We start from the raw sequence: 72089 nt of genomic DNA on the forward strand, positions 1-72089 counted from the left end.
ATGTGGTAATTGTAAATTAACTTCGTTTCCCCAAAAAATAACGGAAATTAGATCAACAACAAATAAACACTGCCACCAAATTAATGAATTCCTTACATGTAGCACAGAGGATGTCATTTATGTGATTGAATGCCCCTGCAAGCTCCAATATGTAGGAAGAACTAAAAGAACGCTGAAAAAACGTATTGCGGAACATGTCGGTAATATAAAGAAGGGTTTTGAAAATCACTCCTTATCGTATCATTTTAAAACAACACACAACCAAGACCCCTCCTGCTTGAAATTCTCAGCAATTGACAAGGTACATAAAGATTGGAGGGGTGGTAATCACATAGAGAAAATGTCACGTTTAGAAACCAAACAAATCTTTGAACTGAACACATTACAACCGTCGGGTCTAAATGCGGACTTTGAATTATTTGGCTTCCTATAGGATGGGTGCCATCTGTCGATGATTAACTGTACGATACTCTAAAGTCGTACAGTTTTTCCTCTATACTTGGCCCCCATCCACCAAATCTACATACATACATACATAACAAGAATAAGGGATCCACTATGAGGAACTCCAGAAAAGTACATTGGAACCTTACTGTAGTCATAAATGACTCTGATGTGTTCCCCATAATATGTGACTTCAAGAAAATGCACTAAATAATGTACTATGTGGCTTAATAAACACTTTATTATGTTTATGTTTGTTAGTATTACAGCTATACCAATTCAAATTACACCATAAATCAATATTTGAGCAATGTTAACACTTATTCAGAGATTTGAAGAGGGACCCATTCGAAAAATATTTAAAAAATATTAAAATATTAAATGATTAAAAAGCCGCATTAAGACCATATGCGATATTGGTGCGTTTTTTTATATGATGGGACCTCATAGGAGGTATTGGTTCTTTGAATGACAACTTCTGTATATATAGAGATCTGCTATCACCATTTGGTTGTTCCTTTATATGGCTGTTTTGGCCTTTATATGGTTGTTTTGATATAGACTCTTTTTTATGATTACCGTATTTTATCATTAAAGCCCCTTACGATTCCGATGTACCATTCAAGATGTGTTATTCTTTTGTGCAGATATCGACTCTCTCTGCAACCACATCAGTAGATAATGTGTCGTTAATAATTAATCATATATTGAACAGACTAATAAGACGCAGCGGAGCCGCACCGATACATTTGCGACATTGATGCGCATTCTATATGATGTGATGTTAGAGGAAGTGCTGTACAATACAATGAAGGTTGTGCAGGTGGAGACCGTATTACCACTTATTTGCATTTTAATATATACTTTTTATATATTTTTCATTTTTATTTTTTATTTTCTATTTTTATGTTTCTTTTTATATATACATCTTTCTATATACGATCTAATGTTATTCGTTTTATTACTACAAGGATGAGACGGCCGATATATTTGAAAAGACAAGCATGTTTAATATATACTTTAAAGCCAGTCATCATACTTATAGATCCCAATCCTTATAAGATCCGAATTCCGCACCAGTCCTTCCTTTATCCCCAACCCACTATAAAGGTGGAACAGGAGAAGGGGGATAGTAACCACTGAAGAAGGGGTCTTTCTTGTAAATCCCCGAAACGCGTCTGGTATCCCCCCCACTAAGAGGAGAGGGACTGCAAGTCCGAGGAAGTCTGGAGATCATCTTATGGTCAGTGAATTGCCGGAGTATACAAACGCTACCAAACGTGAGACGAACTTAACCACGTGTAGCAAACAACTCTACTGGCGCCAAATTCAAATCTGAATATTACCCCTTGAGACCGGAGTTAGGAGCAACACGCCGAGTCAAGGGGCTATCATCCAGCACAAAGGATCCTCGGGTAAGACCTTGCATATCCCACCCAAAGCGATCGCCTCCTACCAATACAGCGGGACGCAGCTGTGCGTATAAACAGCTGATTTAGCTGTATACGCCTGGGACTTTAACCTTTATTTCAAATACCTGTTATAAGGACTGGTACCGGAGTGAGCACCGTGTATGGAATTATACATCAGAATATGATTAATGAACATTACTGAACATTAACCTATCCTAAGAAAATCCATACATTTATTGGGATCTTATCTATATTGAATTTAATATATTTTTATTTGTTTAATTCATCATTTCATTATTTATACTATTTTATATATTATTGTTAATACTAACATTTTTATCAACATTTTTTTTTTTCTGCTTTTTTTCTGCTCTTTTACTGCTGATATTATACTGTGATTGTTTTACTAGCTGATATTATATTATACTGTGATTATTTTACTAGTGTATTGCGATATGTGTAATTAAAGATCCCTATACCTTAAGAGAGTGCCCCACTTCCATTCTTTTATATATTTATTCTTATCAGACTGGGTGTTGTCTGTTAGTGGGCACACCTCTGCTGGACCCCCATCTCATTCTAGTGCGACATTTCCTATATTTATTAAATTATTTAGTCCCTGTATTATTATTAATTGGGGTTAGGGCTAATATATGTATACAGATTCCATATTCTTCTACAACATAGTGTGCCCTGTATTCCTTAATAGAGCACACAACTCTTGAGGAACAAAGGCCACACAACTGAACACCAGGACCCTGTCTGGCTGTTAATTATTTTTATGGTTTCACAATTCATGATCAGTGATGATAAACTATAGCTTTACTGTTATGACTGCTGAGAAACTGTCTATCTATCTATCTATCTATCTATCTATCTATCTATTAATCATCTATCGTGAACCTTTTGCCAGATGTTCCAATTTTCTGGTGGCCATTTTAGGAAAAGGCTTGCTTAGCTGCTCATTTCTTATAGGAGTGGGATTCGGGGACATTAACTGAGTAGACGACAACTTTACTGGCTAATTTGCATTCAGGAATATCCGTTATTGTTTAGTCCCCTATTATACAAAAAATGTAGATTAAAGCATAAAAACTGCAAGAGGACGTGATTCTATCAATTATTTCCAGTCACCTGCTGCATAAATCACCTCAAAGCTAACCTCAATGAAGCCACACAAAGCATCACTAATAGAGTTGAGTGAACACCTGGATGTTCGGGTTCGAGAAGTTCGGCCGAACTTCCCGGAAATGTTCGGGTTCGGGATCCGAACCCGACCCGAACTTCGTCCCGAACCCAAACCCCATTGAAGTCAATGGGGACCCGAACTTTTCGGCACTAAAAAGGCTGTAAAACAGCCCAGGAAAGAGCTAGAGGGCTGCAAAAGGCAGCAACATGTAGGTAAATCCCCTGCAAACAAATGTGGATAGGGAAATGAATTAAAATTAAAATAAAAAAAATAAAAATTAACCAATATCAATTGGACAGAGGTCCCATAGCAGAGAATCTGGCTTCACGTCAGCAGAGAATCAGTCTCTTCATGCCATAGCAGAGAATCTGGCTTCATGTCAGCAGAGAATCAGTCTTCATGTCATAGCAGAGAATCAGGCTTCACGTCACCCACCACTGGAACAGGCCACTGTCACATATTTAGGCCCCGGCACCCAGGCAGAGGAGAGAGGTCCCATAACAGAGAATCTGGCTTCATGTCAGCACAGAATCAGTCTTCATGTTATAGCAGAGAATCAGGCTTCATGTCACCCACCACTGGAACAGGCCACTGTCACATATTTAGGCCCCGGCACCCAGGCAGAGGAGAGAGGTCCCATAACAGAGAATCTGGCTTCATGTCAGCACAGAATCAGTCTTCATGTTATAGCAGAGAATCAGGCTTCATGTCACCCACCACTGGAACAGGCCACTGTCACATATTTAGGCCCCGGCACCCAGGCAGAGGAGAGAGGTCCCATAACAGAGAATCTGGCTTCATGTCAGCACAGAATCAGTCTTCATGTTATAGCAGAGAATCAGGCTTCATGTCACCCACCACTGGAACAGGCCACTGTCACATATTTAGGCCCCGGCACCCAGACAGAGGAGAGGTTCATTCAACTTTGGGTTGCCCCGCAATATAATGGTAAAATGAAAATAAAAATAGGATTGAATGAGGAAGTGCCCTGGAGTACAATAATATATTGTTAAGGGGAGGTAGTTAATGTCTAATCTGCACAAGGAATAGACAGGGATCCATGCCTGGTTCATTTTTATGAACGTCAGCTTGACCACATTGGCTGTAGACAGGCGGCTGCGTTTGTCTGTAATGACGCCCCCTGCCGTGCTGAATACACGTTCAGACAAAACGCTGGCCGCCGGGCAGGCAAGCACCTCCAAGGCATAAAAGGCTAGCTCTGGCCACGTGGACAATTTGGAGACCCAGAAGTTGAATGGGGCCGAACCATCAGTCAGTACGTGGAGGGGTGTGCACAGGTACTGTTCCAGCATATTATTGAAATGTTGCCTCCTGCTAACACGTTCCGTATCAGGTGGTGGTGCAGTTAGCTGTGGCGTGGTGACAAAACTTTTCCACATCTCTGCCATGCTAACCCTGCCCTCAGAGGAGCTGGCCGTGACACAGCTGCGTTGGCGACCTCTTGCTCCTCCTCTGCCTTCGCCTTGGGCTTCCACTTGTTCCCCTGTGACATTTGGGAATGCTCTCAGTAGCGCGTCTACCAACGTTCGCTTGTACTCGCGCATCTTACTATAACGCTCCAGTGCATGAAGTGCATTTTCTTTGTACCGTGGATCCAGCAGGGTGGCAACCCAGTAGTCCGCACACGTTAAAATGTGGGCAACTCTGCTGTCGTTGCGCAGGCACTGTAGCATGTAGTCGCTCATGTGTGCCAGGCTGGCTGCCCAGAGGTAAGGACAAGCTGTCCTCTGTGGGAGGCTTATCGTCATCGTCCTGCGTTTCCCCCCAGCCACGCACCAGTGATGGGCCCGAGCTGCGTTGGGTGCCAGCCCGCTGTGAACCTGCTTCATCCTCATCCTCCTCCACCTCCTCCTCATCCTCGTCCTCCTCGTCCTCCAGTAGTGGGCCCTGTCTGGCCACATTTGTACCTGGCCTATGCTGTTGCAAAAAACCTCCCTCTGAGTCACTTCGAAGAGAATGGCCTGAAAGTGCTAAAAATGACCCCTCTTCCTCCTCCTCCTGGGCCACCTCCTCTTCCATCATCGCCCTAAGTGTTTTCTCAAGGAGACATAGAAGTGGTATTGTAACGCTGATAACGGCGTCATCGCCACTGGCCATGTTGGTGGAGTACTCGAAACAGCGCAACAGGGCACACAGGTCTCGCATGGAGGCCCAGTCATTGGTGGTGAAGTGGGGCTGATCCGCAGTGCGACTGACCCGTGCGTGCTGCAGCTGAAACTCCACTATGGCCTGCTGCTGCTCGCACAGTCTGTCCAGCATGTGCAAGGTGGAGTTCCACCTGGTGGGCACGTCGCATATGAGGCGGTGAGCGGGAAGGCCGAAGTTACGCTGTAGCGCAGACAGGCGAGCAGCGGCAGGGTGTGAACGCCGGAAGCGCGAACAGATGGCCCGCACTTTATGCAGCAGCTCTGACATGTCGGGGTAGTTGTGAATGAACTTCTGCACCACCAAATTCAGCACATGCGCCAGGCAAGGGATGTGCGTCAAACCGGCTAGTCCCAGAGCTGCAACGAGATTTCGCCCATTATCGCACACCACCAGGCCGGGCTTGAGGCTCACCGGCAGCAACCACTCGTCGGTCTGTTGTTCTATACCCCGCCACAACTCCTGTGCGGTGTGGGGCCTGTCCCCCAAACATATGAGTTTCAGAACGGCCTGCTGACGTTTACCCCGGGCTGTGCTGAAGTTGGTGGTGAAGGTGTGTGGCTGACTGGATGAGCAGGTGGAAGAAGAGGAGGAGGAGGCTGAGTAGGAGGAGGAGGAGACAGGAGGCAAAGAATGTTGCCCCTCGATCCTTGGCGGCGGAAGGACGTGCGCCAAACAGCTCTCCGCCTGGGGCCCAGCCGCCACTACATTTACCCAGTGTGCAGTTAGGGAGATATAGCGTCCCTGGCCGTGCTTACTGGTCCACGTATCTGTGGTTAGGTGGACCTTGCCACAGATGGCGTTGCGCAGTGCACACTTGATTTTATCGGATACTTGGTTGTGCAGGGAAGGCACGGCTCTCTTGGAGAAGTAGTGCCGGCTGGGAACAACATATTGTGGGACAGCAAGCGACATGAGCTGTTTGAAGCTGTCTGTCTCCACCAGCCTAAATGACAGCATTTCATAGGCCAGTAGTTTAGAAATGCTGGCATTCAGGGCCAGGGATCGAGGGTGGCTAGGTTGGAATTTACGCTTTCTCTCAAATGTTTGTGAGATGGAGAGCTGAACACTGCCGTGTGACATGGTTGAGATGCTTGGTGACGCAGGTGGTGGTGTTGGTGGTACATCCCATGTTTGCTGGGCGGCAAGTGCCAACGTCCCTCCAGAGGCGGAGGAAGAGGCCGAGGCGGCGGCAGCAGCAGAAGAGGCCGAGGCGGCAGCAGCAGAAGAGGTAGCAGGGGGAGCCTGAGTGACTTCCTTGTTTTTAAGGTGTTTACTCCACTGCAGTTCATGCTTTGCATGCAGGTGCCTGGTCATGCAGGTTGTGCTAAGGTTCAGAACGTTAATGCCTCGCTTCAGGCTCTGATGGCACAGCGTGCAAACCACTCGGGTCTTGTCGTCAGCACATTGTTTGAAGAAGTGCCATGCCAGGGATCTCCTTGAAGCTGCCTTTGGGGTGCTCGGTCCCAGATGGCGGCGGTCAGTAGCAGGCGGAGTCTCTTGGCGGCGGGTGTTCTGATTTTGCCCACTGCTCCCTCTTTGTCTTTTGCTACGCTGTTGGCTCAGTCTCACCACTGCCTTTTCCTCCGAACTGTGAAAGTCAGTGGCACGACCTTCATTCCATGTGGGGTCTAGGACCTCATCGTCCCCTGCATCGTCTTCCACCCAGTCTTAATCCCTGACCTCCTGTTCAGTCTGCACACTACAGAAAGACGCAGCAGTTGGCACCTGTGTTTCATCATCATCAGAGACATGCTGAGGTGGTATTCCCATGTCCTCATCATCAGGAAACATAAGTGGTTGTGCGTTAGTGAATTCTATCTCTTCCACCCCTGGGGAAGGGCTAGGTGGATGCCCTTGGGAAACCCTGGCAGCAGAGTCTTCAAACAGCATAAGAGACTGCTGCATAACTTGAGGCTCAGACAGTTTCCCTGATATGCATGGGGGTGATGTGACAGACTGATGGGCTTGGTTTTCATGCCCCATCTGTGCGCTTTCTGCAGAAGACTGGGTGGGAGATAATGTGAACGTGCTGGATGCACTGTCGGCCACCCAATTGACTAATGCCTGTACCTGCTCAGGCCTTACCATCCTTAGAACGGCATTGGGCCCCACCAAATATCCCTGTAAATTCTGGCGGCTACTGGGACCTTGTAACAGTCCTACAGGCTCACCTGAGTCAGAGGACCGCTGGCTGGAGGTAGGAGTGGAGCCCAGTGGCAAGGACCGCAGGCAGGTAGTAAGCGTGGTCAGACAATCCGGATGGCAACGGTGGTAGCAGTTCAGTAGGTAGGGATAAGGCAGAAGAGTAGTCGGTAGGCAGGCGGTGGGTCAGGGCAGGCGGCAGTAAGCGTGGTCAGACAATCCGGATGGCAACGGTGGTAGCAGTTCAGTAGGTAGGGATAAGGCAGAAGAGTAGTCGGTAGGCAATTCCTGGTCAGCGGTGGACTTCCAGCAGTAGTAAGAGCAACAGATGAGGAGAAGCTTGATCAAGGCTCAGGAGCTCAATAATCAGCAAACTGGAGTGCAAGGGGCTGGACTATATAGGGAAGTACCAGGTGTGGGGAATCAAGGGTAATGAGCAAGGCTAGGCAAGACTGAGGTTAACTAATAGGCTTCAGGGAGGAATGTCCAGAGAGGACGGTAGCCTAGTAAGCAGGGCTACCGCCTGGGATGTGGCTGGTCACGGGTTCGAATCCCAACAGTACTCCCCCCCTTCCAAGGTGACCTCTGGACACCGCAGGGGCAGGCTTACCGGGATGCCGTTGGTGGAACTCTTTTACCAGTCTGGGGGCGTGGACATTTTCTTCTCGCTCCCAGGAGTTATCCTCGGGAGGGTAACCCTCCCACCCAATTAGGTATTGTAGTCTTCCCCGGTGGATCCTGGAGTCGAGAATCTTTGCGACAACGTATTCTTCTTCACCCTGTTATCTCACAGGTGGTGGAGGGGGCGAGTGGCGGCCTGTGAAGGTGTTCTCCACGTATGGCTTGAGGATAGAGCAATGGAAGACAGGGTGCACCCTAATGGAGTCCGGGAAGTCGAGCCGGAACGTGACCTCGTTGATTTGTGCGGTGATCCGGAACGGACCCATGTATCTTTGGGCAAATTTTTTGGAGGGTACCTTCAATCTGAGGTTCCTGGTGGACAGCCACACCTTGTCTCCCACATGGAAGCCCGGGGTGGGTTTGCGACGTCTGTCTGCTCCCTGTTTAAAGCGCCTCTGGGCAAGCTGGAGGTTGTCTATAATGTTCTCTTGTGCCTCCTGTAGGGTTGTTAGGCGTTCAGCCACTGCTGGGAGGGTGGAGGCAACGGGTAGGTGGGGAATGAACACCGGGTGCGAGCCTGTGTTAGCAAAGAAGGGGCTGTGCTTGGTTGAGCTGTGCTCAGCATTGTTGTAGGCGAACTCGGCCGTGGGGAGATGATCAAGCCAGTCATCCTGCAGGTGGGAGCTGAAACAGCGTAGGTATTGCTCTAGGGTCTGATTAGTTCTCTCCGTCTGCCCGTTTGACTGAGGGTGGAAAGCAGAGGACAGGTTCACTTTAACCCCGAGCGCCAGGCAGAAGTTCTTCCAGAACTTTGAGGCAAATTGTACGCCTCGGTCGGAGACCACGTCGTCCGGGATCCCATGCAGCCTGAAGACCTCTCTGAGAATAAGATCGGCCGTCTGTTTGGCTGTGGGTAGGCCTTTGTAGGGGATGAAATGGGCCATCTTGGTGAGACGGTCGACCACGACCAGGATGGTGTTCATCCCTTTTGAAGGAGGAAGGTCTACCACAAAGTCCATGGAGATCGAGCCCCAGGGGCGGGAGGGAATCGGGAGGGGTTGTAACAGACCCACGGGAGAGGAACGAGGAGTCTTATTGCGGGCACAGACCGTGGACGAGGAGATGTACCTCTTGATGTCCTCCTTGTATGTTGGCCACCAGAAGGAGCGGGAGAGAAGCTCCTGGGTCTTTCTTGTGCCAAAATGGCCGGCCACCTTGGAGTCATGGTTGAGTTTGAGCACTTCGAGCCGTGCGATTTCTGGTACATATAGTTGTAGGTCCTGATGAAACCAATGACCGTTCTTAAACGTAAGGCTGACATTGCCTGTGGGGTGGGAGAGGAAGGGGTCATTTTCATATCCTTCTTTGATTGTGCCCAGGAGTTCTTTAGAGTAGGTGGCCCCTACGACCCTTCTCTCGGGTAAGATGTTCTTTTGGCCCTTGTTACTCTGTGAGAGCTCGGAAAACATTCTGGAGAGGGCGTCAGCCTTGCCGTTTTTTGATCCAGGGCGATAGGTGATGAGATAGTTGAAGCGGGAAAAGAATAGGCTCTATCTGGCCTGTCTGGCTGAGAGTCTCTTAGCGCTGCGGATGAACTCGAGGTTCTTGTGGTCAGTTAGTACGATTATGGGGTTGGTGGCTCCCTCCAGCAGGTGTCTCCACTCGGAGAAGGCATCCTTGATCGCCAGTAGTTTTTTGTTCCCGATGTCATAGTTCTTCTCGGAGGGGGACATCTGGCGGGAGAAATATGCGCACGGGTGTAATAGCATCCTCTCCCCTGTCCGTTGTGACAAAACTGCCCCCACCGCAGAGTCTGATGCATCCACTTCGACTGTAAATGGGAGCTCGGGGTTCGGGTGGATTAGGATTGGGGCAGAAGTGAAGAGGAGTTTCAACTTGGTGAAGGCCTCCTGGGCCTCGGGTGTCCAGGAGAAGGGGACTGCCTTCTTGGTGAGTTGGGTGACTGGTGCTATGACCTTGGAGAAGTTCCGGATAAACTTCCGATAGAAGTTGGCGAAGCCAATGAATCTTTGTATCTCCTTCTCGTTTTTCGGAACGGGCCAGTTCATCACAGCTTGGACCTTCCCCGGGTCCATACTTAGGCCCGCTGGGGAGATGATGTATCCGAGGAACTGAGTGGTGGTTCGCTCAAACTCGCATTTCTCTAGCTTGATATAGAGAGAGTTCTGTCTGAGCCTCTGCAGTACCCTGCGGACGTGTTCGCGGTGCTGCTCAAGGTCTTCAGAGAAGATCAAGATGTCGTCCAGGTAAACGACTACAAACAGATCCAGCATGTCCCTGAGGACGTCGTTAATGAAGTGCTGGAAGGTGGCGGGAGCATTGCAGAGTCCGAAAGGCATGACCAGGTACTCGAAATGACCATAACGTGTCCGGAAGGCGGTCTTCCATTCGTCCCCAGGGCGGATTCGGACGAGGTTGTAGGCCCCTCGAAGGTCGAGATTGGTGAAGATCTTCGCTTCCCGGAGTCTCTCAAGGAGTTCGGAAATCAGTGGGAGCGGGTACCGGTTTTTTACGGTTATGTCATTAAGCTTTCTGTAGTCTATGCAGGGACGCAGGGAGGAGTCTTTTTTCTCTACGAAGAAAAAGGGGGCTCCCGCGGGGGAGGTGGAGGGCCGGATGAACCCCTTCCTCAGGGTTCTATGAGGAGTTGTAGTTCGGTGGTCTCGTGAGTGGCCGGCCCCGAGGAGAGTGGGGATCCGTCGACGGTTTCCAGGTCAACGGGGGCTGCCTTGATTGTCAGTGGAATGTTTTTTTCGCGTGCGAAGGTTAGGTCCATGAAGTTGCCTCCCGCCCCAGAGTCTAACATCGCTGAACAGGGGAGTTGTCGCCCCTCAATGTCGATGAGGATGGGAATGATGAAATGGGATCCATGAGCCGCCGTATTGTTATTTTCCGGGGCTGCTGACGGGGTTGGAGTCTGTGGTTGCTCCTTTAGTTCCGTGACGGCAATAGTCTTTCGGATCTTATGAGGACATTTGATGGCAAAATGACCCGGCTCCCCACAGTAGAGGCAGAGGTTTTCGGCCAGCCGTCTCTCCTTCTCAGCTGTAGATAGAGACCTACGTAGAGCATCGACCTGCATAGGTTCAGTTGCTGATTGCGGGTCGCGCTGGGCGTTGGAAGAGAAGGAGTAAGTGGGTCTGTGGTCCGAGGACCAGAGTCTTTCTCTCTTCCTCTCGGAGAGTCTTTGATCTATCCGGATGCATAACTGAATGAAGTCATCCAGATCGTCCGGGGCCTCAACTCTGGCGAGTTCGTCCTTTATTAATTCTGACAAGCCTCGCCGGAATTGGCTCCTCTGTGCCGCTGGGTTCCAGGTGGTGTCCGTGACCCAACGGCGAAACTCGGCGGTGTATTCGGCGACGGAGCGTCTCCCTTGCCGCAGACCATGTAGTCGCGCCTCAGCTGTCGCACAGCGGTTGGGGTCGTCGAAGACTTGGCTCATGGCGGTGATGAAGTTGTTTAGGTCGTCCAGGAGCTGACTGTTAGTCTCCACGTAAGGTGATGCCCATGCTAATGCTTCTTCCGTCAGGAGATTGACAATGAATAGCACCTTCTTTTTCTCGGTGGTGAAGGGGGCCGGGTACATCTGAAAATAGATGCGGCATTGGTTTAGAAACCCCCGATACTGGCGTCTGTCGCCGCCGAATCTTGATGGGAGTGGCATGCGGGTGTCTGCGGCCGCGCCGCGGACGTCCAGGTGTTGCCTCTGTAGTTCAATAATCTCCCTTTGCTGGCTTTGGACTACGCCTTGGAGCTGGGCAAATTTCTCCTGATATGTAGTACCAAATTCTTGAAGTTCGGAGACCTGCTTACGCAGAGTGGCCATTGCGGACTCCATAGTGTGGCTGATTATTCTGTAACAGTCCTACAGGCTCACCTGAGTCAGAGGACCGCTGGCTGGAGGTAGGAGTGGAGCCCAGTGGCAAGGACCGCAGGCAGGTAGTAAGCGTGGTCAGACAATCCGGATGGCAACGGTGGTAGCAGTTCAGTAGGTAGGGATAAGGCAGAAGAGTAGTCGGTAGGCAGGCGGTGGGTCAGGGCAGGCGGCAGTAAGCGTGGTCAGACAATCCGGATGGCAACGGTGGTAGCAGTTCAGTAGGTAGGGATAAGGCAGAAGAGTAGTCGGTAGGCAATTCCTGGTCAGCGGTGGACTTCCAGCAGTAGTAAGAGCAACAGATGAGGAGAAGCTTGATCAAGGCTCAGGAGCTCAATAATCAGCAAACTGGAGTGCAAGGGGCTGGACTATATAGGGAAGTACCAGGTGTGGGGAATCAAGGGTAATGAGCAAGGCTAGGCAAGACTGAGGTTAACTAATAGGCTTCAGGGAGGAATGTCCAGAGAGGACGGTAGCCTAGTAAGCAGGGATGTGGCTGGTCACGGGTTCGAATCCCGACAGACCTGAGGTAGTTGGTACACTAGGACGTGTGGCTGTAGCAGAACGGCCACGTCCTCTCCCAGCACCAGAGGGTCCACTAACACCACCACGACCATGTCCACGTCCGCGTCCCTTACTAGATGTTTTCCTCATTGTTACCGTTCACCACAATAAGAAAAATATTATTCGGGCCAATGTATTGAATTATAATTCAGGCCTTTTTTTACAGACACCTAACACTGTCTGGCTATCTATTTAGGTACCGTATTACACTAATACAGGCACACCAGTAATGACAGATTTGGATGAATATAAATGTGAGGCGTATTTTTTAGGCGCTGTGTGACAGGTATACGTTTAATCACAGAATTAGACTTGTATCTGCACTGTAGTGTGTGTGTTAAGTTTTTCAGAATGACCCTATCAGCACCTTGAATCTAATATACCCTTTTAGGGATAGATTTAAAGTAGGTCTGATACAGCAGAAACCACTAATTTTGAGAATTGCAAATTTGGGAATTGTTTTTCAACCCAGAACAAAAACTGTGCTTTTATTGTCACTAAAAATAATTTGACCAGCTAAAACAGTACTGATTTGGAGGAATATAAATGTCAGGCCTATTTTTTAGGCGCTGGGTGACAGGCTCAACTTGCCCCTGATGTAGTATATGGCCAAAAAATAACCACACTATTGAAGGTTAAATGCACTTGGGTGACACAGGCTCAGCCTGCACCTGATGTAGTATATGGCCAAAAAATAACCACACTATTGATGGTTAAATGCACTTGATGAAAGCTTGACCCTGATGTAGGATATAGCAAAAAATAACCGCACTATTGATGGTTAAATGCACTTGGTGGTAGCTTGTGCTGGCGCACCACAAGCCACAGTTCACACTAGCATTAAGAAATCCAGCAGCCTATTCCTGAATCCTGTTCTGGCCTAAATGCATGCAGCGGTATCTGTGTGGCCAAAACCAGAAGGAAAACAGTCAGGTCACTTCTGGATCCCATTTTAATCAATGGAGATACAGTGGTTCTCTACATTATCTGGCTGGGGGGAACTCAGGATCCCGTTATAGTCAATGAAGATCGAGAAGTTCCTGGAATGATCCGGCTGTGCTGGATACGGTGAACTCCAGCAGGCTGTTCCACTGTCAGAATAGCCTGCCAGATTTCACACTGATGTGAATGCACCTTTACAGTTTTTTTTCCAAATTGGAAAACTTGAAGAAGGAGAGCAGCATAAAAAGTGTGCAAGACCATGAGAAGCTTGATTCTACTAGAGTAAACATAGATTTTTACAGCACACATTCAATGACAATCATTGGCAATATGTGTTTTGATCACAGGGACCTAAAGCATAGTGATGGTAGTGTGGGTAGGGTTACTACCTGGGAAGTTAGTGGCTGCAGTTTAGGTCCTGGACCCCAACACACATTAGGATCAATTTTTCTGTTTTTGCATATTTTTTGTAGTATGGGAGGAAACCAGAGTACCCAGAGAAACCCACGCAAGCATAGGAAGAACATACAAACTCCATGCAGATGTTGTCCCTGGTCAGATTTGAGCCCAGTACCCCAAGGCACCAGTGCTAACCACTGAGCCACCATCCTGCCCGTGCCACACATTCTTAGGATTAATGCATGTTAAGATCAAGCATTATCACCAGCATAAGACTATTGAGAGATTGGAGTTATGTGTCCTTCAGCCCTATCATAAAGGATATTGTGCCATTTAGCCATAGAGGGTACAAGGGTACCAGTCATACACAGGCAATGGGGTGAGAGGAGGGTCAAAATTCCCTCTACCACATGGAAAGACACCAGTATTATTGGTGCAATCCATTAAGTACAGTGTATGCCACCTTTTACACTGCCCTCTCAGCAGACATCAAATGATTAGAAATTAGAAAAGTATTTCAAAGACAAATACATTGTCATTCACCTTTCAACCACCATCTGCTGCTGTCACCAGTTTTTATAACAGGCTCTTGCTAACAAATCAGCACTAGCTATATCTGTTTAGTTATATTGGGAAATGGAAATAGTTTGCATTTCTGCTTTATTTCCACTTAGCCTGCATGCTGCTTGAGGCAAAAATTTAAATGGCACCCCTCCCCCGCATACCAAATTCTTGACCTAACCCCTTCCCTCCAGCCAGAGGTGTAACTTGACGACCTGCATGCACTTTCTATAACACTGGTGTCTTCTTATGTGGCACAAGGGTCTTCGGGGCCCCCTCAGGCTCCTGGGCAGATAGTGACTGCTACCTCTGTACCCCCTATAGCTATGCTCCTGACCCCTGCCTTCCTCAGGAAGTGGCAATTCTCCATTTCAATCATGTAATCACTGGATCCTGAGTATCTCAGGACCTTAGCAGACCCAGATCATCTCTGCAGTGCTTAAAAGGTGGATTCATTCCCCCTGAAACTGGGGCTAATATGTCTGTCAACAACAATGTGATTTTAAATGTCCCCCAAAGGTCTTTTATGAGCTTATGGGGGGCACATAGTGTAAAATTAAAAAACGCAAATCATACAAGCCAAAAAAATAAATATAATAATAATAATAATAATAATAATAAACACTTCTACCCCACACCACAGCTTCTACCCTTGCCAAAATGACTGCAACAGAAAGATGACACAATCTAAAAATGTGTTTTAGTTGCGCTTTGTGCTATTAAAAAAAGTTGAAAAATGTGAAAGGAATACTGGGCATAAAAAAATTAAAACAAGCAACACCAAAATAAAAATGGCATCAAAATAAAAATGACTTAAAAAAACTGAAAAAATGACTTAAACAACCAAGTGAAAAAAAAAGTTATTGATTTTGAAGCTGCATGTACTAAAAAATATGAAAATGTCTGGTCAGAAAGGGAGGTAAATGGCCCAATCTTCTACTGGTTAAGCAAATAATTGCACATTTTGAGTATTTTTTATAAATATCTCTTTCGTTCAAATTCATTTCCTTTTTTAAATTCTACATTTTTTATATTGCTCGCACTTCAGCCCAGCATTCCTCCCGCACTATAGACTATACCACTCTGCTCCATTTGATTGATAGTTTGTCATAATTACCAGACATTTGGATGAGGCTCTGTATAACTAGTATCCACAAATTATTATCCTTCGGCAAAAATGTTACACGATCATTTATTTTCAGCTGTGTCTCGGATTGCAAATTAAAGTTTTTATTGTAAAGGTGAAAGACATACTTTATCTGTAAGGCTGCACTACTGCGCGCATTTATCATTCTGGTGTCACGAAGCTGTTAAAAGACATCCACAGTCAAGAGAATTCAATAGGGTGTGAAAAAAAAAATCTGACAATCATGAAATACTGCGAGACGGAGGAATGTTCAGTGCAGCATATGCTCTGTAAATGTTAGCGATATTGAACATACTGTATATTACTGATCATTATTATGTCACACTGACACATTGTATCTGTTTCTTCCACTGCTTTTATTTACAAACAGTTGGAAAAAACAATATGTTAAGAATTTTTGTTCTATTTTTATAAAAATGGTTTGGATTTTTACTTCACAACTTTAAGTGCCCCTTGGGATATGTATATGCAGGTTTTACGGAATATCTCAGATCTATCATCTACCTTGCCAGTAGTCACCGTGGCTTGGTGTTTGGCTAAGATACTGCATGGGTTTTAATGCCCAGAAATTATTAAAATGTCAGTGAATTTGCCGTAAATATGTAACTTAGTTAACAATGCTCCTGCAGAATATAGGTGAAAGTGAGTTGTGAAAAATGACTATTGTTATTACTACTGGTTTCAATTATTCTTTTGCTTTCGTATGTAGTTATGAGTTCAGATTAGGAGCACTGTGGTTGGCACAAGCATAGGAGGCCCCATCGGTGTCACTAGTTTAAAAGTAGCGTGGCTGGTACTCTTACAAAGGTGTCTGTGTGGAGTGTGGTGGCTGGAACAGTTTTAAGGGGATCAACAGTCATGATTTAGTGGTATCAGGTTGGAAGGATTTTCAGGTTTTGGCTTAAAAATGAAGGGTCGGTGCATATGTCTGAAATTGTTCAAAAGCTCCACAATATTGAATTCCAAAGCTCCAGCAGAATAGAAACAATAATAAATTTTTTCACCCAATCAGAGTGTTAATATGTTTTCAGGCTCATGGAGATCAGGGATCAGAGCCTGCATGGAGGTAATGCTGTGAGTCCCTTCTGTGCCTCCATCTATCTCTCCCTCAGTCCCCCCTCCTCTATGTGGCATATTTTTTTTATTTTTATGGCAGTGGCTCAGTTCCTGAGCCAATGCCATCAGCAGAGAGTGTCAGCTGTAACATACAGCTGACACTTTGCTGTAATGGCTGCAATCGGTGCCAGCACTGATTGCACCCGTTTAACCCCTTATATGCCACAGTCAGTAGCCACCTGCGGCATCTATGGGATTAAGAGAGGGAGGGATATCCCTCTCTCTTCCATAGTGCCGCCACACTGCGATGGCAGTGGCCCTGTGGTTATCATGGCAACCAGATGCCCTACAAAGGTGTCCGGTCTTACCATGTATCTAAGCCTGACAGACCCTGAGGGTCTGATCAGGCTTAATGTCAGTGTAAAACTGACAATACAGTGCATTGAAATAGATGACTATTGCAATGCACTGTAAAAATAAAATAAAAACTAAATAAAAATGGAAATAAAAAAATAAATAGCCTTTTCCCATATCTGCTAATTTATAATTCATAATAAAATGAAAAAATATAATGAACTACACATAATTGGTATCATCACATTCGTAACAACCTCATCTATAAAGGGATCACATTACTTATCCCAAGTGGTGAACGACGTAAAAAATAAAATAAAAAATGGATAATGGAATTGCTGTTTTTGTCACCTCACTTCAAAAATGGAAAAGCGATACAAAAAGTCATATGTACCCCAAAATGGAACCAATAAAAACTACAGCTAGTCCCACAAAAAAAGCCCTCAAACTGATATTTTGATGGAAAAATAAAAAAGTTATGGGTCTTATATATGGTGATGCAAAAAAAATATATTTTTAATAAAAAGTGATTTAATGTGATAAAAGTGGTAAAACAAGAAAAAAATACATTTGTCACCATAACTGTACAGACCCACAGATTAAAATTATATCAAATATACCACATGTAGGAGCCCATTAAAAACAAAAAACACTTACAGAATTGCAGAAAAAGTCATATGTACCCCCAAATGGTAACAATAAAAACTTTAGCCCATCACGCAAAAAATAAGCCCTCACACAGCATCGTCAAAAAAAAAATTAAGTTAAGACCCTTAAAAACAATTTCCACAAATTCCATGTAAGAAAATACAGATGCTGCTCCTTTCCTTTTGAACTCTGCCATCGGCACATACAGCAGTTTATGACCATGTATGAGGTTTTGCCATGTTCAGTAGAACATAGGCAACAAATTGTGGGGATCATTTTCTCCTGTTACCCCTTGTGAAAATGAAAAATGTGAGGCTAAATCAAGACTTTCTTGTAAAAAGTTTCTTTTTCACAGCCAAGTATTTCTGAAATCTATGAAACGCTTGTTGGGCCAAAGCGCTCACTCTGCCCCTCAATAAATTCTTTGAGGTGTGTAGTTTCCAAAATGGGGTTATTTTCTGTGGGTTTCTTTTTTAGGGTATCTCAGGGTCCCTTCAGATGTGGCATGGTTCCCTAAAACTATTCCAGCAAAATGTGCCCTCCAAAAACCTTATGGCGCTCCCTGCCTTCTGAGCACTGCCGTGTGCCCATGTTGAGGTTTACGATCACATATGGGGGGTTTATGTAAACTGCAGAATCAGGGTAATACATAAAATTCAAAATCTTAAAATTTCACCTTCATTTTGATTTAATTTCTATGGAACACCTAAAGGGTTAACAAAATTTGTAAAATCAGTTTTGAATAAATTGAGAGTGTAGTTTCTAAAATGGTGTCACTTATGGGTGGTTTATATTATGTAAGGCCCTCAAAGTGACTTCAGAACTGAAGTGGTCCTTAAAAAGTTGGTTTTGAAAACCTTATTGAAAAATTACTTCTAAAATTCTAAGCATTCTAACATCTTAAAAAATAAAATGTCATTTACAAAATGATGCTGACATAAAGTAGACACATGGTGAATGTTATTTAATAACTATTTTATGTGATGTCACTATCTGTCTTTAACACAGAACAATTCTGAAAATTGCAATTTTTTTCAAAATTTTCAGTAAATTTGGGATTTTTTATAAAATAAATGTAAAACATATCGACTCAAATTTACCATTAACATGAAGTAAAATGTGTCACAAAAAAAAAATCTTAGGATCGCTTGGATAAGTAAGAGCATTCCCAAGTTATTACCACATAAAGTGACATGTGTCAGATATGCAAAATTATGCTAGGTCACGAAGGCGAAAAATGGCTTGGTCCTCAAGGGGTTAAGGGTACATCCCCCATGGTCAGATTTCTGCATGCAGTTTTGGAAGCTAAAAACTAAGAGTGAATTTAAAAAAAGGGAGAAGTTGTGACTGCCCTTTATACTTTCTCTCTGTTTATGATCCACTCCTGATTTTGGCTTCCAAAACTGCATGCACAAACCTGACCCCATGTACTCAAAGGAATAATTCACAGGGCAGTTTCTAGGAAAGTTGGCCAGCTGGGTGAAGAACAAAAGGCCCCCTAAAGCATCATAATACACAATTTAGATTTTGCATAACACCCCCGCCTTTGTAAAATATCACAATACATATATCAGCTGCCACAGAACATTGTGGTCAAACCTGGGCTGCTACAGAACCTCATAATTCATACTTCTTCTGCTGTGCAACTTCATAATACACTCCTCAGCTGCTGCAGTTCATCATAATACACGCTTCAGTTGATGCCAAACCTCATGATACACACCTCTGCTTCTGCAGCACCTCAAAAACACAGACCTGCTGCAGGTCTTTTAGATGAAGGCGTTTTACCAATGTATTGCATAGGAAGAAATAAGATTGCACTGCATGTCAATTCCCATGGAGATATTTTAGATAGGGTAAATTCTCATCTGCTTTGCTACTATTGCAGTGAAAACAGTGGGCATCCTTTCTTCTAGAGGTGGGACGGATCCAATTTTTTTTCGAATCCGAATCCGAAAAGGTTCTCGAATCTATTGAATCTTTCGAATCTCGAATCCTACGAATCCTGTACATAAGAATTGTGTGAACGGTGTAATAAACAAAGTGATCCAAACAATTATGGGGGGGATCTGTGGATGATGTTAGGTGTTTGAATGGGTGCAAGGCAGGGCGTGTAGAGTGAAGTTGCCAGCTTACTGTGTAGAAGTCAGGAACCAGGCCACAGTTAGAAGAATAAATGTCTCTCTTTACTGTAGTGCAAAATAGGAGTAGCAGCACATCCAACTATAGAAGTCATAGTTGCAGTGCATGGATTTATGCAAGGATGGACGTTATGGCCCTCTTTCCTCTCTGTCTTGCTAAAGTCTCTCAGTAGAATTCATAGCAGGTAATAGTACTCTGGCAATAATGGCTTTAATATCCACTGTGGGATACAGGGTCTCAATGGCACGTATGTGTCCAAGTGTAAAGGGTGTCTTAATAGTATCCCTCCACTGCAGTAAGATCTGAACGGCTATAGTCACAGATTACCTTTCTGACTCCTATTGTTGGCCATGCAGATTCCAAGTTCTCCATTTCTCTCTCTCTCATTATAGATCTTGCATAGATCAGTTAGTCTCTGGAAATGTAGGCCTAAGAAAAAGGAGCATAAGGCACAGCTTTCTTCCTCTCAGAAACTCCCTTCTTCAAGGTTAAGAGCTCATTTCCACGAGCGTAAGCGCTCAATGCCCAAACGGACATGACTGTGGGGCAGCCACATGCAGATCGCGGACCCATTCACGCGATCCACATCGGCCAGGGTCTGCGATCCACATCCGCCGGTCCACACCGCACGGAAGGGAACCACACGGAAGCACTCCATAGTGCTTCCGTTTTTTGGTGCTGTTCCGCACCGCATCTCCGGATTTGCGGACCCATTCAAGTGAATGGGTCCACAACTGTAATGCGGAATGCACACGGCCGGTGCCCCATGTATTGCGGACCCGCCGTATGGGGGCCGCAATACGCCATGGCGGGGCAACGGTCGTAGACATGAGCCCTAAGGGTGAGGACAGTCCACATCTAACCTCCCACGAGGGCTGAGCCTGATTATTAACCCTGGTTTAGCTGTACTGGTTGAAATACATAAGAACATATAACATAACAGTTATTTTACATACCATTTGCATATACCCCCTGTTTCAGGGTTCTGTAAATACAGCATTTCGCCTATGTGTTGACCTAGCCTAATGACCCCCATAGATGGAGTGAGGAGAGATTGCTGTCGGCTGTACAATTATTCAATTGACAGCTATTGAAGATGTATGCGCACCTTAACTCTTCAAAAAGAACCTCTGCAGCCACTACTATATGAACAATGTCTTAGTCATGAAAGGTCCTTTATAGAGATGAGCAAATTTCTTGAAAGTTCAATTCGGCTGATTTGCCGAATTTCACAAAAAATGTTCTTCGTGACGAATTACTTTGTCACAAAGCGCGGGTGCACTGACAGGGAGCTGCGATAGCGCCGCCCCCGTCATTGTACCCCTCAGATGCCACGTTCATACATGATCTTGTATGTGTAAAATTTTAAAAAAAATTAATAATTTATCAAACTTACCGCCTCCATTTGCTAGCTGGCGTGGTGATACAGTCCTGATCAAAAGCTAAGAAATCATATTTAGCATGGCTGGATCTTAACAAGGTTCCAAGTAGAGCTTCAACATGCAACAAGAAGAAATGGGAGTGAGACAAAACATTTTTTGAGCATTCAATTTAATGAAAACAATGAATAAAACAGGCTGTTTTTCAGCTGATCAAAAGTTTAGGACCACACCTCCAAAAAAAAAAAAAAAACCCCCAAAACAGAAATCCAACTTCCAAACATGAACTCAGTAATGAGTAGCTCCGCCGTTATTGTTGATCACTTCAAAAATTTGTTTCGGCATATTTGATGCAAGCGTTTCCATGAGGTTAGTGGGAACATTTCTCCAAGTGGTGAAGACGGCCGCACGAAGGCCATCTACTGTCTGGAACTGTTGTCCATTTTTGTAAACGTCCCTTAGCATCCATCCCCAAAGGTTCTCAATTGGATTTAGATCAGGGGAACACGCAGGATGGGCCAAAAGAGTGATGTTATTCTCCTGGAAGAAGTTCCTTGTCCTGCGGGCATTCTGTACTGTAGCGTTGTCCTGTTGAAAAACCCAGTCGTTACCACACAGACGAGGGCCCTCTGTCATGAGGAATGCTCTCCGCAACATCTGGACATATCCAGCGGCCGTTTGACGCCCCTGCACTTTCTGAAGCTCCATTGTTCCACTGAAGGAAAAAGCACCCCAGACCATTATGGCACCCTCCACTGTGGCGCGTAGAAAAGATCTCAGGTGGGATCTGCTTGTCATGCCAGTAACGTTGGAAACCATCAGAACCATCAAGGTTAAATTTTTCTCATCAGAGAATAACATTTTCTTCCACCTTTGAATGTCCCATGTTTGGTGCTCTCTTGCAAAGTCTAAACGAGCAGTTCTGTGGCGTTCAAGGAGACGAGGTCTTTGAAGACATTTTTTGTTTTTGAAGCCCTTCAGTCTCAGATGCTGTCTGATGGATGTTATGGAGCTGCAGTCAGCACCAGTAAGGGCCTTAATTTAGGTCGAGGATCGTCCAGTGTCTTGACGGACAGCCAATTGGATCCTCCGGCTCAGTGCTGATGAAATTTTTTGGGGTCTTCCACTTGACTTTTTTGTTCCATAACCCTCAGGATCATTTAAGAAATTCCAAATGACTGTCTTTCTGCATCCCACCTCAGCAGCGATGGCGCGCAGTGAGAGACCCTGCTTATGCAGTTCAACAACCCGACCACGTTCAAAAAGGGAGAGTTTTTTTGCCTTTGCCATCACAACGTGTGACTACCTGACAGAAACTGACAATGAATCCACATCTTTGCACAGATTTGGCCTTTTAAAAGGCATGTGGTCCTAAAATTTGGATCAGCTGAAAAACAGCCTGTTTCAGTTTAATCGTTATTTTCAATTAATTGAATACTCAAAAAATGTTTTGTCTCACTCTCATTTCTTCTTGTTGCATGTGAAAACTCTTCTTGGAACCTTGTTAAGATCCAACAATGTAAAATAAGATTTTTTGCCATTTTTCAAGTGGTCCTAAACTTTTGATCAAGACTGTATATGACGTCATCACGCCGGCTGGCTTGATGATCTAATCTCGCGCCGCACAGGATTTCGGCTGAGATCTTCAAGCAAGATGGAGGCTGGGGGACCGTCGCGAGCAAATGGAGGAGGTAAGTTTCAATTTTTTTGTTTTTTATACTATTTCAGGTTAAATCGATTTGCTGACACGAAGCACGAGGAAATTCAACTTCTAGGCGAATCAAATTTATCCTGAAATTCGGATTGAATTCCACTTCGTAGGAATCGATTCACTCATCTCTACTCCTTAATTTTCCTTGGTTTGCCAATTTTAATGGGTTTCATTTCCATTGCCAATTGAATTCTGTCTCACTCTCACAAAAATAACACATAGCCTGTGTGACACAGTGAGGGGTTGTATCTGGCAAGGCAGGTATTTTCCTCCCATTATGTGCGGCTGGGCTGGTCCACAGCAGGCTTTAAGTGGCCTGTTTCCCCAGCATGCGGATCTCAGCCCTCCAGCACGGCACAAAGCCTCAGATCCCAAAAACAGAGAGACATATCTGCTGGGCCCAGCTGCCTATTTAAGGACAGCCAGGTGCTGCCAAAACCCGGACCAGCACAAACTCTGGTCCGGTATTTGACCTCACCCGGCTGTCCTTAAATAGGCAGCTGGGCCAGCAGAGATGTCTCTCTGTTTTTGGGATCTGAGGCTTTGTACAGTGCTGGAGGGCTGAGATCTGCATGCTGGGGAAACAGGCCCCTTAAAGCCTGCTGTGGACTACTGGAGGGAGAACTGCCGGCAGAAAGGTGACTTGTGCTATATGAACTTTCCATTGTGTGTGAATTAACACCAAGACTGCAAAGTTACGTGCTGTTTTGTGCAATTGCCTCAAGTGTGAATAAACACTGACATTTTGAGTTAAGAACTTGTATTTTGCCTCTGTACTGTGCCCCCTTACCCTATCTACGAAAGCGAAACCCCACACCTGGTACTGAGAATATTAATTGTTCCCTGCACATCATTTTCTGGATCCACTTCTAATGCACTTGTTTTCTGTGCTTAATAAGGTTATCATCAAAATTTATATTGCTTGCATTGCCCTGATGTGCAAATGAGTAATTTAAACTACATAAAGGTTAGCAGCTACAGAGTAATTAAGTTATTAACATGATTTAAGTAAAGAGTAACCTTGGGAAACTGCTTGCTGTGTTCAACTGGGCCTGAAAATTAATGATAAAAAGCAGTTTACAGATAGGTGATGACAGGGTAGTGTTAACCCCGTGTGCTCTCATTGCTTAGGATTGTCTTTAAATGGCATCTGTCAGCATATTTGTACATATGAAACTGGCAGACATGTTAAATGTGCGCTTGGCAGCTGAAGGCAACTGTGTTGGTCCCATGTTCATATGTGCCTGCGCTACACACAAAAATTTGGTTTTAATATATGCAAATGAGCCTCTAGGAGCAACGGAGGAGTTGCCATTACACCTAGAGGCTCTGTTCTCTCTGCAACTGCCACTCCCTCTCTACTTTGATTTACAGGACCAAGCATTATGATGTTTTTACTGCCTGGCCCTGTCAATGAAAGTGCAGAGGGCACAGAAGTTCCAAAGAGAGCTTAGACTCTAGGAGTAAGGGCAATGACCCCATTGCTCCTAGAGGCTTATTTGCAAACATTAAGACATTGAGGCCCAGGATAGTCGAAAAGAAAATGAGATTCCTTCAAGATGTGCAAGAGTCGAATGTGGTTGTAGCTCAGAAATGTTTGCCATCCCATTAGATCATTATCTCTGAAGAAGCAAAAAGCTTCAGTCCACACTTGAAGTCATCAAACAGCAGATTTGGTCTAAGGACATGGAAAATTTAGTAAACTGTCTAAAAGGAAAACTGCCTTTATTGTTAATAGCAGCCAATCACAGTGTGTCATATTCTGTTCTAGAAAAGTTAAATCTACACTGTGATTGGTTGCTGTGGGTGTAAGGTAATGGCTGGGCTATTGGGCATGTCCCAATGTGTCTAGATTATAACGCATGGGTGCTGCAGTTTAGGAAAATGGCACAGACAGTGCAGCAATACAATCAACGTTACTGTGAATGTGCGATTAACACATGCCTTCTGGGGTACAGACCATCCAGCCAATGTAGGATTAGTACAATTGTCTCCCGCAGAGAGGCACAGTTCTTGAAAGTTATACAGTCCAATTCACAATTCTAGCAGCACTGGTTCCCACAGGGTACAGTTGACAAATGTGTGATTCTTCCATGCTTCAGAAGTACAGTAGGTGGTGGTATTGTAGCTATTTGCAGCAGAGTCTCTTTAAGAAGTACAGAAGGTGTGATAGATGACTGCAGAGTCTTTTTAATTAGAGTATGATATACTGCGGTGTTCAAAATAATAGCAGTGTGTTTAAAAAAGTTAATAAAGCTCAAAATCCTTCTAATAGCTCTTATTTCCATACACACAAATGCATTGGGAACACTACACGTTCTATTCCAAATCAAAACATGAAGAAAAATAAAATTTGTGTTGTTCCTTTAAAAAAAAATGAAGAAAAGTGAATATTAGACTGTTCAAAAAAATAGCAGTGTTTGTATTCTTCTTTACAAACTCAAACATTCACTATATAAACTAAAAAATGTTTGAAGATTTAGCTTTTCTTTGAATCACTTAACTAATATTTAGTTGTATAACCACTGTTTCTGAGAACTGCTGTACATCTGTGTTGCATGGAGTCAACCAACTTCTGGCACCTGTGAACAGGTATTCCAGCCCAGGATGATTGGACTACATTCCACAGTTCTTCTCTATTTCTTGGTTTTGCCTCAGAAACTGCATTTTTGGTGTCTCCCCACAAGTTTTCTATTGGATTAAGATCCGGGGATTGGGCTGGCCACTCCATAACGTCAATCTTGTTGGTCTGGAACCAAGATGTTGCACATTTACTGGTGTGTTTGGGGTCGTTGTCTTGTTGGAACACCCATTTCAAGGGCATTTCCTCTTCAGCATAAGGCAGCATGACCTCTTCTAGTATTCTGATGTATTCAAACTGATCCATGGTCCCTGGTATGCGATAAATAGGACCAACACTTTAGTATGAGAAACATTCCCATATCATGGTGCTTGCGCCACCATGCTTCACTGTCTTCACGGTGTACTGTGGCTTGAATTCAGTGTTTGGGGGTCGTCTGACAAACTGTCTCCGTCCACTAGACCCAAAAAGAACAATCTTACTTTCATCAGTCCACAAAATGTCTCTTTAGGCCAGTTAATGTGCTTTTTAGCAAATTGTAACCTCTTCTGCACATGTCTTTTTTTCAACAGTGGGACTTTGCGGGGGCTTCTTGCAGATAGCTTGGCTTCACATAGGCGTCTTCTAATTGTAACAGTACTCACCAGTAACTTTAGACCTTCTTTGATCTTCCTGGAGCTGATTATTGGCTGAGTCCTTGCCATTTTGGCTATTCTTCTATCCATTCGAATGGTAGTTTTTCGCTTTCTTCCACGTATTTCAGGTTTTGGTTGCCATTTTAAAGCATTTGCGATCATTTTAGCTGAGCAGCCTATCATTTTCTGCACTTCTTTATATGTTTTCCCCTCTCCAATCAACTTTTTAATCAAGGTACGCTGTTCTTCTGAACAATGTATGGAACGACCTATTTTCCTCTGATTTTCAGAGAGAAATGCACTGTAACCAGCATGTACAACAGTTGCTGCCTTCCTTCCTTAAATAAGGGCAATAATTGCCACCTGTTTTTCAAAGAATGAATGACCTCACTCATTGAACTCCACACTGCTATTATTTTGAACATGCCCCTTTCAATAAGTGATTGAATTACATAGAATCAGCAGAATGCATGTCCTGACTGTTTGGTCTGTTGGTTTTCTATTACTCTACTACGCCTGCTAGTAAATTATTTGCCATATAGAAATATCATTTCTACTAAAAACAGTGATTGATCAGGTTAGTGATGTCTGACTGCTATTATTTTGAATACAACTGTAGCTGGATTCTACATTGCTCAGAATTTTGCAGGCCTAGGCCCAGGAGAGGCAAGTCTAGTGTAGGTCTCATCTATTGGAAGCCACCTTGTAGATGGGCCCGTTAAAGTTTTGATCAAAAATATGCACAAAGAGCTTCTAATTTTCATATAGTACATATAGCAGTAATGCAATACAGATTTATCCATGTTGCCAGTGTTTGCATGTATCTTTGCGTATGGAGAAAAGTGCTTCTACATATGGTGTTAGTTTGCTTTTGCATTGGTAGCATGTATTTTATTCCATATTGTTTGGAGGTGCCAGTTTTTTGCAGTCTTCCCAAGAATAAATATAGGCCTTTTAAAATCTAGTCCTGGTTTTGCTTTCAAAATACTGATGTAAAATTCTGACCGATTCTGCAATGTGTGAATAAGGCATTGGACATGAGGTCTCAAAAACTGTGCAAAATAAGGAAAATAAAGGGGGAAATTTATTATGAGGGTAATATTGGAAGTCAGTTTTCCTTGCGTCTTCTGCATTGGCATACTTTGAGGCAGGAGCAGCAATGTGCTATGCAGAGGTCCTGCCTGTGCTTGCTCCTCTCTGCTACAAGCCTTGCGTGCCACATTGCGTACCTATTTCTCAAGGAAAACTAAGAAAAATAATTTTAAAAAGTATATTACAAAAAATTGTTTTTGCACATTTAGAATAGGTATTTATAAAATTTAGGAGAAAGTTTAAGTACACATTAAAGTCAAATGTTGCTATATTATTTATAATATGTACTTATACTAAATTTTGTAAGGATGTGATTTCATAAAAGGGAAAGGTTTTCTCTCCTTGAAGATTCAGTGTGTGACCTTTCCCAGTCACTGTGTGTCAGCGACTTAAATGTATAATCTGTCTATCCATATTAGATTTAGTAGAAATTCATCAAAACAGCTGCACTGACAAAATAAAAAATGTAAAGTCTGCTGTATACAGGAGAATCCTAAACTCACACAAACGCCAGGAGGACCTTGAAAGTTGCTCACAGAACTGACAGTAGAACTGTAACTTTGAGTATCACTGACATGTCCCAGTGATGCCCTGGTTAGAAACTCACATGTCAGTCTGTCTATGACAGGAAAATATACTGATAATTTTTATCAATTTTTTGCACAATTTGTGTCCTTAGCCGTAGTTATGGTTTAACAGTTACAATATTGGAACTTTATTCTATGTATTTTGTCAGTCAATTAACAATTTTCATACAGACCAGCAAATAAAAAAACTTTAGTTGTATCATCTCATAACATCTTCGCCTAAGAAACTCGATTGGTTTCAAATTAATTTGTCATAAATCTCTATAAATCAGGTGTACCTTAGGGTACAATCACACGGAGCGTCCGTGCTGCGGACGGGTTGCAGCCAATTAGCCGAGGCAGCTACCTTTCATTTAATAATAAAGACCACACTGTATAGGCACCCTTAATGCACTTTTAAACCAGGGCTGTTGCTGGTATGGGGTTTGGCTGGTTAGGTGGGGGCACAATATGCTGGCATATCCACTTCTTTAACCCCAGTGCTCTCCTGCCCTACAGGTGGAAGCCCTTCTTCTGCCATCTGCTTTTCCTCCTTTCCACATCATCTAATATTGATAAGAAAATATAATCAGGAACATCCAGCTCCTTCTATCTCTGCATCTTGCTGACTTTTCTCGGAAGTAAAGACAGCCAAAGATGAGGATGATCATCATTAAAGGGGTTCTTCAGGATAGGTCATCAATATCAGATTGGCAGGGGTCCTATACCCGGCACCAATGACGATCAGCTGTATGAAGGAAAGGCGCACGCAGTGCACATATGCGTTCTCCCTTCTCTCTTCCTGCCTGCCATAGACATAGCAGCAGCTAGCAAGAAGAGAGACGGGAGACGGCCCGTGCACACTGCATGCGCTTTCGCTTCATACAGCGGATTGTCAGGGGTGCTGGGTGTCAGACCCCACCAATCTTATATTAATGACCAATCCTGAGGATAGGTCATCAATATTAAAAGCTGGAGAACCCCTTTAAGACCTGTCCTCCCTAGACTGGATGGTATTTGTTGGCATGCTGGGCACTGGAATAATAAAGGCTTCCATCTTATTGGTATTAAATTCTTATATTAATCGTTCTCAGCAACACTGTCCCTAGAGAATGAGCACTTGCCACTTCTCTCCTTATGCTCATCTTACAGGACAATGGCGGAGACCACGCAGAATGAGGGTTTTATAGGGATGTGACATCACACGGGATGGATATCTGCGGATTGGCTGGCTGCACGGCATTATGGGTGATCTTTCATTCCCAGGCTTTTCTCCTCCACACTTAGTTTCGCTTTTTAACACATGCAGCCGCCACTTTAGGGAAACTTGATTCGTTACCACGAAGCACAAGGAAATTCGGATTCATTACAAACCAAAGTTTTCCTAAACTTCAAACCGAATTCTACTTTGAATGTTTAGCTTTGCTCAACATTTACACATACACACTAGTGTTGATCGAGCACCATAGTGCTCAGGATACTCGGGTGCTCTACCGAGAACCCAAGCACAATGGAAGTCAATGGTAGAAAACGAGCATTAAACCAGGCACCCCCTGCTCTGAAGAGGGGAGGGTGTCTGGTTCATAGTAAAAGGTCAGAAATTGATGGAGACACCACCAAAATGGTTCGGGAACAGCATGGGGAGGATGTCTTGATGCATCTTGGACTCCCAGGTCGCTGCTGGGAACGATGTTGTCTGAGTAGTACGCCACTTTTACAGACTGACAATAATACACACAAAACCAAAGATAAAATCGATTTTGGAGGAAAAATTGTTAGGAAACATTCTTTCCTGTATATTTACTTGTATATAAAGTGCAAGTGCTGCCAAGAATTACAAGGAAGAGGCACTCCGATACAACCTGTATATCACATAAAGGAGGGCCTCATTCACATTGTGGTACAATTGTTCAGGTAATGAGACTCCTACACTCATAAAGCTTATGCACTAAGTGAAAGGGCTGCCAAAAATTACAAGGAACCGGCACTCAAATACACCCTTTGTTACACATAAAGGAGGGCATTATACACAACCTTGAAAAATTGAGATTGGTGGCCTCCTGGTGACCCTCAAAAACATTTGGAGCAAGGGCCTGCTGATATGACCATCTAAAACATTATGGGTGAGGGCTTGCTGCCACTTTGGAGACTCTAGATAACCTGAGCCCAATTGCATGTCCCCTTGACGGCGACGATACATTCGGATGTCTGCTGTGGCAGTGGAGCTGCCAGAGGGCCACATGACGGCCATTGAAATGATGTATCTCACCCAGAGGAGCCTGGGTGAGAACAGAAAAGTCCCGGCAAAGCATGGAAAGGGGGTGTTGTTTGCACCAGGAGTGTGTCACCAAGGGGCCCGGCCTTGGTGGAGTAAAGGCCCTAGATATAGGTGGCCACTAAGCTAGTTGGTGGACACCAAGCTACTTAGCTTAGCTGGCTCCAGCTAGTCCAGGGACGGCTTTAACTGGGAACAGGCAATGTGTTGGGTGGGTGCCTGCTCCCCATGCTCCACTCCGGGATTTAAGAATATGCCCATGTCCAGGGATGCTATTTAATCCTGTTGCTGGACGGGTGGGGCTCTCAGTCTGAGGAAGGAGCAGGCTGTGCTAAAGCCTGTAGGAGCCGGGACCCTCTAACCCTGTGTGGTGTAAGCACTGTGGTGTTTTGGAGAGCTGGGTGGTAGACCCGGATCCTGCTAGAGAGGGACTATACTGTTTAGTCAGTGGCCAGACAGCTGAGGATTTGTTTTGATTTATGTTGTGGTTGCTGTTTGTGCATGAAGACCGCTAAATAAATGCACTGTTTGGACACTAAAGCCTTTGTCTGGAAGAAGTCTGTGAGAATGACCCCCGAATAAAAAGACGATCCCTTACACTGCCCTATCAACTTTCGATGTTATTTTCAGCGCCAATCACTGTGGCCACGGGTAAGGGGAAATCAGGGTTTGATTCTGGAGAGGGAGCCTGAGAAAAAGCTATGGCTACCACTTCCAAGCAAGACAGCATGCGTGCAAATTACCTATTAGGTATAGTTAGGTGAGGGCCTGCAAGTGAGCTGACCCTGTAAAAGATTGTAGGTGAGGGCCTGCAGGTGAGCTGACCCTCTAAAACATTATATGGGAGGGCCTGCAGGTGAGCTGACCCTGTAAAAGATTGTAGGTGAGGGCCTGCTGGTGAGCTGACCCTCTAAAAAATTATATGCGAGGGCCTGCAGGTGATCTGATCCTCTAAAAAATTATATGCGAGGGCCTGCTGCTGAGCTGACCCTCTAAAATATTATGTTTGATGGCATGCTGCTGAGCTGACCATTGAAAACATTTACAGTGTTCAAAGCAGGCCGGGTTGCCTAAATACTTTAGCTAAGAATAATGGAATAGGACTCCGGTTCTATTTTGTTGGTTTTCGGAACTGGGACCATGATTAAGAGGGACGGCCGGAGGCATGCATATTGCGCCGCTATAGGTGCAATTCTTGGACCGGCGCAAGACAAACCAAAGCGAAAGCATTTTCCAAGAATGTTTTCATTAATCAAAAACGAAAGTCGGAGGTTCGAAGACGATCAGATACTGTCGTAGTTCAAACCATAAATGATTAAGACCGGCGATATTCCCATGACTCGCCGAGCAGCTTCCGGGAAACCAAAGTCTTTGGGTTCTGGGGGGAGTATGGTTACAAAGCTGAAACTTAAAGGAATTGACGGAAGGGCGCCACCAGGAGTGGAGCGTGCGGCTTAATTTGACTCAACACGGGAAACCTCGCCCGGACACGGAAAGGATTGACAGATTGATAGCTCTTTCTCGATTCTGTGGGTGGTGGTGCATAGATGTTTTTAGTTGGTGGAGCGATTTGTCTGGTTAATTACAATAATGAACGAGACTCCTCCGTGATAACTAGTTACACCCCCCCCCCCCAGCGGTGAGGATAGCGAGACTGGACTTGTAGGTGAGGGCCTGCTGGTGAGCTGACCCTCTAAAAAATTATATGTGAGGGCCTGGAGGTGAGCTGACCCTGTGAATGATTGTAGGTGAGGGTGTGCTAGTGAGCTGACCCTTTAAAACATTATATGAGAGGGCCTGCTGTTAAGCTGACCCTGTAAAACATTATATGCAAGGGCCTGCTGATGAACTGACCATGTAATAGATTTTAGGTGCGAGCCTGCTGATGAGCTGACCCTATAAAACATTATATGCGAGGGCCTGCTGGTAAACAAACCTGTAAAACATTATATGCGAGGGCCTGCTGGTGAGCGGACACTGTAAAAAATTTAGGTGCGGGCCTGCTGGTGAGCTGACCCTGTAAAACATTATATGCGAGGGCCTACTGGTGAGCTGACCCTGTAAAAGATTTTAGGTGCGGCCCTGCTGGTGAGCTGACCCTATAAAAGGTTTTAGGTGCGGGACTGCTGGTGAGCTGTCCTGTAAAACATTATATACGAGGGCCTGCTGGTGAGCTGACCCTGTAAAACGTTATATGCGAGGGCCTGATGGTGAGCTGGTCAAGCTGTCAGCATTTTCAGTTATTCCCATGACCCGCCGAGCAGCTTCCTGGAAACCAAAGTCTTTGGGTTCTGGGGGAGTATGGTTGCAAAGCTAAAACTTAAAGGACTTGACGGAAGGGCGCCACCAGGAGTGGAACCTGTGGCTTAATTTGACTCAAATCAGAAAACCTCGCCGGAGGACACGGAAAGGATTGACAGATTGATATCTCTTTCTCGATTCTGTGGATGGTGGTGCATGGACGTTCTTAGTTGGTGGAGCGATTTGTCTGGTCTATTACGATAACGAACGAGACTTCTCCATGATAACTAGTTACACGACCCCCCAGCGGTGAGGATTGTGTTGACCAGACTCTTGGATAGTGAGATTGGACTTGTGGTGAGGGCCTGCAGGTAAAAAGCTGACCCTGTAAAAGATTTTAGGTGCAGGCCAGCTGGTGAGCTGACCCTGTAAAACATTATTTGCGAGGCCCTGCTGGTGAGCTGACCCTGTAAAACATGATATGCAAGGGCCTGCTGATGAGCTGATCATGTAATAGATTTTAGGTGCGGGCCTGCTGGTGAGCTGACCCTATAAAACATTATATGCGAGGGCCTGCTGGTGAGCGGACACTGTAAAAAATTTAGGTGCGGGCCTGCTGGTGAGCTGACCCTGTAAAACATTATATGCGAGGGCCTACTGGTGAGCTGACCCTGTAAAAGATTTTAGGTGCGGCCCTGCTGGTGAGCTGACCCTATAAAAGGTTTTAGGTGCGGGACTGCTGGTGAGCTGTCCTGTAAAACATTATATACGAGGGCCTGCTGGTGAGCTGACCCTGTAAAACGTTATATGCGAGGGCCTGATGGTGAGCTGGTCAAGCTGTCAGCATTTTCAGTTATTCCCATGACCCGCCGAGCAGCTTCCTGGAAACCAAAGTCTTTGGGTTCTGGGGGAGTATGGTTGCAAAGCTAAAACTTAAAGGACTTGACGGAAGGGCGCCACCAGGAGTGGAACCTGTGGCTTAATTTGACTCAAATCAGAAAACCTCGCCGGAGGACACGGAAAGGATTGACAGATTGATATCTCTTTCTCGATTCTGTGGATGGTGGTGCATGGACGTTCTTAGTTGGTGGAGCGATTTGTCTGGTCTATTACGATAACGAACGAGACTTCTCCATGATAACTAGTTACACGACCCCCCAGCGGTGAGGATTGTGTTGACCAGACTCTTGGATAGTGAGATTGGACTTGTGGTGAGGGCCTGCAGGTAAAAAGCTGACCCTGTAAAAGATTTTAGGTGCAGGCCAGCTGGTGAGCTGACCCTGTAAAACATTATTTGCGAGGCCCTGCTGGTGAGCTGACCCTGTAAAACATGATATGCAAGGGCCTGCTGATGAGCTGATCATGTAATAGATTTTAGGTGCGGGCCTGCTGGTGAGCTGACCCTATAAAACATTATATGCGAGGGCCTGCTGGTGAGCTGACCCTGTAAAAAAATTAAGGTGCGGGCCTGCTGGTGAGCTGACCCTGTAAAAGATTTTAGGTGCGGCCCTGCTGGTGAGCTGACCCTGTAAAACTTTATATGCGAGGGCCTGCTGGTGAGCTGGTCAAGCTGTCAGCATTTTCAGTTGACAGGCGGATACACTTAAAGGGTTTCTGTCACCCCATTAAACCTTTTTTTTTTTTTTTCTTTACTAATAATCCCTACACTGCGATCTCAGCATACATAAGCTAATTAATGATTTTCGTTCAGTAGAATTTGCTAAAAATCGATTTTTATAATATGTAAATTACCTTGCTACCAGCAAGTAGGGCGGCTACTTGCTGGTAGCAGCCGCATCCTCCGATCGTAATGACGCCCCCTCGGCTTTTTTGATTGACAGGGCCAGCGGATGGGATCTTTCTCTGCTGGCCCTGCCTGTTACCATTCAAAATCTGGCGCCTGCGCCGCGGCCATACGTATCTTCAATCTGCGCAGGCGCAATGAGAGGCGGCCACTCACTCGGCCGCTCCATCCTCAATGCGCCTGTGCCGATGACGTCACATCTACACCCGGCGCAGGCGCATTGAGGAGCGAGCGGCCGAGTGAGTGGCCGCCTCTCAGTGCACCTGCGCAGATTGAAGATACGTACGGCCGCGGCGCAGGCGCCAGATTTTGAATGGTAACAGGCAGGGCCAGCAGAGAAAGATCCCATCCGCTGGCCCTGTCAATCAACAAGCCGAGGGGGCGTCATTACGATCGGAGGATGCGGCTGCTACCAGCAAGTAGCCGCCCTACTTGCTGGTAGCAAGGTAAATTACATATTATAAAAATCGATATTTAGCAAATTCTACTGAACGAAAATCATTAATTAGCTTATGTATGCTGAGATCGCAGTGTAGGGATTATTAGTAAAGAAAAAAAAAAAAAACGGTTTAATGGGGTGACAGAAGCCCTTTAACGTACCTGTTATAATGACACCAGCAGCACTAAATACCCGCTCAGACAAAACGTTGGCGGCAGGGCGGGCCAGCACCTCCAAGGCGTAGAGCGCCAGTTCGTGCCACGTGTCCAGCTTGGACACCCAGTAGTTGTAAGGCACTGAGGGATCATTGAGGATGCTGAAATGGTCGGCTATGTACTCCTTCACCATCTTCCAAAATTTTTCCCTCTTTGTGAAACTAGGCCATGCATCAGGGTGAGGGTGCTGGCGGGGTGTCAGGAAACTGTCCCAGGCTTTGGAGAGTGTTGCCCTGCCTCTGTGGGAACTGCTGTGTGCTCCCCTTGTCTCCCCTCCTCGGTTGGCCAAGGAACTACAGACTCTGCCGCCAGCGTTGTCAGATGGAAATTATTGGAGCAATTTTTCAACAAGGATCTTCTGGTATTGCACCGTTTTGCTCGTCCTCTCCACCAGAGGAATGAGAGATGAGAAGTTCTCTTTGTAGCGGGGGTCGAGAAGGGTGAACATCCAGTAATCCGTGTTGTTTACATGAAGTAAACCGTGTGTGCCAGAGTGCCAACAGGCAAGACTTCGCTGTCATCATCAGAAGTATCACTCTCAATCTCCTCATTCTCTTCCACCTCTTCTGCCCACCCACACTGAACAGATTAAATTAAACTTCCATGGGTACTACCCTCTGTAGCGGAGGCAACTGTCTCCTGCTCCTCCTCCTCCTCTTCATCGTCCAATTTGCGAAGAGAAGATGAACTGAGGGTGGTCTGACTATCACCCTGTGTAATGTCTTCCCCCATTTTCACCTCTTCCACATGCAAAGCGTCGTCCTTAATTGTGAGCAGAGTGCATTTGAGTAGACACAGAAGTGGGATGGTAACGCTGATAATATTGTTATCGTCGCTCACCATCTGTGCTAATTCTTCAAAGTTTCCTAAAACCTCACAGAGGTCAGACATCCATGCCCACTCCTTGCTTGTGAATAGCGGAAGCTGACTGGAAAGGCGACGACCATGTTGCAGCTGGTATTCCACTACTGCCCTCTGCTGCTCACAAAGCCTGGCCAACATGTGGAACGTCGAGTTCCAGCGTGTGCTTATGTCGCACAACAACCAGTGAGCTGCCAATTTCAAGTGCTGCTGCAGCGTTGACAGAGCGGCTGAAGCTGTCGATGACTTGCGGAAATAGGCACACACATGGCACACCTTCACCAGTAGCTCAGGCAAATTGGGGTAGGTTTTGAGAAACCGCTAAACCACTAAGTTGAAGACGTGGGCTAGGCCTGGGATGTGTGTGAGCTTTCCAAGTTCCAAAGCTGCCACCAAGTTACGGCCATTATCAGACACAACCATGCCTGGTTCCTAGTTGAGTGGCGAGAGCCACAGCTCAGTCTGTTCTCTTATCCCCTGCCACAGCTCTGCGGCGGTATACTGTTGTCCCCTAAGCATATCAGCTTCAGCAAGGCCTGTTGCCGCTTCCCCACTGCAGTGCTACACTGCTTCCAGCTACCGACTGATGACTGACTGGTGCTTCATGCGGATCATTCGGAGATGGAAGTTAAGGAGGAGGCGGAAGAGGAGAAGTGGGGGGTGGAGCCACTAACATAGGTGCTGGTGGAAACCCTGATCGACGTAGGGCCCGCAATCCTTGGCGTTGGTAGCACCTGTGCCATCCCAGGGTATGACTCGCTGCCGTCCTCCACAACATTCACCCAGTGTGCCATCAGGGAAATGTAGCAACCCTGGCCGAATGCACTTGTCCATGTGTCTGTGGTTAAGTGGACCTTCAAGAAAACCACAGAAATAAGATAATGATGCACTTAGTAAAGTAGATGCAGGCATTATATATGGACAAAGTCCTCACTCTGATATGATAATATCTGAGACACTTAGTCAATATATTTTGATCAAAACACATCTAAGCCCGCCTACCAAGCGCCAAGGTGGTCTCAGGTCAGGCGGGTCCTACGCTAAACCTACCTAAGCCATTGGGCTTCTATGTTCAGGAGCGCAGATGCCGCACATATGGTGTGCTGCTCCTAGTCACCTCCATGTGCATGAAGCAACCAATGGGAGGAGGAGTAAGCACACCTATATGTACCACCTAATCAAGGCGCTCTATTGGATAGGAAGGGCAAAAGTGCAGAGGAATGCTACTCCCAAGATAAAATAGGTGCGCATTCACACTTGAAGGTGCCACTCCCTCAAGCAAATACTACATAGACAAAAAAAAAATCCACAGAAAAAACTAAGATAAAAACATCCTGCACAATATGATATACAAATGTGCGGATGTCCCTGGCCATATTATTAAAGAAAACCACAGAAATAAGATAATGATGCACTTAGTACCGTCTACGGTAAAAGTACACTGTATGTCACAGATATATTTTTGAAGCACACACGTTACACTGCAGATGTGGCCCTGGTAAGGTTACTGTTAGAAGCGGACACCGTGTACGGAAAAAGTACACTGTATGTCACAGATACATTTTTGAGCTGCACACGTTACACTGCAGATGTGGCCCTGGTAAGGTCTCTGTCAGAAGCGGACACCGTCTACGGAAAAATGACACTGTATGTCATAGATACATTTTTGAAGCGCACACGTTACACTACAGATGTGGCCCTGGTAATGTCACTGTTAGAAGCGGACACCGTCTATTGACAAAGTACACTGTATGTTACAGAATATTTTTTGGATGCGCACACTTTACACTGGATATGTGGCGCAGCTAGTGTCACTGTCCACAGCGGACACCATCTACGGAAAAAGTACACTGGATGTCAGATTTTTTTGGGATGCGCACACTTTACACAGGAGATGTGGCGCGGATAATTTACCTGTCTGCAGCGGCCTATTAGATGCTATTTAGCACAAAAAAATATATATTGCTGCTGTCACACACACACAATAGTCCTTAAAAAGACTTTTGGGTCTTTGAAAAGTTTTTCAAATAAAAATCTTCCAATAACACTCCCTATGTCCCTTCTTATGACTTATGGGATGGAAGATACTTCGGCCCATAAACCTGCCCCTTACCTTACTGCACCCACCTATCCCACAATTAAAAAACAGAGACATCTTCTTGGGAAAAGAGCTTTCTCGGCCATTTTATTAAACAACATTAAATGATAATTAACAGAAATACGTAATAACACTCATAACGGTCACCGACCCAAGAGCACCGAATACTCCATACTGTAATTGATCTCCCCTGTAGGCCCATCTGCCCAACAGGAGCCCCATGCACAAGCTTACCGAACCTCCTGAGATGCACACTCCACCTTGGCATGCACCTCTTAAACTTATCATTGCCTTCCAGGACCCTCCATTACCACACCACAGCAAACCCATCAACCCCAGCCACTATACTGGGCGGGCGGGAAAAAACTTTCTCCTTCTTCCCACGAGCGCCGTCTGCCAAACTCCGCCCCCACTCCCCTCATATACTGCCCGGGAAACCATGACCATGACCCCTCCCCTCACCTAAATAGAGATGGCCCGAACTATCCGACGGCGAACAGTTCCCGGCGAACATAGCTTGTTCGCGTTCGCCTCTGCCGGGCGAACACATGCGATGTTCGGTCCGCCCCCTATACATCATCATTGAGCAAACTTTGACCCTGTACCTCACAGTCAGCAGACACATTCCAGCCAATCAGCAGCATACCCTCCCTCCCAGACCCTCCCACCTCCTGCACAGCATCCATTTTAGATTCATTCTGAAGCTGCAGTCTTAGTGAGAGGAGGGAGACTGTAACTGCTGCTGATTTAATTGGGAAATCGATAGCTAGGCTAGTGAATTCAGTGTCCACTCCAGTCCTGAAAGACTCATCTGATCTCTGCTGTAAGGACAGCGTCCTGACAGCACCCCAAAAAGCCCTTTTTAGGGCTGCAACATTAGTCTGCTTTTTTTTTTTCCTTTATATACATATTGCAGTTGCCTGGCCTGCCTGTGTGTGAGGAGCTGCAGGCCCACAGACTGTAGTGTGCCCACTGCCAGTGCTCACCCCTGTCATTCCGTGTGGCACAGGACTTTGCTTAAAAAAAGGCACTTAATTTTTACACTTTAATCTAAGGTTAGTTGCCTGCCAGTGTGTGTCAGGCTGACTTCCACTGACTGTAGTGTGCCCACTGCCAGTGCCCACCACTCATACCGGCTGGCACAGGACTTTGCATAAAAAAGGCATTTAATTTTTACACTTTAGTGTAATTTCAGCTGCTTGCCTGCTGCTAGTGTGTGTCAGGCCGACTTCAACTGACTGTAGTGTGCCCACTGCCAGTGCCCACCCCTGTCATCCCGTGTGGCACAGGACTTTGCTTAAAAAAAAGGCACTTCATTTTTACACTTTAATCTAAGGTTAGTTGCCTGCCAGTGTGTGTCAGGCCGACTTCAACTGACTGTAGTGTGCCCACTGCCAGTGCCCACCCCTGTCATCCCGAGTGGCACAGGACTTTGCTTAAAAAATAGGCACTTAATTTTTACACTTTAATCTAAGGTTAGTTGCCTGCCAGTGTGTGTCAGGCCGACTTCAACTGACTGTAGTGTGCCCACTGCCAGTGCCCACCCCTGTCATCCCGAGTGGCACAGGACTTTGCTTAAAAAATAGGCACTTAATTTTTACACTTTAATCTAAGGTTAGTTGCCTGCCAGTGTGTGTCAGGCTGACTTCCACTGACTGTAGTGTGCCCACTGCCAGTGCCCACCACTCATACCGGCTGGCACAGGACTTTGCTTAAAAAAGGCATTTAATTTTTACACTTTAATGTAATTTCAGCTGCTTGCCTGCTGCTAGTGTGTGTCAGGCCGACTTCAACTGACTGTAGTGTGCCCACTGCCAGTGCCCACCCCTGTCATACCGAGTGGCACAGGACTTTGCTTAAAAAATAGGCACTTAATTTTTACACTTTAATCTAAGGTTAGTTGCCTGCCAGTGTGTGTCAGGCTGACTTCCACTGACTGTAGTGTGCCCACTGCCAGTGCCCACCACTCATACCGGCTGGCACAGGACTTTGCATAAAAAAGGCATTTAATTTTTACACTTTAGTGTAATTTCAGCTGCTTGCCTGCTGCTAGTGTGTGTCAGGCCGACTTCAACTGACTGTAGTGTGCCCACTGCCAGTGCCAACCACTGATACCGGGTGGCACAGTAGCTTGCCGATAAATAAGGCATTTAATTTTTAGACAGTAGTCTAAATTCAGTTGCTTGCCTGCTGCCAGTGTGTGTCAGGCCCGCTTCCACTGACTGTAGTGTGCCCACTGCCAGTGCCAACCACTGATACCGGGTGGCACAGTAGCTTGCCGATAAATAAGGCATTTAATTTTTAGACAGTAGTCTAAATTCAGTTGCTTGCCTGCTGCCAGTGTGTGTCAGGCCCTCTTCCACTGACTGTAGTGTGCCCACTGCCAGTGCCAACCACTGATACCGGGTGGCACAGTAGCTTGCCGATAAATAAGGCATTTAATTTTTACACATTAGTGTAATTTCAGTTGCTTGCCTGCTGCCAGTGTGTGTCAGGCCCGCTTCCACTGACTGTAGTGTGCCCACTGCCAGTGCCAACCACTGATACCGGGTGGCACAGTAGCTTGCCGATAAATAAGGCATTTAATTTTTAGACAGTAGTCTAAATTCAGTTGCTTGCCTGCTGCCAGTCAGTGTGTCAGGCCCTCTTCCACTGACTGTAGTGTGCCCACTGCCAGTGCCAACCACTCATACCGGGTGGCACAGTAGCTTGCCGATAAATAAGGCATTTAATTTTTACACTTTAGTGTAATTTCAGTTGCTTGCCTGCTGCCAGTGTGTGTCAGGCCCGCTTCTACTGACTGTAGTGTGCCCACTGCCAGTGCCAACCACTGATACCGGGTGGCACAGTAGCTTGCCGATAAATAAGGCATTTAATTTTTAGACAGTAGTCTAAATTCAGTTGCTTGCCTGCTGCCAGTGTGTGTCAGGCCCACTTCCACAGACTGTAGTGTGCCCACTGCCAGTGCCAACCACTCATACCGGGTGGCACAGTACCTAGCACGCGTAGTACCACTTATCTAAAAAAAAAATGACAGGCAGAGGCAGGCCACCCCGCAGGGGCCGTCGTGGTCGTGGTGCTGTGATTTCCACTGTCCCTGGAATAATGCCCAGTTTTCAGAGGCCACGTACCCTGAACCCGAAAAATTCAGAGGACGTAGTTGACTGGCTTAGACAGGACACCCAATCTTCAACAGCTTCCGCTAAGAACCTTGACGCACCATCCTCCTCCAACTCAGCTTCGGTCACCTGCTCTCAAGTTACCACGCACCCGCCCGTCGCCACTACCACCACAGCCACCACAGCCGCTTCACTTGATCCGTCAGAGGAGTTATTTACACATCAGTTGGATGCAATTAGTGATGCGCAACCATTATTGCCAGATGATGTAGATTACGGGGATATGTCTCAGTCAGGCAGGATTACACACATGGACGTACAGTGTGATGATGATGATGTTGTACCCGCTGCTGCTTCCTTTGCTGAGGTGTCAGATACAAGTGAAGCGGTTGATGATGACGATGTGTCCACGGATGCCACGTGGGTGCCTGCTCGAAGAGAAGAAGAGGGGGAAAGTTCTGAAGGGGAGACAGAGAGAATGAGGAGACGAGTTGGAAGCAGGGGGAGGTCGTCGCAAGGAGTTAGTGGCACAGTCAGACAGCATGTATCGGCACCTGGGGTCAGCCAGACAGCACGCCAGTCAACGCATGCTGTTGCCACCACTAGAATGCCGTCATTGCAAAGCTCAGCAGTGTGGCATTTTTTTTGTGTGTCTGCCTCTGATAAAAGCAATGCCATTTGCAACCTGTGCCAAAAGAAACTGAGTCGTGGGAAGTCCAACACCCACCTTGGTACAACTGCTTTGCGAAGGCACATGATCTCACATCACAAACGCCTATGGGATCAACACATGAGTACAAGCAGCACACAAACTCAAAGCCACCATGCTCCTCCTGGTCCTGCATCTTCAGCCACGTCAACCACTGCTGTCCTCCCTGCCCCCTCTCAACCACCCGCCACTCCATCTCTCACCTTCAGCAGTTCCTGCTCATCTGCCCACAGTCAGGTGTCTGTCAAGGACATGTTTGAGCATAAGAAGCCAATGTCACAAAGTCACCCCCTTGCCCGGCGACTGACAGCTGGCTTGACGGAACTCTTAGCCCGCCAGCTTTTACCATACCAGCTGGTAGAGTCTGAGGCCTTCAAAAAATTTGTCGCTATTGGGACACCACAGTGGAAGGTACCCGGCCTAAATTTTTTTTCATAAAAGGCAATTCCTGATATGGGACGTAACAGGGATTAAACTGATGAGAATAATACTACAGAAAATACCACTCATATCGGTGGAGGGAGCCAGCGTTTTTTTAACCATCTCCCCGTTCAAAAAATCTATTTAATAAATGGCCCCCAGATTGGGGATGTTAGAGGGATTAAACTGATGAGAATAGTACTACAGAAAATACCACTCATATCGGGTGTGACAGTAAATTGCACGGCGCAGATGCAGTCACCGTGGTTTAAAACAGAGTGGAGGGAGCCAGCGTTTTTTTAACCATCTCCCCGTTCGAAAAATCTATTCAATAAATGGCCCCCAGATTGGGGACGTTAGAGGGATTAAACTGATGAGAATAGTACTACAGAAAATACCACTCATATCGGGTGTGACAGTAAATTGCACGGCGCAGACGCAGTCACCGTGGTTTAAAACAGAGTGGAGGGAGCCAGGTTTTTTTTAACCATCTCCCCGTTCGAAAAATCTATTCAATAAATGGCACCCAGATTGGGGACGTTAGAGGGATTAAACTGATGAGAATAGTACTACAGAAAATACCACTCATATCGGGTGTGACAGTAAATTGCACGGCGCAGACGCAGTCACCGTGGATTAAAACAGAGTGGAGGGAGCCAGCGTTTTTTTAACCATCTCCCCGTCCGAAAAATCTGTTTAATAAATGGCCCCCAGATTGGGGAGTCGGGGACGTTAGAGGGATTAAACTGATGAGAATAGTACTACAGAAAATACCACTCATATCGGGTGTGACAGTAAATTGCACGGCGCAGACGCAGTCACCGTGGATAAAAACAAAGGGGAGGGAGCCAGCGTTTTTTTAACCATCTCCCCGTTCGAAAAATCAATTCAATTGACCTTTCGGGGACCCTTGGTGTTGTACGTGGCTGGGTGGAGGAAGAAACCTTCAATGACATCACCGGGACGTGGCTAGCTTGGTATCCAACCTTGTGCAAATGGGGAGTTTGCGGTTGTGCAAATGAACTGTTTGCGGTGCATTAAAAGGGGAGTTTGGTCTGTCAATGTCTGTGATGCGGGCGTAACCCTTACACTACCTGATCGATACAACATCATACCTGATCGTATACACACACTGGATGTTTTAAAGCACGTTATTCCAAACAATTTAGGAATGTTAGTTGATTTATGCCCTTTATGGATTAAAACCCGACTCTGCGTCCACTACGTAATTTTCCATGGGAGTTTTGCCATAGATCCCCCTCCGGCATGCCACAGTCCAGGTGTTAGACCCCTTGAAACAACTTTCTCATCACTATTGTGGCCAGAAAGAGTCCCTGTGGGTTTTAAAATTCGCCTGTCTATTGAAGTCTATGGCGGTTCGCCCGGTTCGCCAGTTCGCGAACATTTGCGGAAGTTCGCGTTCGCTGTTCGCGAACTGAAAATTTTATGTTCGCGACATCACTACACCTAAACCTTAACCCTCAACTGCCTAACTTCCCCCCAAGTCACACAGCACTATGCTAAGGCTGCGCCTAGCTCCGTTGCTCCCATGACTTACGGGATGGAAGATACTTCGGCCCATAAACCTGCCCCTTACCTTACTGCACCCACCTATCCCACAATTAACAAACAGAGACATCTTCTTGGGAAAAGAGCCTTCTCTGCCTTTTTATTAAACAACATTAATTATCATTTAACAGAAATACGTAATAACACGCATAACATATCAATTACCATACATATGAACCATTGCATAGGATCCTAGAAGGCAACAGGTAAGCTGTGCTCTCCACCATTCACCTCCACTTGTCATACCGCCTTACCCTCGGCCGCGGTCACCGACCCAAGAGCACCGAATACTCCATACTGTAATTGATCTCCCCTTTAGGCCCATGTGCCCAACAGGAGCCCCATGCACAAGCTTACCGAACCTCCTGAGATGCACACTCCACCCTGGCATGCACCTCTTAATCTTATCATTGCCTTCCAGGACCCTCCATTACCACGCCACGAACGACCATAGGAGACACCTCACCTATGGGAGTCCCGCCACACCCGAAGAGCCGTCTCCAAACCCTCCTGAATCCCTAAGGCCCACATATCAATTCCCACCTCGTTCAGGTGAACACCATCAGACCTAAGGAACTGAGGCGATGCCGCCTCCAGCTCCCAGTGCCGCACCACAATTCCACCATGGCGTCTCACAAAACGCCCAACCTCCCTATTAAGCTTAGCCCGGGCCCTGTTAAGATGGTCCACCGACCTCGCAACACACCACACCCTCCGAGCCACCACCTCGGACCAAACCACCAACATACCCGGAACATCAGACCACAAACGCAGTAGGTCCAACTTCATATCCCGAATCACCTCCCTAGTACTGCGAACACGCAGATCATTTCCCCCAAAATGCAATACAACAATATCAGGTGACCTATCCAATGAGACTGAAGAATGAAATTCCGGAAGCACCCTACCCCACAAAAGGCCCCGTATGTCAATCCAGCGCACTTGCATGTCAGCCGGGTCGAACCCCAATTGCCGTCCGTTCCTCCGCACGTTCGCCCGCAATGCTCCCCAGTACACGTAGGAATGTCCGAAGATCCATGCCATACAAGCCGACCCTGTAAACACATAAAATCAAAAACCCTACTCACCAGTCAGCTTAACAAAAATTCCGTATAAACAACTGAACTTTGTTCCCCTTGGCACTCACAACATATGGGGACGAACATACGATTGATAACATCTAGATTCCCACCGGCCAATCCGCTTAATGGCCTTCTCCCCCAGGCCCCATCTGGCCGCCTCCGTTGCCGCCCCAATCCTAAAGGAATGAGACTCAAAGTCCTGCGCCGGATAACCCGCTGCAACCAAACACTTCCGAAAAACCGCAACAAATTGATACCGCGACAATGCCGACCTATCCACATGCATCAAAAACGAACCCACCACATCCGGCCTAACCGCCAACAACTCCTCCACACACCTGACCAGACACAAAACCGACCCAAGCAACGGGCGCAGTATAATAACCACCCCTTTTCCCTCCTGATCCGTTTTAGACCTGCGCAATACACAACGCAAACCTCCCCCAGAAAAACACACATCCTGCCGCAACAAACCGCCCCCACACGACCGACTTCCCGACACCAATTCAGACACCCTGAAGGCCCCAAAAAAGGCCAGGGAAAAAGCAGCCCTAAACAAACCTCATAAGGCGTCAAACACACCACACAAACCGTCTCCCACAACGACTGCAACACTGCCCACGAAACTGGCCTACGAGTGTCTGGCCAAGCGGCACTTCGCCTATAACCCTTCAAAGCCTGCCGTACCAGAAAACATTTAGACACATCCACAAGCCCCCGTAACCGTAACCAAAAGGTGACAGCCGTCACCCGCTTGGAAACCACCGAAACAGACACCCCCGAACTATAAGACAAACCGATAAAATATACTAACAACATCTGAAAATCCTCCACTACCTCACAACCCCCCACCTGATCCAGCAACTGCTCCCACTGGGACCACACCGAAGAATACGCCAACCACGTACTCCTACTCACAGACCGGCGAATCAACTCAGAGGAGACCGCAAGGCCACGTTCCATAGCCACTGAGGACATGGTAGACCCAACTCGTCCGCATCCGGCACCAGCCCGCGAAAACGATCCCACTGAAAACGAGAGAGTGAATCAGCAATGTCATTATCAACACCCGGGACATGCACAGCCACAAAACAAGCATTCAACCGCAAACCGCTAAGAACTAAATGGCGAAGCAAGCGCAACACCGGTGGCGAATTAGCAGACTGACTGTTAATCGCCTGAACCACCCCCATGTTGTCACAGCAAAATCTCACTCTTTTATTCCTGAGCACATCCCCCCACAACTCAACAGACAAAACAATCGGAAACAATTCCAACAAAACCAAATTCCTCAAAAACCCTGCTTCCACCCAAACATCCGGCCAGGCACCTGCACTCCACTGCCCCCCACAAAAGGCCCCGTAACCACAAGACCCTGACACATTCGTACACAGCTCCAAATCAACACTGGCAACAGGCGCCCCCATCCACACCGAACGCCCATTAAATTCCCCCAAAAAACTCTCCCACACCAGCAAGTCATCCCGAACCTCCCCCAAAAAACTCTCCCACACCAGCAAATCCGCCACCTTTTCATCCGGCAACCGACACTCCATGGCCACACTATCAATCACTATACCCAAAAATTTTACAGAAGTCGCTGGACCCTCCGTCTTTTCCGGCGCCAAAAGGACCCCCAAACGACCAGCTATGCTCTCCATTGTGTGCAATAACACCGAACAAACTCGCGACCCAGCAGATCCCATAAACAAAAAATCGGCAAGATAATGTAAAACGGAAGTCCAACCCGCCTCCTGCTTCACCACCCACTCCAAGAAAGAAGCAAACTTCTCAAACAAAGAACATGAAATTGCACAACCCATCGGCAGACAACAATCAACATAAAAACTGCCCTCCAACTTAAACCCCAACAAATGACAACTATCCGGATGAATGGGTAACAAACGAAAGGCAGCCTCTATATCCGTTTTTGCCAACAAAGCCCACTTTCCAAAACGACGCACCCACCGAACCGCCTCATCAAACGAAGTATACGAAACCGAACAAAGCTCCTCAGCAATACCATCATTAACAGAACTACCCTCAGGAAACGACAAGTGGTGTATGAGCCTAAACTTGCCCGCCTCCTTTTTAGGAACCAAACCCAAAGGTGACACCCACAAACCCGACAACAGGGATTCCGCAAACGGGCCAGTGACCCGCCCCGCCGCGACCTCCTTACCAATCTTCTCCGCTACCACGTCCGGCCTACGCAAAGCCGACGCCAAGTTACGGGGAGCCACCACCGGACTAACCGAAAAACACGGGATCCGAAAACCATCCCTGAAACCAACGAACAACAATGCCGCTGCAGCCCTATCTGGGTACCTCTCTAACCACGGCACCATCTCTTCCACCTTCACCGGTGTCACCCCTCTTCTGCGCCCCATCAACTCCTTTACCTCGCCCACGCTTGAAACACCGTGACAGACTGTGAACCCCACCACATCCGGAACATTCATGCTTGAACCGTCAGTCAGCGAGGTATCTGCAATAACCCTCATTGAACTGCCAGCAGCAACCCTTTTTCTGCCCGCTACCAGGCTTGGACGCCGAGGAAGCCCCGGCCGCCCCACGAAAGGACTGATGACCCACCTTTGGAGCGGCCATAAGCCGCATCCAAAGACCGATATCTTTATGATCCCAACGAATACTCGCCCGGACCGCCTTTCGCTGACGAAATTGTTCGTCGTACCTCAGCCATGCCACACCCCCATAAGTCCTGTAGGCCTCACCAATGGCATCCATGTAACAGAAAAGAGCGGAACAGTGTTCTGGCGCTTTCTCACCCACCACACTCGCCAGAATGGCAAAAGCCTGCAGCCAATTCAAATACGTCCGCTGTATCAACCGATACCGACGCTTCTCTTCCTCTTCTTTTTTGGACTCATCAGGCTTAACCCTATCCAAATTAAACTTTTCCAACTGGAGCAACGAGAATATCTCCACGTACTCGTCCCTCCAAATCTTCTCCTTAACCTCCGCCTTCAAATGAGCCCCCAGCGACCCCTCAAAACAGACGTAAACCTCACCATCTAGCCGCGTCCGCCAACCGCACCTCGTCCACAACCTTACCTTTCCCACCAACACCGACCTACACTTCCCCAGCCACCGGAACCACCAAATCCGCCCCAACGCTACTCGAGCCGGCCCCGCCAGACTGACACCCCACACCGCCGGACGCTACCGGAGCCCACCCCGCCGTCGGCGACTCCCGAACACCAGACCGCAATCTAGATAAAAGCGACACCATCCCCTTCAGCAACTCCTGCGCCAACCCCAGGCCCTGCAAAACACCACCCCCCACCACTTGCTCAACAGGAGCCCGTTGCTGACCCGAAGGTCCCTCACCTGACCGGCCCTGAGGTATCCGCCCAGAAGCCGTGGTCCACCCAGATGCTCCTGCCATCGATGGTCCGCTCAGCGCCGCCGCCGCCGGACCGGCTCCATCCTCGTCCATCCTCCCGTCGTCCGCTTCCCAGTCGTCCTGACTCACTTCGCTGTCCTCCACCTCCACATCCGCCAGCCGTCCAGGCCCACCGCTAGGCGGCCGCTGCCCCTCGTCCCCCCCGGCAACCGACGCCACCCGACTCCGTCCAGGCTCACCGGCAGGAGAACCGGCAGCAGCCACACAAATAGCTCCTTCCCTGGCGTCATCCTGTACTGCAGCGCCTCCGGATCCATCTCCCACAGCCAGAGCATCCTCCTGCATCGACCCGCCTGCAGTACCAGGAACAGCCACTGGTGTCGCTGCTGTGCTCCGCCCGCTCCCCCGCCTTCTCACAGAAGAATGCCGCCGGCCCCGCGACAGGGGCCGCGGCGCTACCCGCTCCACCGCTGGCGACAGTCCAAGATCCAGGCCCCCACCGCCAGACTGTGGGGCCGCACGCACATCCACCAACCTCGGCCGACTCTCCGCCCGCTCCACAGGTAAGGGACGACGTCTGGCTCGCTCCCCCTCAGACGAGGCCTCCAGGGGAGGCGCCGCTCCGCCATGCCTCCCCCCACGCCGCGAATAGGACAAGGCAACGGGTGCATCCCGGTCCTCTCCAGCTGATGCCCGGCGCCGACCAGGATTCCTCCCGCTGCGGCGGCAAGGCACCAGACTCACTGCCCTCACTGCCCGCACCGGAGGGTCCCTGCTGGGGCTCCTTAAGCGCCGCCGCACCCGTGGGGTAGCCTCAGGGCTCAGTCTCTAAGGGGGTACAGACCTCCTAGCCCTGGGCCTCGCAACACGGGGGGCCGGTGTGGGAACCGGACCCGCCAAAACAGCCTGAAGACTCTGCTGTAACCAGTCGGCCCCATGTCTCTCAGCCGCCGTCCTCACTGCCCCCAATAACTCCTCCAAAGTCGCCATTACACTCACAGTGCTCGCCAGACACGAGGGAAAAAACTTTCTCCTTCTTCCCACGAGTGCCGTCTGCCAAACTCCGCCCTCACTCCCCTCATATACTGCCCGGGAAACCATGACCATGACCCCTCCCCTCACCTAAACCTTAACCCTCAACTGCCTAACTTCCCCCCAAGTCACACAGCACTATGCTAAGGCTGCTCCTAGCTCCGTTGCTCACATGCTCAGCTCTCCCCGACTAAGACTGAGCCAAACACGCGTCATCGGGTGCTATATAGCACCCGATGACGCGTTCCAGCCAGCCAATCACTGTAATGCCAGTAACCCACATGGCTATGGCATTACAGTGAGGAGGAAACTGCGAGGAGGAAACTCGAGCATTGCGCTCGAGCACATGTGATACTCGGCCGAGTACCGCTATGTGCTGAGCATCGAGATGCTCAAGCCGAACTGGTGTTCGGCTGAGCATGCTTGATCAACACTAATACACACACACTGTATAGTGCACACTGCAGTGCATCCAAAATCTGCAGGAGGGTGTGTTGTGAAGGGTCCATAGTAGTGTTGAACGAATCGAAGTCAAACGAATCGACTTCGATCCAAATTTAAGGAAAACTGTTATTTGCAGTTAAGCCAAATTTCCTTATTCTTCGTGTTAACTAATCAATTTTCCCTAATGTGGTGGTGAAAAAAAAATACATATATCTCATCCATTTGCGCGTTAAAAGGCTTTCGTGGCCATGTTGCTTGGAGATGGCATCACCACGTGATAGATTTCAATGATATCGATGTCTTCAATCAAGATGGCCGCAATAGCCTCTACGCAAGCAAATAGATAAGGTGAGTATTTTTTATTTTTACCCTGATTAATCAGGGGTTCATTGACGGGAGCAGTTTGATAGGAGTTTCCTGTCATTATGCCTGCACATTACAAAGACTTTGGAGCACTCCATTCATCGGGAGCCCCCTAAACTAACATGAGCCCCCAACTAACATACTGGAGACCATTTAGTAAGACACTGCTTTGGAGTGAACCAGGAATATTCAGTGCAGCGTGAGGCATACTATAGCTGACTTGCCAACATGAACAAGTTGGCCTGTAGAAGTGAGGAGATTGTGGCGCGTAAATCATGCTGCAATTTATTTGAGTGTGTTGACAAGTCCTCGTTCCTGAGACTCCACACCTTCTACGTATGGCAGCATCTCTTTCATGACATGTCCTCTATGCCTTGTGCAGGGGATTTACCAATTTCTTTGGGATTCGGCAGGTCTAAACTTTTTCTGGAAGCCACCTGGATGTTCCGGGAGAGTTGGTAAGTTTGTACTATATCTATAATAACTCCTGCACACAAACGCTCAATATATGAATGACTTAAAGGGGTTATCCAAACCTTATAATGCCCCCTCTAATGCCCTTACCCCCGGCACCCACGTCGCTTCTGATGCCCTGCTGCATCTCCCCGTCTCGCGGATCAAAACATCCGGCGATGGGGGGTGGGGTAGTCAGCTACTAGCAGTACAACCTGTGTGAGGGAGCATTAGAGGGGTTGAATAACACTTTTAATTATGGACCTATATGTTACATAGTTACTTAGTTAATATAGTTGAAAATAGACATAAGTCCATCAAGTTTAACCAAAGGATGGGTGGGGATGTGAATTTTACAAAAAGGGAATGAGACCCAGATTTCTACAAATTTTCATAAGCACTAATGTCATTTACTTTTAAGAATTCATCTGAGCTCATTTTATAACTACCCATTTTTCATGTTGTGAGCACGTCCTGAGGTAGACTATTCCTCAGATTCACAGTTCTTACCGTAAAGAAGCCTTGACACCTTTAGAGACTGAACTTTTTTTTCTCCACAAGGAGGAGATTTTACATGGAATAGCTTTTCACCATATTTTTTTGTACGGCCCATTTATACATTTGTGTAGTTTAATCATGTTCCCCCTTAGACATCTCTTAATAATAAATAAATGTCATTATTTTAATCTCTCTTTATAACTAAGACTCTCGGTGCCCCTTATCAGTTTAGTTGCTCTCTTTTGTACCTTTTCCAGCTCCAGTTTTGTATATTTTAACTGCAACTTCAGTTTGTATTTTCAGAGGTTTTTTTTAAATGGCAAATGTTGCCCAAAATGTGTGTAAAACCACTTACCTGTTTGTACTTTGCACACCTTAATAAAGAACTAGTTTTTTAATCCGGAAGTGCTGGATATCTCTTTACATTTTCCAACTCCAGTGCATCCTTTCTATGTACTGGTGCTCAGAACTGAACTGCATATTCCAGATGAGGCCGCACCAAAGTTTTGTAAAGTGGTAATATTACATCCCTGTCTCGCAAGTCCATGCCTCATTTAATACCTGACATAATCCTGGCAGCCTTATAAGCAGCTGATTTTATACTGACATTTTATACTGTTATTTAATTTAAGTACACCCAAATCCTTCTCTACAAGTGACTCTCCCAGTGTTACATCCCCTATGACATATAATGCACGTAGATTATTACTACCAAGATGCATAACTTTACATTTATCCACATTGAACCTCATTTGCCAAGTTGATGCTCACACATTCAAAGTGTCCAAGTCAGTTTGTAGTTTTTGGACATTTTCCGTAGATTGCACAGTACTACATTAGATAGCTTGATGTGATATGTCAAAAATAGAAATAGTGCTATTAATCTCATCTTCAATATCATTAATAAATAAATTAAATAATAGGGGACACAGCACTGAACCTTGGAGTACACCACTTATGACCTGGGACCATTCTGAAAAGGAATCATTGACCACAACTCTCTGGACATGGTCATTCAGCCAGTTTTCAATCCAATTACAAAGTATACTTTCTAAGCCTATATACCTTACTTTACCAATTAAACATCTATGAGGGACAGTATAAATGTGTGTTGTAAGGGTATTTTACATACAGGATGAAGTACTGATTGGTTCTGCCCTCCTTTATATCACCTTCTATACTCTGTGCAATTATAGTTACATAACATACATAAACCCCCAACCCAACCCTCATTGTGCAAATTCCTGAGTGGTTATCTCAGAGACATGTGTGCTGCACACTGGACATCATTGGGAGGAGGGGCTGAAGGCCATAACCCTGGTTTGCACAGACAATTAGGTGGCACTCCATTAAGGAAAATCATCCAGGTAGGATAAACACTATTTCTTTCTTGTAACACCCTGGGGTGTCAGACATTTGCTATAACATAGGGACTTGTAGTCCCCCTCCATTTTGTATGTGTAAGGCCTCATGCACACGACAGTGTTTTTTCACTGTCAGTGATTTTGCTTCAGTGGTCCGTGTCCGATTTTGCTTCAGTTGTGTTTCCTTGTGTCTTCCTTTTTTTTGTCTGACAGGGAAAAAAAAAGGAAGGTTAATGAAAAGTGCAATTTTATTGCACCAAGGTCTAGTAGAAAAAAACAGACACGGACGCGGACACGGATGACATACCAGTTGTGCATCTGTTTTTTTTGACAGACCCATTGACTTGAATGGGTCTGTCCTCAGTTTTCCACTGACAAGAATAGAACAGGTTATATTTTTTTGACGGACTGGAATCACGGACGCGGAGAAAAAATGAAGGACTATCAGTTTTTTTTCACAGCTCCATAGAAATTAATGGGACCTCCGCTAAACTGTGAAAAATGACGGAACGGACGCACACAACGGTCATGTGTATGAGGCCTTAGCCAGTGATGATTATTTACTTTTTACTACTCTGTATGTGAATTGTCTGTTTTATCTTATTATTTAATCACACTTAGTAGATGTATTTATTCACTTAGCCTGTGTAAGCTTATTTATTCTCAAATCTTTTGAATTCACACTTTAAAACCAAGTAAATCGAAGAACACTGCATCCATAGCCAGCCCTCTGTCTAGGCTTCTACTCACCTCCTCATAAACACAAATCAGATTAGTCTGACAACTTTTGTCCTTGGTAAACTCATGCTGGCTATCACTTATGATATTATTAACACACATACACATACTCCTGTATATAGTCCCTTAAGAGTCCTTCAAACATTTTTCCCACAACAGAAGTTAAGATTACTGGTCCATAATTACCTGTGGAGGACCTAGAGCCCTTTTTAAACATTTTTCACTTAACACTGTACCAGTCGCTAGAGAATCTCTAAAAACATATGAAGAGTGGCACAGCAATAACTAAACTGAATTATTTAAGATCTCTTGGGTGTAATCCATCTGGACCTGAAGCCTTGTTCAAATTTACCTTATTTACTTAGCTTGGGCCTTATCTACAGTTAGCCAACTGAGTATATTACTGGATGTATTAACAGCCCTGGCACCACCAGTATCAGCTTTTTTCTCTTCTTTTGTATGTTCAGAGCTAAAAAAAATAATTAGTAACTCTGCCTTTTCCTTATCTTCAGTCACCATTGGTGATACGCATGGACAGTGTCTCTTATGTGCCCAGTTAATATATTAAGTGCCTTTTATTTGTACTGTATATGCTCACCTGTCTGCAACACAGTCCCATAAAGCAGCAATCTAGGCCTTGCCTCTGGTTAATCCGGTCCTGGAAAGAAATCTAACATCTGTATATTTATTACCATGCCAGAGAGCCTGCATTGTAGCAAGGGGAGATGCCACCTAGTATTAATGTGATCCTGCCTCAGCATATACCCTGCTGCATAACCCAAAATAAAGGGTGCACCACCTTGGTTATATGACCATTGAGCAAGCAGCACTAGCTTTTTATACTTTGTAAATCTCAGCTCCATCGCAGTAAGTTTTCCAGATGTTCTCTTTTTCATTTTCTAGTAGTGTATATCTTTATAGGGGTTAATACTTCATTTCCCTGACATTAGGCTCCAAATCTCATGCATAGGCATTGTATTGTAAGGGTATTTATTAATTACTGATTGGTTATGTCCCTTTAATTATGTTCCCTTTTATTATTACCATTCTGTGTAATGATGTTCCTTGTAATATAGAACCCATCCCCCATTGTGCTGATCACAGAGACATGTGTGCTGCACACTGGAGGAGGGGCTAAAATGTTTAAACTCTGTGATACATATAAATTCAGGAGACTCTAGTTAGGGATCGACCGATTATCGGTTTTACCGATATTATCGGCCTATATTCAGCATTTTCAAAGTTATCGGTATTGGCATCTATTTTGCCAATATGCCGATAACGGATCGGGAACAAGGATTGCGCTGCTGTCAGCGCTCTCCGTGTTCCCTCAGCAGCACAGGGGAGAAGGAAGCAGTGTCTCCCTCCCCCCTGTGCCGCTGCTGCCGCTGCCACCAATGAGAGGAGAGAGGAGAAGAGGAGGGGAGGGGCTGTGGTCACTGTGCCACCAATGATGTTAACTAACTCATTCATTCAAATTCAACAGGAGGCGGGAGCTGACTGCAGAATCATATAGCCGCACCCGATCTCTATGACAAGTAGCTGCAATCCGCGACAGTTAAAGGGCTTCTGTCACCCCACTAAACAGATTTTTTTTTTTGTGTACTTATAATCCCTATCATGCGATATTGCTATATCTTATGTTATTAATAATTTTCGTTCAGTAGATTTTGCTAAAAATGTACTTTTATAATATGCTAATTACCTTTCTACCAGCAAGTAGGGCGTCTACTTGCTGGTAGCAGCCGCAGAAAACCGCCCCCTCCTCTTGTTGATTGACAGTGCCAGCCGCGATCTCCTCCTCCGGCCAGCCCTGTCAGCATTTCAAAAATCGCGCGCCTGTGTTGAATGCTGACAGGGCCGGCCGGAGGAGGAGAGCACTGATGGCTCTGTCAATCAACAGAAGGAGGGGGCGGTTTTCTGCGGCTGCTACCAGCAAGTAGACGCCCTACTTGCTGGTAAAAAGGTAATTAGCATATTATAAAAGTAAATTTTTTGCAAAATCTACTGAACTAAAATTATTAATAACATAAGGTATAGCAATATCGCATGATGGGGATTATAAGTACACAAAAAAACAAAACAGTTTAGTGGGGTGACAGAAGCCCTTTAACCCCTGCCGCACCTAAGGTGTTAACTGCCGCAGATCGCAGCTACCGCTCATAGAGGTCAGGTGCGGCTATATGATTCTTCAGCCAGCACCCGCCTACTGTATATGAATTAATGGCCGAGTTATCTCCACCCAAAAACCCCCAGTATTAAAAACATTGGTGGCGCAGTGCGCCCTCCCGCCCCACCTAACCCCAGTATTAAAAACATTGGTGGCGCAGTATGCCTCCCCACCCAAGCCCCCCAGTATTAATCATTGGTGGCAGTGGCCACAGGGTCCCCTCCCCTCCTCCTCATTGGTGGTGCAGTGGCAGCTTCTGATCGGAGCCCCAGTAGTGTAAGCCTGGGGCTCCGATCGGTTACCATGGCAGCCAGGATGCTATTGAAGCCCTGGCTGCCATAGTCAGCTCCCTGCCGCCGTGTGCACAAAGGGCAGCAGGGAGAGTGTGAAGTCCTATTCACCCTAATAGAGATCTATCAGGGGTGTAGCCCCTAAGGGGGCAAAAAGTTAGTTAAAAAAAAAAGTTTGTAAAAAAAAAAACACAAACACCAAAATATTAAGTATAAATGAAAAAGAAAGATTTACAAAAAAAAAAGCTACATGCTAACAATAAACATGTTCATGTTCAGCAGATTTGTATAGGAATTTTTTGTTTTTTCAAAAATGAAAATGCACAGAATATCGGTATAAATTATCGGCTATCGGCCTGAAAGTTTGCAGATTATCGGTATCAGCTCTAAAAAATCAATATCGGTCGATCCTTAACTCTAGTATTGATTTTCCCTATCTCTTGTACACCCTGGGTTTTTGGTCATGTGTTATAACATGATTGACGAAGTCTCTACACCATTTAGGATAGTGATGTATTTACTTTTTATTATTCAGTATGGGATTTCTTTGTGTTATACTATATGTAATTACACTTAGTCAATATATTTATTCACTTAACCTGCGTAAGCTTATTAATTCTCAAATCTTTTAAATTTCACATTATGTTGCAGGCATAGAGTTACATGATAATACCCTGGTGGCCTGCTCCCAATTATCCCATGATGTCGAGGGAGAAAGAGATTGGGCATGTTGAATTTTGGTGCCCAATCCCTTTGTTCTTCTAAATGCCATTTTGTGTCATAGGTATCAAGGAGACAGTTTTCAGAACACATAGCATGCTGCCAAAATTTAGGAGTGGCTAGACATGCCATTTTTACCAGCCACACACCCTTTACCAGAAGGCCCCATCCACTTTTACATGCCTTCTTTGTGTGACTGGATGCAGCTTCGGTACTACACATAGCTAGGGGCTGAAAGGTCTCAGGAGGCTTCTCTGACAACTGAGAGCTTTTCTGGCAGGTCTTTCCTATCCTGGGAGCCTCTCAAATGTTTTAGAATGTACAGTGGATATAAAAAGTCTACACACCCCTGTTAAAATGTCAGGGTTCTGTGCTGTAAAAAAATGATACAAAGATAAATCATTTCAGAACTTTTTCCACCTTTAATGTGACCTATAAACTGTACCACTCAATTGAAAAACAAACTAAAATCTATTAGGTGGAGGGAAGAAAACAAAAAAACTAAAATAATGTGGTTGCATAAGTGTGCACACCCTCTTATAGCTGGGGATGTAGCTGTGTTCGGAATTAAGCAATCACATTCAAAATCATGTTAAATAGGAGTCAGCATACACCTGCCATCATTTACAGTGCCTCTGATTAACCCCAAGTAAAGTTCAGCTGCTCTAGTTGGTCTTTCCTGAAATTTTCTTAGTCGCATCCCACAGTAAAAGCCATGGTCCACAGAGAGCTTCCAAAGCATCAGAGGGATCTCAGAGGGATCTCATTGTTAAAAAGGTATCAGTCAGGAGAAGGGTACAAAAGATTTTCCAAGGCATTAGATATACCATGGAACACAGTGAAGACAGTCATCATCAAGTGGAGAAAATATGGCACAACACATTACCAAGAACTGGATGACTCTCCAAAATTGATGAAAAGACAAGAAGAAAACTGGTCTGGAAGGCTACCAAGAGGCCTACAGCAACATTAAAGGAGCTGCAGGAATATCTGGCAAGTACTGGCTGTGTGGTACATGTGACAACAATCTTCCGTATTCTTCATATGTCTGGACAATGGGGTAGAGTGGCAAGACAAAAGCCTTTTCTTACGAAGAAAAACATCCAAGCCAGGCTACATTTTTCAAAAAGACATCTGAAGTTTCCCAAAAGCATGTGGGAAAAGGTGTTATGGTCTGATGAAACCAAGGTTGGACTTTTTGGCCATAATTCCAAAAGATATGTTTGGCGCAAAAACAATACTGCACATCACCAAAAGAACACCATACCCACAGTGATGCATGGTGGTGGCAGCATCATGCTTTGGGGCTGTTTTTCTTCAGCTGGAACTGGGGCCTTAGTTAAGCTAGAGGGAATTATGAAAAGTTCAAATTACCAGTCAATATTGGCACAAAACCTTCAGGCTTCTGCTAGAAAGCTGAACATGAAGAGGAGCTTCATCTTTCAGCATGACAATGACCCAAAGCATACATCCAAATCAACAAAGGAATGGCTTCACCAGAAGAAGATTAAAGTTTTGGAATGGCCCAGCCAGAGCCCAGACCTGAATCTGATTGAAAATCTGTGGGGTGATCTGAAGAGGGCTGTGCACAGGAGATGCCCTCGCAATCTGACAGATTTACAGTGTTTTTGCAAAGAAGAGTGGGCAAATCTTGCCAAGTCAAAATGTGCCATGCTGATAGACTTTTGCCCCAAAAGACTGAGTGCTGTAATAAAATCAAAAGGTGCTTCAACAAAGTATTAATTTAAGGGTGTGTGCACTTATGCAACCATATTATTTTATTTTTATATTTTTTTTCCCTCTACCTAAAAGATTTCAGTTTGTTTTTCAATTGAGTTGTACAGTTTATAGGTCACATTAAAGGTGGAAAAAGTTCTGAAATGATTTATCCTTGTCTCATTTTGTTACATCACAGAAACCTGACATTTTAACAGGGGTGTGTAGACTTTTTTTTATATCCACTGTATGTGTATGGGAATGCAGGAAGAAACAGCTGTTGGCTGAATGAGCGAACTGTTCTTAGAGGTTTGAAATCTTATTCACTTCAATAGATGTGTGAACAAGCTCCATTATTCCTGCATTAAATCAACCAATTTTGGGGGAAGGATGAGATCTTAGCACCCCCACACCACTTGTGGTAAGGGGGTTGTAAGCATCTCTTCAGGCTACACAACTCTTTTTCAATGATAGCTAATAAGTGATGTATGCTTTGCTAAAGACTACTTCATTCTAATTTTATCTAAGTCACTGTTTCAAATATTTAAATATTTCTGTCCTTCGAGATGGTCATGATAATTAGAAGCAATTATTTTGTTAAATAATTACTCTTATAGGAACAAAGATTTATACAATTTTTTGCACATCGAAAAAAACACCCACAAGCCATCAATCACAGAACACAGTAAAGGAGCTCTATAAAAAGTCTAGAAAAGGTGATTATATTTAGACAAGAGAGAGCTCAGACATGAGATTCTAAAGTCATATATATATTTATAATTAAAGGAATTTTTAAGGGGATCCACATGACAACGCTGGGTCCGGGAAACACAGTCTGTGTGTTGACCACATCTCCCAGACTGATGGCGGCTCCTTTGACTCAAACTGACTGCATCATAGTGTTTTATGATACAGCCAGTTCGTATGTGATTGCGGGTCTATTTTACTGAACTGACATAATTTAAGGGTCATAAGCTTTAGCGTCTATTCTAAGATAAATGTGAGGGAAATTCATTCATGTCGCAGTTGTCCCTACTGAAAAATTTTGAGGCCTATTCAAAAGGCTTCATCATCACCCGACAAGTGTCCCGGATGACCTGCCACAGCCTCACCTTGAAACAACACATTCTCCCTGCTGAGTCTGTCTGGTTTATGACAAAATAATTCACAGCTTTTTGTTGCTCATACAGACACTCTAGCATGTGCAATGTCAAATTCGAGATTAAGCAGCGTAGCAGCAGACTGTTCTGCCGCTGCAAGTCCAGGAGAGCATGCCTTGCCACATAAGGCAAAAATGGCTGAAATGTGAATAAAGTCTTCTGGACTTTGCCAGCACCTTGTGCAAGCCAGTGTACTTTTTTAAAAAGTGTTCCATACAGGAAGCATAAGCTATTTCCCCAGTTTCAGCGTGGCCACGATGTGATAGGAAGGAGGAGTGAGAGAGATGCTATGCCCTGTGGCTGTTAGGTACAGGAGCGTGTCCATGGAGGAGATGGATAAGTGCCTGTGTGGGAGCTAGCCTGATGCAGTCATGGGGACGGGGGATCAAAAGGACCTGGCCTTGTTGGCCATTGGTGCTGCCTCACCACTGCTGCAAAAAACATTGACCCAGTGGGCTGTGAAAGACATGTAGTGTCCACCATCGTGTGCAACAAATGCAAGGAGTGGCCTATGTTCTCTGTAATGTGAGTGTACAAGGCAGGAATGGCTTTTTGGGAGAAATAATGCTGGCTAAGTATCTTGGGGTGAGGCTGTGCATATGATATCAGCTCCCTAAAGGAAAAAGACTCCGATAAATAGTATAGTAGTGACTAAACCACTAGCAATTTGGCCAGGTGGGAATTAAGCTTGTGCACCAGTGGATTGCTGGGTGTGTGAAGTTGTTTTCTGGCCACTTTGTTTCCATGGAGCAGAGGAGGAGTCTGAGCAAGAGAGGCAGAAAGTGAGGCCGACAATGTGAAAGAAACCGTACTGCCTGTGGATACAACCTGGCTGCCACAAGAGAGATTGAGAGAAGGAGGAAACTCTTGTTGTGGTAGCTTGATGCCACCTCTATTTGCCCATAGGATGGGGTGATGCTGCCTTATGTGTTCCTATAAAGTTGTGGCGCCTATACAGGTGTTTGTGTTTGACTGCTCACGGCTTATTTTACTTTTGCAAAGCTTGCACAGGGCAAAGCTTCTGCCTTCTGGCAGTGTGGAGAAAAACTGCCAGAATGGAGATACTCGCATGGAGCTAGTGGCAGCCGAGCATGTTTGGGGCTTAATGCACACACAGTGTCAGCAGCATCACCAGTTCCCAAAACAGATATGGCCCTGGCAATTCTTTGGAATGTATGTTGCCACTGCCATTTAATGCTGCTGCCACCACCCTCCTCTTCTGCTGTTACCTCCTCAGCACCCCAATCCCAAGTCATGTTGAACACACAATTATCATCGGAATTCTCACTTTCCTTGATACTTTTATCAGACTCTGATATATTATGGTGGTTTCCTTTTCCCCCTTCCTGATTCTCTGCTCTATATTTTCTTCAACTGCCACTGTCTAAGCCCCCCACTGCCAATATCATGGCCATGGGTGCCACTATTACCACCACCAGAACAGCATCATCCTGAACTTCCTCCTCAGGCCAGGCTGCTCTCACACAAGTTATCAACAAGGAAATTCTTTTGACTATCTGCTGTAGAGAGTTTTGGGGTTTTGTTGCCACTTCTTAGGAAAAGAAAGGTGCCCCACTAGGAAGGGACAGTGAAGACAACGAGGACTCCACTGAAAGGCTTCTCTGTGGCTGCAAAGAGGAGGAGTAGGATGAATGTTGTGACCCCTGGCTCCAAAGCATGATATCAGACTCAGAAGTCACCTCCATATCATCCTGATATGACTAAGAGGAGGAGTAAGCCGTCCTATCCATAATCTCATCCTCTTTCTCTTCAATGATAATGTTGCGCCTTTCCGAAGCCAGGGAGAATTGAGGTCTACTGCTGCTACTACTACTGCTGCTACTACTTCTGGCCAGATAGCTAGTGCTGCTAGTAACCACATTCTGGCTCTGGGAGGACAATGCCAAACCCTGGGTCTCTCTTTTGGAACCCTTCTATATTCCTAACATTTGACCTAATGTACACAAAGTACACAAAAGTCTTTTTTCTGGAAACTTAAAGACAGGTACATCGAAATGTACTTCCTTTTCCACAAATACACTGAAGACACTGATACTGACAATTTATTGTAGAAATAATGCAGTATCGGAGCCACAAACAGATTTGGACCTAATGTCTTATGTGTGTTCAAATATGCAGATTCTGAAAAAAGCTCTCTAGTGTAAAACACAAGTCGTCAAGATGCTATGTGTTACAGGAAAATATGGTTCCTAGCCAGATCCTCAGTCTCATGACCACACAAATATATTGTATATACTGATATTATTCAGTGAGATTCACCCATTGAGTGATAGTATGGCCAGAAGCCATTTGATCATTGTGTCCCTTTTTAGCATATCTCAGGCAGGAAGAGCACATTGTAAATGCAGTTGGACAACATTTTCTTGGCCAACAGATTGGGAAGATATTTGGGTGATGATAGGGTGGAGTCAATGGTGGGGGCTGAGACACAGGAACATATAGGCTATGTGGAACTTGGGGATGCTCTCACTCTCTTCCTGCCACCCCTGGACATACAGCACTTCAGGAGCAAGCTAAGTTATATCCTGTGTGTGCTTTCTGTGTATGGATATAAATATAATATCCCAGTAGACTTTGTAACATTAAGATTTACAGTCATTTGGAATTTCTTATGGCTCCCATCTGCATGGATATAGTATTAAGCAAACTTTAAATAACATAAAATACGTAAAAATAAAAAATTATAATCGTGATTTAGGAGGACGATGTCCATATGGAGTAGGAGTTTGAGAGGGGGGTGGATGTGGCGGTGTATGTGGAAGCGGCGGTGGAGGAGAAGTAGGTAGCCTACACAGTTTTGGGGTTTTAAATTTATTTTTATTTTTTTAAATTAGGGTACACCCCAAAACATTGGGAAATATAACCTGTGATAACCCCCTCCAGTCGTGCTAAACACACGTTCAGACAATACACTGGCTGCGGGGCAGGCCAGCACCTCCAAGGCGTAAAGGGCAAGCTCAGGCTATGTGCCCAATTTGGAGACCCAGAAGTTGCAGGGGCTGACCCCTGTCAGTCAGTTCATGTAGGCGTGTGCTCACATACTGTCCCACCATGTCGCACGTCGCCGTGATGTTCACGATCCAATTGGATATCTGCTCTATCAACTTTCGATGTTCTTTTCTGCGCCTACCATGGTGATCATGGTTATCAGAGAATCAGGGTTCCACCCCGGAGAGGGAGCGTGAGAAAGAGACCACATCCAAGGGAGATCAATGGATGAAATTTAATTGTGATCGAGTGGAAATGGGGAGGAAGCTATTAAAACGGAAGAATTTTGAGGAAATTAGGGGGCGCGCGGCAATTACCCACTCCCGACTCGGGGAGGTAGTGACGATAAATAACAATACAGGCCTCTTAAGATGCCCTGTTATTGGAATGATTAATAAAAAATTATAGGGAATGTCACTGTGGTATTTTGGATTTGGAAACGTTAGCCAAGAAAGGCCCTGCTGCCGCTTTGTTGACTCTAGCTAACTTCTGCCTGATCGCACGTCCCTGTGACGACCACCATCCATTTGGATATCTTCTCTATCAACTTTCGATGTTCTTTTCTGAGCCTACCATGTTGATCACGGTTATCGGTGAATCAGGGTTCCACGCCGGAGAGGGAGCATGAGAAAGAGAGACCACATCTAAGGGAGGTTAATTGTTTCAAGGTAAATATGATAGAGTGGAAATATGGGACAAAATATTAAAGCGCAAATGTGGGACAACTTGTTAAAGTTTAAGCATTGAATGAAAGGAGGTGGCACGCATCAATTAATGAATAATTTATAAAATTTTATTCCCTGTCAACTATGCAGAGCAGGGGTTTCTATCCGTCAAAATTTCAAAAATGTCACCTGACAATGTAACAGACTATTTTTTAAAATTTATGTTCCTGTCACCTATGCAGAGGTGCCCCAGTGACATCCACCATCCTTTTGGATATTTTCTCTATCAACTTTCGATGTTCTTTTCTGAGCCTACCATGTTGATCACGGTTATAGTTGAATCAGGGTTCCACGCCAGAGAGGGAGCGTGAGAAAGAGAGACCACATCCAAGGGAGATACAAGTATTAATTTTTTTTGGGATCGAGCGGAAATATGGGAAAAGTTATCGAGGCACAAATGTGGGACAAATTAGTAAAGCGCAAATGTGGGACAAATTATTGAAGCGCAAATGTGGTACAACTTGTTAAAGTTTAAGCATTGAATGAAAGGAGGTGGCGTGCATCAATTAAAGAAGAATTTCTGAAATTTTATTCCCTGTCACCTATGCAGAGCAGGGGTTTATTCATGTCCAAAATTGTAAAATGTCAACCCAATAATGTAACAGAAAAATTACAGAAATGTATTAACCTGTTTACTTGGTAGAGCAGGTGTCTATTACAGAAAAAAATTGTTTATTGTCATCAGAAAATGTAAAATAAAAATTATTGAAATATATTAAGCTATTAACTAGGTAGAGGAGGGGTAATTATTATTATTTTTTTTACCTGTCTACTAGGTATAGCAGTGGTACATCACACCCAAAAATTGGTGAATCTCACCCGAAAATGTAACAGAATTTTTATTTTTTTTAACCTGTCTACTAGGTATAGCAGTGGTACATCACACCCAAAAATTGGTGAATTTCACCCAAAAATGTAACAGACAATTATTATTATTTTTTTTACCTGTCTACTAGGTATAGCAGTGGTACATCACACCCAAAAATTGGTGAATCTCACCCGAAAATGTAACAGACAAAGTAGTGAAATGACATAAAATAAAATACGTACAAATAAAAAAAAAAAATTAGATTTATGAGGTGGAGTTCCATATGGAGTAGGAGTTTGAGGAGGCGGTGGACATAGAGGTGTAGGTGGAAGCGGCAGTGGAGGAGGACGAGGTGGCCAACACTGGTTTTTGGTTTTAATTTATATATATTTTTTTAATTAGGGTACACTCCAAAAGAGTGTGAAATTTCCAAAATACAAGAATGAGCAATTGCGCTGCAGTATAACAATGGCTTACTAAGGCCGGTATACATGTCTATTCTGCACAAGGTACGGACAAGTCCTGTGGGATCCACGCCTGGTTCATTTTAATGAAAGTGAGCTTGTCCACATTGGCTGTGGACAGGCGGCTGCACTTGTCTGTGATGACGCCCCCTGCCGTGCTAAACACACGTTCAGATATTATACTGGCTGCAGGGCAGGCCAGCACATCCAAGGCGTAAAGGGCAAGCTCAGGCCATGTGTCCAATTTGGAGACCCAGAAGTTAAAGGGGGCAAACCTGTCATTCAGTACGTGTAGGCGTATGCACATATACTGCTCCACCATGTTGGTGAAATGCTGCCTCCTGCTAAGACGTTTCATATCAGCTGGTGGTGCTGGTTGTTGTGGCATGCTGACAAAGCTTTTCCACATTTCGGCCATGCTAACCCTGCCTTCTGAGGTGCTGGCGGTGCCCCAGCTGCGTTGGCGACCTCTTCCTCGTCCTCTGCCTTCGCCTTGTGCTTCCACTGTGCCCCCGCTGTCAGGTGGGAATGCCATCTTACGATCACGCTCCAGTGAGGGAATTAACCCCTTAAGGACTCAGCCCTATTTCACCTTAATCCCTTGGCCATTTTTTGCAAATCTGACCAGTGTCACTTTAAGTGCTGATAACTTTAAAACACTTTTACTTACCCAGGCCGTTCTGAAATAGTTTTTTCGTCACATATTGTACTTCATGACACTGCTAAAATTGGGTCAAAAAAGTTAATTTTGTTGCATAAAAAAATACCAAATTTACCAAAAATTTTGAAAAATTAGCAAATTTCAAAGTTTCAGTTTTTCTATGTAACGGTCACGTCCACACACACACAGGGGGAAGGATAGTGACCACTGCGCTCCACCCTCACGAGTCGTGATGACAGGGGACAACTGGACGACAGTCCCTAACTTAGGATACGTGCAGGGAAGACAGACAAGACAAAATACGGAACATGAACGGACCAGGTCAGAACCAAGAGAGCTACGCAGTACAAAGGGTTAAGCAAAGAATGGTCAGGAGAAGCCGGGGTCAAATACCAGGAGAGTAGAGAAGTACAAGAGGAGTCCTAAGAGAGTAGTCAGGTGGGAGCCGAGGTCACAATACCAGGACGGATGCGCAGTACAGGAGGAGCAGGCAAAGGATCGTCATGGAACGGAATCAGGTGAGTATTCAGTAGTCCAACAAATAGCCAGGAACCTAAAAAAAAACAGGCAACCTGTGGCTAGCAGGCTGCCTGTATTTATAGTGGGGAGTGAGGGTCATGTGACGTGGCCAGCGTCACATGACCGACAGACCAACCAGTTGAGCACCAAGTGATCAGCTCGGCGCTCAAGGTAGACTTAGGAGCAGGAAGCCACCCAGCAGTAAAGCCGCCCTGGGAATGAGGTCAAACACAGATCCTCATTCCCAAAGCTAAGCAACAGTTCTGCGGCCAATGGGGAACCGAGTGCACCTTTGGAACCCCGTTACAGTACCCCCCCTTTTACGAGGGGCCACCGGACCCAAGACTTCAGGCGATGGCTTTTCAGGGTGTTCTAAATGAAATTTACGAACCAGTCTAGGAGCATGAACCTCCCTGGCAGGTACCCAAGATCTCTCTTCGGGTCCATACCCCTTCCAGTGAATCAGGTACTGCAAGGAGTTACGCACCTTCCTGACATCCACTATTTTAGACACGACATATTCGACAGCATCATTAACAAGAACCGGCGGAGGCGAGGCTTTTGATGGTACTACCGGTTCAAAATATTTTTTAAGTAGAGATTTATGAAACACATTATGAATGTGGAATGACTCGGGCAGCTTCAACTTAAATGATACCGGGTTAATCACCTCCGTGATCTTATATGGTCCAATAAAACAAGGAGCAAATTTTCTAGAAGCTACCTTGAGAGATAGATTCTTGGAGGACAACCATACTTTATCCCCAACCTGAAAGTTCACCCCCCTTGAATGTCTCCTATCGGCCTTGAGTTTTTGAGAACTTTGAGCCTTTTCTAGGTTCGATTGAACCCGGGCCCAAACTGTGCACAGTTCGGAGGAGAGTTTATCAGCTTCAGGGTTAGAGGAGGAGACGGATGACCCAGAATGAAAACGGGGATGAAAACCATGGTTACAAAAGAAAGGGGAGACCCCAGCAGAAGAATTGACACGGTTATTCAAAGCAAATTCAGCCAACGGAAGGAATTTGACCCATAATTGCTGGTCATCAGCAACATACAACCTCAGGAATTGTTCCACAGACTGATTAAGGCGTTCAGTCTGCCCATTACTCTCAGGATGGTAGGCGGAAGAAAAAGACAACAAAATTTTACATCTTTGACAGAAGGCCCTCCAGAATTTGGACACAAACTGCACACCCCTGTCCGAAACAATATTTTCCGGGATGCCATGTAAACAAACAATCTCTCTCACAAAAATAGACGCCAGGGTTTTGCATTCGGAAGTTTAGACAAGGGAATTAAATGAACCATCTTGCTAAACCTATCGACCACTACCCAAACCACAGTCTTACCCTCCGCCAGCGGTAGGTCAGTTATAAAGTCCATTGAGATATGGGACCAGGGTCTACTGGGAATGGGTAGGGGTCATAGGTTACCAGCAGGGCGAGTCCTAGGTGTCTTAGACCTGGCACAAACCTCACAGGCTGACACGTAGGACTTGACATCCCTGGTCAGAGTGGGCCACCAATAAGATCTAGAAACCAGATCCTTAGTGCCCTCAACACCCGGATGTCCACAAAAGGCAGAATCGTGACACTCACCCAACAGCTGGAGACAAAATTGTACGGGAACAAACAACTTATCTGTTGGGGTGGATGCCGGTGCCAGATGTTGTTCAGACCTAATGCGAGCCGAGATATCCTGGGTTAGAGCCGCTAAGAAGATGTTTGCTGGTAGGATGGATTCAGGCGGCTTCTCAGTGGGTTGAAAAGCATGGAAGCTCCGAGATAATGCGTCTGCCTTCACATTTTTACTTCCCGGCCTGAACGTAATGGAGAAATCAAAACGGGTAAAAAACAGAGCCCATCGGGCTTGTCGGGGATTCAACCTCTTAGCAGACTCGAGAAACATTAGGTTTTTATGATCAGTGACAACCGTTACTCGATGCCTTGCCCCCTCCAAAAAATGTCTCCACTCCTCAAATGCCCATTTAATAGCCAGCAGCTCCCTATTGCCTACGTCGTAGTTTCTCTCAGTGGGAGAGAATTTCCTAGAGAAGAAGGCACACGGTCTCAGGTTAGTGAGGCTAGCAGGACCTTGTGAAACATAGAAACATAGAATGTGTCGGCAGATAAGAACCATTTGGCCCATCCAGTCTGCCCAATATACTAAATACTATGGATAGCCCCTGGCCCTATCTTATATGAAGGATGGCCTTATGCCTATCCCATGCATGCTTAAACTCCTCCACTGTATTTGCAGCTACCACTTCTGCAGGAAGGCTATTCCATGCATCCACTACTCTCTCAGTAAAGTAATACTTCCTGATATTACTTTTAAACCTTTGCCCCTCTAATTTAAAACTATGTCCTCTTGTAGCAGTTTTTCTTCTTTTAAATATTCTCTCCTCTTTTACCTTGTTGATTCCCTTTATGTATTTAAAAGTTTCTATCATATCCCCTCTGTCTCGTCCTTCTTCCAAGCTATACATGTTAAGGTCCTTTAATCTTTCCTGGTAAGTTTTATCCTGCAATCCATGTACCAGTTTAGTAGCTCTTCTCTGAACTCTCTCCAAAGTATCAATATCCTTCTGGAGATATGGTCTCCAGTACTGCGCACAATACTCCAAATGAGGTCTCACTAGTGCTCTGTAGAGCGGCATGAGCACCTCCCTCTTTCTACTGGTAATTCCTCTCCCTATACACCCAAGCATTCTGCTAGCATTTCCTGCTGCTCTATGACATTGTCTGCCTACCTTTAAGTCTTCTGAAATAATGACCCCTAAATCCCTTTCCTCAGATACTGAGGTTAGGACTGTATCACTGATTTTATATTCTGCTCTTGGGTTTTTACGTCCCAGGTGCATTATCTTGCACTTATCAACATTAAATTTTAGTTGCCATATTTTTGACCATTCCTCTAGTTTTCCTAAGTCCTTTTCCATTTGGTGTATCCCTCCAGGAACATCAACCCTGTTACAAATCTTTGTGTCATCAGCAAAAAGACACACCTTACCATCGAGGCCTTCTGCAATTTCGCTGATAAATATATTAACCAATATGGGTCCCAGAACAGATCCCTGAGGTACCCAACTGGTAACAAGACCTTGGTCTGAATATACTCCATTGACTACAACCCTCTGTTGCCTGTCCCTCAGCCACTGCCTAATCCATTCAACAATATGGGAGTCCAAGCCCAAAGACTGCACTTTATTGATAAGCTTTCTATGTGGGACAGTATCAAAAGCCTTACTAAAGTCTAGATAAGCGATGTCTACTGCACCTCCTCCATCTATTATTTTAGTCACCCTGCTCCTGCGCCGTCCTCAGACGCATCCACCTCCACAATAAAAGGTTTCTCCTGATCAGGCTGGATCAGAATGGGAGCGCTACTGAATGCCTTTTTTAATGTTTCAAATGAAGAAATGGCCTTGGTAGACCAATTCTCCAAATCCACCCCTTTCTTAGTAAGGTCGGTCAATGGCTTAGCAATTACAGAAAAATGTATGATAAATTTACGGTAGTAATTAGCGAAACCCAAAAACCGTTGTAAAGCCTTTAAGGATGAAGGCCTTACCCATTCCTTAATTGCTATAACCTTACCAGGATCCATCTTAAAGGTGTGAGGAGTCAAAACATGCCCTAGAAACAGTATCTCCTGTACACCAAAGACTCATTTCTCTTGCTTAGCGGATAGCTGGTTCTCCCTCAACACCTCTAATACTTGTTTGACATGAGACATGAGATTCGAAATCAGGAGAGAATATCAAAATGTCGTCAAGATAGACAATAATAAATTTACCTAAGAACTCCCTAAGAATATCATTCATTAAGTTTTGGAACACAGCTGAGGCATTGCTGAGTCCAAAAGGCATCACCTGATATTCAAAGTGTCCTATCGGAGTATTGAACGCTGTCTTCCATTCGTCTCCCTCCTTGATTCGGATTAGATTGTATGCCCCTTTCAGGTCAATCTTGGAAAACCAGGTTGCCCCCAAAACCTGGTTAAATAAATCCGGAATCAATGGGAGAGAGTATCTATTTTGGACAGTGATTTTATTCAATCTCCGGTAATCAATACAAGGCCTAAGACCACATCCTTCTTTTTAACAAAGAAAAACCCTGCTCCCATAGGAGAGACTGAAGGTCTAATATGCCCTTTAGCAAGGCTCTCCTTAATATAATCTTCCATAGCCTTGCGTTCGGGCCCTGAAAGATTATAAATTCGACCTTTAGGAAATTCGGCACCCTCAATTAGCTCTATGGCGCAATCATAAGGTCTATGGGTGGGTATAACCTCTGGAGTAAGGGACGAGAACACATCAGAATATTCCTTAATATCAGAGGGTAATGTATTAGACCTTACTGAAACCCCAGCCTGGACCACGGACAAACATGAGTCACACTTAGGTTCCCCTTTTACCAACTCTCCTTTGGACCAATCAATTGTGGGGTTATGTAAACGGAGCCAAGGCAACCCTAGTACCACCTCAACCGGTAGGTTCTCCAGGACTAGAAGAGAACATCTCTCAGAGTGGCACACACCCACGGACAGAGAAATTTCAGAGGTACATGACCTCACCGTACCACCAATCAGGGGAGTAGCATCAATAGCCATGACATGAATAGGTGTAGGTAAAGCAAACATAGGAATACTCAATTTACTAGCAAACTCAAAGTCAATAAAGCTGGCCGCTGAACCGGAATCAATAAAGGCCTTACCCGGCCACTTATTAACCCCCAGAGAAATTGTTATGGGTACCAAAAGCTTACCTTTAGAAAAATCAGGGTGTACCTGGTCTTTAGGTTGTCTTGCCTTAGGAGACTTGTCAGAGAGGACCCTCTTAGGACACTTGTTGATCCAATGGCCAGGATCTCCAGAGTAGAAGCACTCTCCGCATCTGCGATGAAGATTACCCTGGGTCATGCCAACCTGCATGGGTCCCTCGGTGGAGACCTCAGTGTTGTCCCTGGAAAAGGCCTCTGGCTGGACCACTATCTGAGAACAGAACTGTCGTTCTTGACGTCTCTCTCTAACTCGTCTGTCAAGTCGGATAACTAGGGTCATCATCTCCTCTAAGGTCTCAGGAATTTGGTAATTGACTAATAGATCTTTTAAATTATCAGATAGACCAGACCTAAACTGACTCTTCAGGGCTGGTTCATTCCATCCTGAGGGGACACACCGTCTGAATTGGGTGCAATACTCCTCCGCAGGGAGATGGCCCTGAACCAGTGCCCTAAGAGCCGTCTCGGCTACCAGGGCCCTGTCTATTTCGTCATAGAGGGTACCCAGGGACTGAAAAAAACCGTCCACAGAAGTAAGACAACTGGCCCCAGGAGGTAACGAAAATGCCCAGTCCTGGGGATCACCCTGTAGTAGAGAAATGATAATCCCCACGCGTTGGCTCTCGGGACCGAAGGACGCGGGGCGCAAACGGAAGTAGAGTTTGCAATTCCCCTTAAAGGAGAGAAACCTCTTACGGTCTCCAGAAAAGGGTTCTGGGAGATTGATCTGGGGTTCAAAATGTGGACTGGAGGACAGAGGAGTGGAAGAACCTTGCCCTAACTCACAAGAACGGAGTCTCTCTCCTAGCTCCTGCACCATCTGTGTCAAGTTAGAGACATGGTCAGTCAGGTTAGTAAGAGGATTCATGATACAGTGGTTATTGGGCCTGTTAATCTGTAACGGTAACGTCCACACACACACAGGGGGAAGGATAGTGACCACTGCGCTCCACCCTCACCCCTGGCCCTGCCTACTTTCCTCACGAGTCCTGATGACAGGGGACAACTGGACCACAGTCCCTAACTTAGGATACGTGCAGGGAAGACAGGCAAGACAAAATACGGAACATGAACGGACCAGGTCAGAACCAAGAGAGCTACGCAGTACAAAGGGTTAAGCAAAGAATGGTCAGGAGAAGCCGGGGTCAAATACCAGGAGAGTAGAGAAGTACAAGAGGAGTCCTAAGAGAGTAGTCAGGTGGGAGCCGAGGTCACAATACCAGGACGGATGCGCAGTACAGGAGCAGCAGGCAAAGGATCATCAGGTAACGGAATCAGGTGAGTATTCAGTAGTCCAACAAATAGCCAGGAACCTAGAAATTAACAGGCAACCTGTGGCTAGCAGGCTGCCTGTATTTATAGTGGGGAGTGAGGGTCATGTGACGTGGCCAGGGTCACATGACCGACAGACCAACCAGTTGAGCACCGAGTGATCAGCTCGGCGCTCAAGGCAGACTTAGGAGCAGGAAGCCACCCAGCAGTAAAGCCGCCCTGAGAATGAGGTCAAACACAGATCCTCATTCCCAAAGATAAGCAACAGTTCTGCGGGCAATGGGGGACCGAGTGCACCATCGGAACCCCGTTACACTCTACTTCTGTAATACATAGTAATACCCCCAAAAATTGTGATGACTTTACATTCCCCATATGTCTACTTCCTGTTTGTATCATTTTGGGAACAATATTGAATTTTTTCGGGATGTTACATAGCTTAGAAGTTTAGAAGCAAATTTTGAAATTTTTCAGAAAATTTCCAAATCCCACTTTTTATGGACCAGTTCAGGTCTGAAGTCACTTTGTGAGGCTTACGTAATAGAAACCATCCAAAAATTACCCCATTTTAGAAACTACACCCCTCAAGGTATTCAAAACTGATTTAACAAACTTGGTTAACCATTTAGGTCTTACACAAGACTTCATGGCAAATGGACATAAAATATTAAAATTTAGATTTTTTTGGGGGGGAAATTTTCCATTATAATCCATTTTTTACAGGAACAAAGCAAGGGTTAACTGCCAAACAAAACTCAATATGGGTTGCCCTGATTCTTTAGTTTGCAGAAACACCCCATATGTGGTCGTAAACTACTGTTTGGCCAAACGGGAGGACATAGAAGGAGGGGAACGCCATATGGTTTTTGCAAGGCAGATTTTGCAGGACTGGTTTTGTTTATACCATGTCCCATTTCAAGCCCCCCGTTGCACCCCTAGAATAGAAATTCCAAAAAAGTGACTCCATCTAAGAAAGTACACCCCTCAAGGTATTCAAAACTGGGTTTACAAACGTTGTTAACCCTTTAGGTGTTCCACAAGAGTT

General features: G+C 45.6%; 1 long non-coding RNA gene across 1 annotated transcript; it reads left to right on the forward strand.

Annotated features, from left to right (window-relative positions):
• Positions 1 to 23250: 23250 nt before the first annotated feature.
• Positions 23251 to 32460, forward strand: LOC121004912. Its single transcript, XR_005779843.1, has 3 exons — positions 23251 to 23262; positions 31565 to 31566; positions 32328 to 32460. It is a non-coding gene; the product is annotated as an uncharacterized LOC121004912 (long non-coding RNA).
• Positions 32461 to 72089: the final 39629 nt, after the last annotated feature.

The sequence above is a fragment of the Bufo bufo genome, chromosome 6 (assembly GCF_905171765.1).
Source record: "Bufo bufo chromosome 6, aBufBuf1.1, whole genome shotgun sequence".
Taxonomy (NCBI): Eukaryota; Metazoa; Chordata; class Amphibia; order Anura; family Bufonidae; genus Bufo; species Bufo bufo.